Here is a 72089-nt window from a genome sequence, read left to right as displayed (position 1 = left end):
CCTGCATCTCGCCTCCATCCAGCATCGTCAGCCTTCGGCACATCAGCAGGTAATCCCTTGAATCCCATATCCTATATGGTTTTACCATTAAATCATTCAAAGTGGACTCCTTAATTAATTCATCTCAAGCCTATATTCCTATTGGTTCTCTTTCCTAAGTTCAATACTGTAAGTGGCCACCTCCATCTCCTTACTTCCGCTGGTAGTCGCAATGCACTGTAAGTGTTTGGTGAATTGTTTGCTTGCCTCGAAATCAGTCCTGACATGGTAAAATATGTCATCAACTGTTTGGTCTAATAAAATTAAATATAGTAAAACTGAAAGTAGTACAAGTTGTGTATGTTACCCTCACAGACATAACAACAAGTTTTTACCATGAATTTTCTGAATTTTCATCACCGACAGTCAAGAAAAGACATGAATTAAAATCCATCATCCAGAAAGGGGTTACATCTGGAGATAATCCTTTACATAAGAATTTTGAATTTACAACAACTGGACTAATGTTTAAATGAATTACATTTCTTTATTCGGAATGGTCTATAGTTCACATGCTTATTGCTCGGACAAATTGAAAATTGTGATTAGAAGTAATTTTCATCAGGTCGATCCATATGGTTAACCGTTGATGAATCAGAAATCATCTCCACAAGTTTGATCCATTTGGTCCCATAATCTTTCCATTTGAGAATATAAATGACTCAGTGATTCCTTTTCAAAGTAAGCTACATGACACTGCTTCCTCGGTGGGCTTATGATAGAGGTGTAAGCTGCAAATTTATGAAAACAATCTGTAGTTACCTGGCATGAACATCCAAATAGTGTTTTGTACTGGCTAAACTATATTTTGTAGACTATTTACAAAACATTTTGTGGACTTCCAAAATGCTGTAACAAAGTGCTAATGCTCTTAAGTTATTTGCTGTCCCAAGACATTCTTTGTGATGAAAATGACACCTGCCAGTGTAGTACTAAATAACCCAAGCCATCTAAAGATTTCTTGTTTCATTATTGACCAAACACAGCACCTAGTCACCTCCCTACAGGTGTCCGGAAATCACTTAATACAGATCACAATCAGCCTTGCAAAAGAAATAACGGGAAACAAGACAAAAGTACAGATTACAATAGTTCTCCAAGTTAGTTTACCATCAGTCTCCACACCCATGGCATTGAATACCTAAACTGCAACGTGCTTCAGTAGCTTTGCTCTGACTCCAAGAATTTCCATTGTCCTCCTTATCGCTTGTTAAGAACTTGAGTTAATACCGTCAGTCTCCACACGGATGCCATTGAAGATCTAAACTGCAATGTGCTTCAGTAGCTTTGCTCTGACTCTAGGAATTTCCATTTTCCTCCATTGGGTTGTTAAGAACTTAAGTTAATCCAATAACAAATAGAACTTCACTTAAGTATTTGGACATAGAAATGCACTACCAGTGCATGAAATTGTGGTGTCTGTAGTTTTCCATTGGTCGTTTATTGTCAGTCAAGTTCTCAAGTTTTTATGCACCGCCGCCATTCCGGATCAATGCTCACAACATGGCTTCTTCGTTTCACTTGCTATCTCGAGCCGCTCCAAACCAGGCAAAACTCCTGCGGCAGCTCCTCCACCTCCGGCAGTAGCAAGCTTATCTTACTTCTCATCCTAATATAGTGTGCAAAGTCTATACAAAAATTAATAGTAATGAGTACGCGTACCTCTTGTATTTTCAACACTTATCTGCAGCAGAAATGAGGCTATAGCTAAAATTCATGTACCAAAGTAAACTGAATAGTGAACTGCTAATTCTGGTAGAATTAAAGCAAAAATCAAAAAAATTAGGAGATGCAGTCCGCAACAACAAAACCTAATTAGCAATGATAATACACATATGTGGAGTTTCTAGTGTTTTAGAATTTTTTCTGCATGGAAGCACAACAGTACCAGGATTCATGCCATTCTGTTTGGAAACATTGGAGGAAAAAAATCATATGTTCTGCTTGTTGTACGAATGCCAAAATCTGAGTTGTTTATGAGATGATGTAGTGCAATGTGTGACCTTGACATGCATTTCTATGGACACATTACCTGTCATTAGCTTGTTGATTAACATATGATTTTATCATTCTTGTGGAAAAGATTTTATGTCAAGGGTACCGAGACGGCTTCGAAGCCTGAACATCCTAGTGCAAGCTGTTGATAGTGTACAAGCAGATGAAGAAAATTTACAAGGCCCTCCAGAAAATTAATGATTTCTTACGAAGAAAGTGATGGTATACTTCTACTTGTGATTAAAGTAAAGGTTTTAAATTAATACTTAGTATAATGAGATGTTTATATTTATTTCAAAAGCAGGAGAAACTGGAAGAAAGAAAACAAAAGATAACAATGGGAGCCTTTCATGGGAAGATAATAGAGAAGTATTTAAAAGTGTGCATGGGGAAGAAGTGAAAAACTTTGAGGGTATTATGGTGATAAGTATTGGAGCAAAATAAAGTCTCTCAGGGACTGACTTTTGTTCGGCATTCTTATAAAGGAGAAAATGTTTAGTTTGCACTGCGGGCACTAGGTGATAATGTAGAAAACATGACACATGAGAAGGCTATGATGAGTTCGTTCCTGAAGCAAAAATTCCCTGGAGAGGATTGGAGAAATGACTTTGTAACTGAGGGAAGTGATGAAGTTGGTATCTTAGCCACATCTCTTTCTACAAAGATAAAAGTATGAGAATTAATATATTATTATCATATTCTTGTTTTAGGTTGATCTGAATGGAAGAGTAGTTGGCAGTGACCTCCCACATGAATCAGACAACAAAGTTGAAGAATCACCTGGCAGTTCAGCATTTCTTCTTACACTAGACTGAAAGCTTATGTTCTGAAAGTTTCTATGTTATATTTCTTTTTTCAGGGTAGCTGAAGATTTAGAAAAGGAGTGCATTCCAGGAGCCAGGAGGAACTACAGACAGAAGATCTAGTCTTTAAGTGAACAAATATTATAGATTATGTATAGATTTTAGCTTCATAAGAAAACTTAGTTCTAGTTTTCAGTATAATTTCTTAATTATTTGCATCTTTCATATGAATGTATAATTTGATTCAGTTGTGAACTCAAAATGTTTGTTCCTACTAACTAGTACACTGGATTTGTTACTAAGTATGCTAATTGTACGAATGGGATACTTGTGAATGCAATTGGTGATATGGGTGGATGCCTTTATATGATGATATTTGTTGCTTGTGAATGCAAATGGTGATATGGGCGAATGCCATTATGTAATTATATTTGATGATCATTCTGCACATGCATATGTGGCGTGATAGTAACTGAATTTGAAATTATGAAATACAAATTCAAAATAAATCAAATACTATTCAAAGTAAAATATTCCATAGTTACAAAGAAGCTTATGTATATTTAGAGACGAATATAGCGTCTCTATGTAGCGCGTATAAGCATTGGGCCCATAACGAATGAAACATCCGTATGTGAGTAGAAACGTGATATGAGTGCATCTAATATAACGTCTTTATATATCTAGAGACGATTTTGAACGTCCCAATATAGTGTCTCATGCCATGTACAGACGCTTTGCCGGCGTCTCTAGATGTTTTGAGACGGTCCGTGAGAAGACGCTTCAAAGACGCTTTACTATGTCGACTCTATGGTTGCCTAGAGATGAAATAACACGTCTCTAGCTATGGAACTGAACGTCTCTACACGTAGATTTTCTTGTAGTGAGATTGGCAAAACAGTAGAGGCATACGTAGATGATGTGGTCGTAAAAACCAAGCACGTTGACTCTCTAATAGACGACTTGAGGCTCACATTCGACAACCTCCGAAAATACGACATCAAGCTCAATCCGGAAAAATGCGTTTTCGGCGTACCGGCAGAAAGCTCCTGGGCTTCATTGTCTCCAGTAGAGGAATTGAAGCTAATCCGGCCAAAATCCAAGCTTTGTCACAGTTGGCTACCCCAACAGACCTCAAACAAATCCAGAAATTAACTGGATGTGTGGCGACTCGAAGCCGCTTTATCTCCCTCTTAGGAGAAAAGGCATTACCCCTTTATCGCCTCCTTCGGCGCATCGAACACTTCGAGTGGACGGACACTGCCACAGCCGGATTGGAAGAAATAAAAGCCATACAGGCAACCAACCCAATCCTGGTCGCGCCAAACATTGGCGAACCAATGTTGTTGTACATTGCGGGAACTCTTCAGGTTGTAAGCGCAGTGCTCGTCGTCGAACGAGAAGCGGGCGGACATAAATTCCCCCTTCAAAAGCCGGTATATTATGTATCCACTGTCCTCACTCCATGCAAGTCACGGTACCCACATTATCAAAAGATAGCCTATGCAGTATTCATGGCATCCCGGAAGCTACGACACTACTTTCAAGAGTGTCCAATTACAGTAGCCTCGGAAGTGCCACTTAATGATATTATAAACAACCGCGACGCCACGGGCCGGATTGCCAAATGGGACATTGAGCTCCTCCCGTTTGACATAACATACAAACCCTGGCAAGACATTAAATCGCAAGTATTGGCCGACTTGGTCGCCGAATGGACGGAAGCCGAACTACCTAAAGATTACGGCGCATACTCCAATTGGATCATGCACTTCGACGGCTCCAAAATGCTAGCTGGTCTGGGGGCTGGCGTCGTCTTGACGTCCCCAACCGGAGATACAGTCCAATATGTACTGCAGATACTGTATACAGACTCCAACAACGCAGCCGAATACGAAGCCCTGTTACATGGTCTTTGGATGGCAGTTTCCATGGGCATTCAATGCCTGGAGGTGCGTGGGGATTCGAACCTCGCAATATCCCAAATAAATGGAGACATCTATGCCAAGGATCCGAAGATGGCGGCCTATCGAAACGCCGTCCTAAAGATGTCAGCTTGGTTTGAGGGGCTCGAATTTCACCATGTGGCTCGGGAAAACAATCAGGCGACGGATATCCTCGCCCGCATCGGTGCAAAACGCGATGCGATCCCCCCCACATCTTTTTGGACAGGTTGTTTAAGCCATCCATGGTATGGTAAGGGGACAACGGTAACAATATTCCGGACCCGGCCAAAATACTCGATACCGAACACTCTGACAATATCAGAGGCTCTGCCACCAAAATAATACCTTCATCCCACGTAATAATGGCCATCATCGCCCCATGGACAGAACCATTCCTGGCCTACCTAACTAGGCAGGAACTTCCCGAGTACCAAAATGAGGCACGCTGCATAGTGCGGCGATGTAAAGCCTACAGGGTCCACGAGGGAGAGCTGTATAAAAAAATTACTACCGGAATCCTTCAAAGGTACATCTCCGGAGAGGAAGGGCGGAAGCTTTTGGCAGAAATTCATGCTGGACTCGGCAGGCACCACGCCGCAGCCCGGGCCCTTGTAAGCAAGGCCTTCCGTACAAGTTTTTATTGGCCGACGACCCGGGCAGACGCACAGGACTTGGTCCAACGTTGCGTCGGTTGCCATCTTTTTGCAAACCAAAGCCACATGCCACCCACCGCCCTCCAAACAATCCCCATTACCTGGCCCTTCACGGTATGGGGGCTTGATATGGTTGGACCCCTTAAATGGGGAACCCATAAGAAAAAATACTTACTGGTGATGGTGGGTAAATTCACCAAATGGATAGAAGCCAAACCTGTTAAAACGGCCAAATCTGGACCGGTGATAGACTTCATATCCGGGGCTGTACACCGTTATGGCGTCCCCCATAGCATCATCACTTACAACGGCACGAACTTCACGGCCGATGAGGTAAAACTCTGGTGCAGCAACATGGGCATCAAGCTCGATTATGCTTCTGTCTATCACCCACAAACCAATGGCCAAGTTGAGCGAGCAGATGGTCTTATCATGAGCGGAATTAAACCCAGACTAGTGCGGTCCTTAAAGGAGTCTAACATGCATTGGGTAGAGGAGCTCGACTCCGTACTCTAGGGGCTGCAGACCACGCCGAATCTTACTACCGGATACACACCCTTCTTTATGGTGTACAGCGCAGAGGCGGTTCTGCCCTGCGACATAATTCATGACTCACCTCGAGTGCGCATGTACGAAGAAAGAGAAGCCGAGCTCGATCGGCAGGACAGTCTGGACACCCTGGAGGAGGAGCGCGATGTGGCAAAAGCCCGTTCCGCATTCTATCAGTAACAGGCTCATAGATACCAAAGCAGAGAAGTACGGGCCAAAACTTATAACGTTGGCGAGTTAGTTCTACGCCTGCTGGAGAAGAAAAAACCAAGCTCAAGCCCAAATGGGAAGGTCCCTTCATTATTGACCAAGTTCTGACCGGTGGAGCGTACCGTCTGCGGGATGCATCGAATAATCGACTTGAGCCGAACCCATGGAACGCAGCCAGACTCCGAAGATTGTACGCCTAGCGCCGGACTCTATGTTCGTCTCTTTCCTCTGTCCATTTTTTGCATATACATTATCTGTCTTTTTTTCTCTTTCTTTCTTTTATTCTTTCTCAAGGCCTTCAAGGGCCAACTTGTGCCCCGCTTGCACACTATTGACGCGCTAACCGCGCCCATTATACCTGGGGGCTTCTTACACAGAAGCTTAATTATTTATCTGGGCTTCATGCCCCGCACATGTGTTATTCTTCCGCATGTACCTTTTCTTCACCATTATATGCATCGATATGACTTAAGTTTTGGCCAAGCTGGGTTGAGTGGATCTTGTATTTATGCTCTACCACTAGTAGAAAAAGGGTCAAACGTGAAGCACATTAGTGCCGGTTTGAATTAGAGCCGGCACTAATGTGTACATTAGTGCCAGTTCGTGGCGGCGATCAAGAGTACCGCTTCGTGGCGAACCTTTAGTACCGGTTCGTACCACGAACCGGTACTAAAGAGGCTGTGTCAGTCTGCGGTCAGGCTATGGCCCCCCCATCACCATTTAGTGCCGGTTCGTACCACGAACCGGTACTAATGAGGTTATGGCAAGCTGTTTTTAGTCCCACCTCGCTCCCCTAACAAGCCTTTTACTAGCTTAAATATGTTATTTTCTCAAACTATCACAAGCACTTGGTCTTCATTGAACTCTATGTGTAGAATTTGTGGCCGCAATATGAGTCTTCATCGGTTTATAAATCGTTGATGACTCATATTGACAATTCAGATTATACACACAAAGATCATTGATGATCAAAGTATTTTTGATGTTATAAGATCATATTGACAATTTAGACTGTAAAGAAATATAAGATCATGATCTAAATGCTCTTATATTTTTTGTGTTCAGTATGCACCATTCAAAGAAAAAATAGCAGAAAAGAAAAAAACTATAGCTGAAAAGAAAAAAACTACTCAGAAATAAATAGAAGAAAATAAATATAGAAGAAAAGAAAAAACTACTCAGAAATAAATAGAAGAAAAAATAAACCACATATCATGTTCAAAAAAGTAGAGAGGGTTACGGCAAAAACTGGATGCACTTCGTTTACAAACTGGACAATCTCTTTCGAAGTATTCGGGTTTATGAGGAAATTAAACTCATCTGTTATAAAGGCATTCCATTTTTTTAAACTTATTACAACCCCAGACTTTTTGTGCATTCAGTATGCACCATTCAACTGCTAGGCGGGAGGAGCTCTTAAGTACCGGTTCCAACTGCTAGGCGGGAGGAGCTCTTTAGTACCGGTTCCAACTGCTAGGAGGGAGGAGCTCTTTAGTACCGGTTCATGGCGAACCTTTAGCACCAGTTCGTGCCACGAACTGGTACTAATGAGGTTGTGTCAGGTAAGGCTGGGGCCCACGAGCACCTTTAGTACCAGTTCATGGATGAACCAGTACTACAGTTTCTTAGTAAGCTGTTTTTTAGTCCCACCTCGCGAAGAGAGAGGGACTAGGAGCGGTTTATAAGCCCTGAGTGCAGAGACGATGAAGAAGAGGCTCAATGCTCACGTTGCTTAGCTTCAAGCCTTCAGGAATATGGTAGACTGCACGGAGCTATGCGCAGTGCAGTTTACACTATTCCGAAAGGCTTGAAGCAAATTAACGAGCATTGCACCTCTTTTTTATTTTTAATAACTTATTACAACTCCGGACTTCTTCTGTTATGAAAAACTAATTGCACGTCGGCATTTCTTTTTTTTAACTTTGGTTATAACTCCAGACTTTGACCATCAAGTTTTGCAGAAAAGAAAAAATAGCAGAAAAGAAAAAAAACTATAGCTGAAAAGAAAAAAACTATATAAAAAAACTACTCAGAAATAAATAGAACAAAATAAATATAGCAGAAAAGAAAAAACTACGCAGAAATAAATAGAAGAAAAAATAAAGCAGACTAGATGAAAAACTACTCACAAATAAATAGAAGAAAATAAATATAACAGAAAAGAAAAAACTATACAAAAAACTACGCAGAAATAAATAGAAGAAAATAAAGCAGAAAAGAAAAAAACTATAAAAAAAATTGGGGCGCTGCCCTGTGGGCCTGCTAGGCCATGGGCATGCAATTACAGGCCTTAAAGGCCCAGCAGACTCACAGGGCAGCGCGCAGAATTTAGGCCCACAAGCCTGCTATATAGAGGAGTTCAAAGAGGTAGCCGCGGCTGGGTTTATAAACCAGTGCGGCTGCCCTTCGCCCGGCGAGGTGGGACTAAACTTTGGGGTGGCAGCGCGAGGCCTTTAGTACCGGTTGGTGGCTCCAACCGGTACTAAAGACCACCCTTTAGTACCGGTTGGAGCCACCAACCGGTACTAAAGGCCTGCTCTTCTCGCCTCTTGGCCTGGCCAAAGGTTGCCTTTAGTACCGGTTGGTGGCTCCAACCGGTACTAAAGGCCTCTCCTATATATACGACACTTACGAAAATTCAGTTAGATCTCCCCACTTCTTTCGTCTCCAACCTCTCGCGCGCCGCTCGAACCCGTCGTCGCCGCCCATCGCCCGTTGTCGTCGTCGCCGCCCGTCGCCCGTCGTCATCGCCATCTCGCGCCGCCGCCCCGAACGCCGCGCGCCGCCGTCCGTCGTCGTCCCGCCGCGGTCCCGTACGTCTCTCGCTCTCGCGTACCCGCCGCGCCGCCGTCCGTCGTCGTCGCACCCGGCCCGTACGCCGGCGCCCCCGCCCGTACGTACGCCGCCGCCCCCGCCCCGTACGCCGGCGCCCCCGCTCGTACGTACGGGGCGGCGGCGTACGGGGCCGCACACATACACACATACACACACATATATATATACGTACACACACATTAGTCGAACTAGTTTATTTTTAGTAAGAAAATTGTCGAACTAGAGATTTGAACTAGTTGAATAATTAATATAACTAGTTTATTTTTAGTAAGAAAATTGTCGAACTAGTTTATTTAGGTATATGAGATTTGAACTAGTTCAATAATTAATATAACTAGTTTATTTTTAGTAAGAAAATTTAGGTATCTGAGATTTGATGATCTAATTAAAATATTATTTGTTAATGAGTTTTTCTGTTTATTTAATTTTTTATATATTTTGAGTTTATATAAATGTTAGATTAATGTCGAATGTTAGATGAATTAGATAGAAAAGTTAAATATATAGTAATGTCAATTGTTAGAGATGAATATAGTTAGATATATTAATGTCAAATGTTAGATGAATATATATTTGGCTAGATATTAATTAATGTTAGATAGTAATAGGTGTTTAATGTTTCACCTATATGAACATAGGAAATGTCATCTGACGGCGAAAAAGATTTCATTATGTGCGAACACTATGAAGACCAGCGCGGCCTGTGCGACAGAAATTTCCTTGTTGATGGTAGGCGCTTCAGCATCAAGCTGGATGAGACATTCAAAGTTGATACAGTAAGTCACTTTGGCAATAATTATTATTTGAATGCAAAACTTATGCTTCATTTGCTTCAACTTATAATTTTAAATTTTCACTATTCTACTAGCGCATCCCCTGCCATGCAAGAATCTTTGTCTTGGATAAGATAGGTTTTAGTGCTATAGATGATATGGAGGTAAAAAGAGTTTACTTGAAGACGGAGCATGGGTATACTTTCAACGTCAAATTATATAATGGAGACACATACACCCATTTTGAACGCAAAACTTGGCAAGCACTATGCAAGGCTTATGCATTTGAGCCTGATATGGTTATCACCTTTGATATTCGTCCGGAAGATGATATTGAAGGTAATATAGACATCTGGGTCGATGTGCAAACGCCTCCAGTTCTACCATTATGTGAGTTTTTCTCAACCATGCATGCATATGTTTATGTCTTTGATACAGTTTATTCAAAAATAGTTGACAACTAATTTGTATTGTCAGCTTATTTCGGTTCAAGCAAACATGTCCGGCGCTTGGTAGACATGACCTACTACTGCCCCGGGGCTCAACTAAACTGCGAGGAAATAAGTCATTATCTTTCATGGCTTGAGGATCTTAATACTGTCAAGACAATTTTTTTTCCTGAACTTAGAAATGTTAGTACTCAAAACGTGCGACCAATGGTGATCGTATTGAGCTACGGTCACATCTATAATCGAAAGATGGTAAGATTTTAACTATTTGTCCTTAATTAGTGCATCTTTTGCATACATTATTTTTGAAGCTAAACTTTCATTGCTTAGTATATTAATTACTATATACGATGTTCTTCAACAGGGACTTCCGATGACAGTTGTGCCTCAGTGGATCGAGACTAAAGGTGACATGTCAATGGTTAGCTTACGGCCAAGATATCCTATCCTACATTGCACATGAGTGCATTCAGGATTTCTGAAAGCGAAGAATGCTTAATAGTGAAAGATTGGAGCAAAACTGTTAATGATCGCAGAGAAGTACTAGGGGTCAGCAAGGAGAAGCGCAACCCAAGATTAGGAGACAGATTCATCTGCATGCTCCAGTATGATGAATCAGGAGAGCTATACATGTTCTATGCTATTCTACCTGAGAGGGAGCAGCAGGAGTAGCTACTAGTTCATGCTCTTAATTAGTACTTGTCTCATGTCCGTGTCCTAAACTTCGATGTTGGTGATGATTATGTTGAACTCGATGATATCTTTGCTTCTGTCACAAAGTGAATGTTTCCTCTTTAAGCTAGCCAGTGTTGGTGATGATTAGATAGCTAGTGGTAATGACTATGATGATTAAATAGTGGTAATTAGACGACTACGATGATTTTTAGCTAGCTAGAGTTTATTTATTTATTAATATGCGGTGATGATGATGATGATGACGACTACAACTCATTATAACGTAAAACAATCATAAATTAAATTGATAACATAAATTTAATTGAAAAATAAAAAATAAAACAAAAACCCACAAACATTTAGTACCGGTTGGTGTTACCAACCGGTACTAAAGGGCTCCCGGCCCCCGGAGCTGGCTCGTGCCACGTGGTTTCCCTTTAGCACCAGTTCGTGCTGAACCGGTACTAAGGGGGGGCATTTAGTGCCCACACTTTAGTGCCGGTTACTAAACCGGCACTAAAGGGCCTTACGAACCGGTGCTATTGCCCGGTTCTGCACTAGTGTATGTTCCCGTTAATTCGGCTAGGGCATAAGGGGAGCACCTCTGCGATTGTTACTGCCGGGTCAGCCGGATGTGTACCTCAGACTGGGTGAAGCCGAAAGCAAGCATTCTTAAGGGAATATTCGGTCGGTGAACAAAAGATGATTTTTATTTATTTTCCATATCTGCCCCCAGATGTTTTTTTCCTGCGTTTCTTATTGCAGTCTGGACATGCACTTTAGGGCATGCATACCCAGGGAAAGGAACCCTTAACGGAACTATTCTCCCTGGAAGATGTTTCTTACTACCCATGTAATATAACATAACTAGTTGGGCACTTGTCCGTTCAAGCACTAATGACCCCTACGCCTGGTATCCACGCATACACCGGTTCTTATATAACTGAGCGGGTATTCGGATACACTCCGGACTATCGGGTCCCGAGATTGAAGCGAAAAGGTCCGCCAAGACAAATGATCTACAATCCGGCTAGAAGGCATTATACATGTCACTTTAATTACATAGTCATGCAGACTGACTAAATTCCTCTTCTATACCATCCAACAGGCGGTCTAGCCTACAATCCTGTTGGGAATACTCTGCGGCTAATTCTACTTGCCCATAAACTAAGGTAATGGGGATCTCTTTTCCGTCGGGCCCCACAGGTCCGACCTCGGCCATGTGATTTGGGTCAGCCTTGGTATACCGCGTCTTCACTATGGCCCAGGCTACTCTGGCACCTTGACGGTAGGCCGATACCTTCCATAATCAGAAGCGCCGCCGTGCTCCCTTGAGCTTCTTCGTAAGCTCTGCAACGCCTTTTGGAAGGGAGACGGATGGCCACAAGGCCTGGGCAACACCTTGCATCACCTGCCGAACTTGTTCGTGTAGATGTGAGAGCTCGGATAGAAGATCACCCACAGACCCGGGCATTTCCTCCGCGGGACGACCCGTCAGCATACCTACAGACATAACGATGTTAGTCGGCTTCTTCGCCGAACTCCTTCAAAAGAATTCGTTCAAGCACTTACTGAAAATGCCGCGCCAAAGCCGCTTATTCTCCTTCTCGGATTCTGCAAGCTGGGCTCGAACGTCTTTTAGTTCCACACTCAGCTTGATATTGGTGTCTTGGAGATTGTTTTCTCCCGCCTAACCTCAGTCAACACGTGTTTGCTAGCCTCTAGCGATCGCACGACATGCTGGTCCTCTGGATTTTCTCTGGATTCATCTGCAACATCTATTGTTAGATCTACAGCCACGCCGCACACTATACGGTAACCATCATTCTTTAAGATAAATGTTACCAGCGGGAGACTTTTTCGGTTCCTTCAATGTGGCAACAGCAGCCCGCAGTTGGGTCTTGCATTCCTCCAGCTCCTGTGACAGCCGAGTATTCTTCTCTGAAAGAACCTGCACAATAAAGATGATCCTTAAATAAGTTCTGCTAACTGTTTCAAGTCTCAGGGGCTACTGATACATATAATCGCCAGATTTACTTACCCATACATCCTTTACATAATGATCCGTGGCTCTGGCTAGACCATCTTGAGCAGCACGGAGGTATGCTTCTCCAGAATTGAAGGCATCAAATGCCTCTGGTGAGAAACAAGCGTCGCGGGGTACGGCCCGACGGCGCCTATGATTCATGGCGCTTTCCACTTCAGAATTTGTGGCGGATAATCTATCCGCATCCTCTGTAGGAGGACTATCCTGCGCCCGCCCCATATCGGCTCCCGCCTCTATGTCCGGTCCTGGCGCCCGACTGGTGGAATTGTGATTAGCAACATCGCCGAACATATTCCGGCGAGCGTTTTTTCTGTTAAAGAAACACGGGCGTCATTACATTTTGAGAAAGACGACAACCACAGAGCGGGGTTTTTGTTATACCTTTGCGCCGGCGTCTCTGTCCTGACCGCCTTCCTTTTTGGCCTACCCGGCCTCGGTGCCTCTTGTTGGCGAGTTGCTGCGGGTTCGGCAGGGCGTCCCGAATGCCTTCCCTGTAAAAACGCCATATGTATATGGTAGGTGAAGTGTCTAAAAGGGGATCCTAGTTTTTGGAGTAGGGATTTTTTGGTTTTCTTACGTGCGATGTAGGAAGCAGTCCGGGATAGTCGGCCGTAATGGCCACCATGGCATCATCGCAGCTTAACTGATAGAACTGCCGGTCTATCAGCTCCACGAATATAACCGGATCTTCTTAAAGTCCGGAGTCGAGGGCCCGGTCAGGGTCCTCTGGTTGTGGAGAAGGGCTGCTGACCTCCTTTATGGCTTTTCGCAGTTCCTGCCGCAAAGTGGCAAGGTGAATACTTACGACAAAGAATGCGGGAAAAATGGGAGTAAGGAAATATAACTTACCCAGCTTGGAGGATTGTACACGGAGAATCCATCCCGTGGCTTGATACGGATAAACTCCTCTTCCTCTCCCCTGAACAATTCGGACATAATTTTTGCTAAAGCGGCAGCATTCTCCGGACCCTTACGCCCGCAGCGGGTGGCATCATCCGCCCTGTTAAAACACCACAAGGGGTGCCCACGATATTGAAGTGGTTGCACTCCCTGCATTATGTAAATCGACATAACTTCAATTACTGTCAATCCTGATTGAGCCAGTGCTTTAATCCGGTTCATCAGGTAGAGGACTTCTCCATTGTTTTCCACCTGGGAGCTCCATGGGCGCCAACTTCGGTGTTTCTTCAGAGGAGCATTGCTGAACTCAGGAAGAGCCCGCTGAACAGGGTCCGGAAGGGGAACATCCTCCATATAAAACCATTCCGAAGGCCAGTCTTCGAATGACTTCTTCGGGGTACCGGATAGGTATCCGGTACCGGCGATGCGCCATATTTCGGCTCCGCCCACTTGATAAAGTGACCCCCTCTGTGTGCGAGGGACGAGGAAAAATAGCCTTTTCCACAGCTCAAAGTGAGCCTCGCAGCCCAGGAAAAACTCGCAGAGAGCAACATAGCCGGCGATATGTAGAATGGAGGCAGGGGTGAAATTGTGTAATTGGAGGCCGTGGAACTCCAGGAGCCCCGCGGAGGAATGGATGAATTGGAAATCCGAGTCCCCTTAGTAAATAAGGAACAAGGCAGACCCGCTCCCCCATAGAGGGACTGGGAAAGCTCTCCGCTTGCTCTCCGCCATTGTAGGTGGTTAGCCCAGCTCTAACGGGCACCATGTATGCTGGAGGGAGAAATTCCTTAGTCTGCAGTTCGATTAATCGACTGTGTGGGACTGAACACGGCTCCCAATCACCGGGCTTAGGGCTACAGGGCGGGAGGAGGAGCTGCGGAGGTCGGCCATGCTGGAATGGATCTTTTCGAAGCGCGCTCTGATGGATTCTCGCTGGGGGAGAATGGTATGGATCGGATCTGAGAATCCCCATCCTTTTAATAGACAATATATTTGTCTGGCTAGGGGGGCGAATGTAAAAATGCCCTGGCGCCTCGTATTCATTCAACGCATGGGAGATAGCCCTTATTGGGCACAGAAGCCAAGCGGTGCAAACATTTATGGGACCGAACACTGCTTTACAAATGTTCGAAATATGGAGAAGAACCCGCCTTTCAATGCCGAAGACAACACTACGCGCCGGACTCTCGTCATTGAAGCCTGGTTCAGGGGCTACTGAGGGAGTCCTGGATTAGGGTGTATCCGGACAACCGGATTATATCCTTAGGCCGGACTGGTGGACTATGAAGATACAAGATTGAAGACTTCGTCTCGTGTCCGGATGGGACTCTACTTGGCGTGGAAGGCAAGCTAGGCAGTACGGATATAGACATCTCCTCCTTTGTAACCGACCTTGTGTAACCCTAGCCCCCTCCCGTGTCTATATAAACCGGAGGGTTTTAGTCCGTAGGACAACATACAATCATACCATAGGCTAGCTTCTAGGGTTTAGCCTCTCCGATCTCGTGGTAGATCAACTCTTGTAATACTCATATCATCAAGAATAAATCAAGCAGGACGTAGGGTTTTACCTCCATCAAGACGGCCCGAACCTGGGTAAAACATCGTGTCCCCTGCCTCCTGTTACCATCCGCCTTAGACGCACAGTTCGGGACCCCCTACCCGAGATCCGCCAGTTTTGACACCGACAGGCGGCCTCGGTGGCCGCGAACTTTCGTGGATCGTCTCCCCTTGGAGAGAATAGCTTCATGGGCGCCCTGGGTGGCCGCAGACTTCTAGGGATCGTCTCCCCTTGGAAGGATTGCTTCATTGACGGCCTTGGTGGCCGTGGGCTTCAGAATATTGTTTCATCTTTCGAGGCGCGTTTGCACGCGCTTGGAAGTTTGCTTCATGTTTCTTCGGGGAGCATGTTGAGAACTTGGAAGGTAGTCATCCACCTATGTGGACTAAAACCCTCAGGCATTTTATCTGGAGCTTTGCTGGCACGCCCCAGGGTTGTCAAGCGGCTACGCACCTAACCCAACTTGTGTTGGATCGGGCAGCCCTTTCCTGATCTTTTGCCTAGAGTCTTCCCTGGAGCGTGTGGAGTCTCTATGAACCTGAGACACAACCAGGAGCATGGGGTGTAGGGCTTCATTATTTAGAAGCAACACAAGTAGTCTTCTCCGCTGCCTCTGGGTGCATATGGTGTGTGTGTGTCGTGTTTTGTGGGTATGAGGGCCGCTCCACTAGACAAGTCCCAAGGCAGCCAAATCGTCCGTCACAGCTGCGTGTGGTTCGGGAAAAGCCATTTTTTGTAGGATTTTGCAATCCATAAGAAGGGGAAACAAGAGAAACATGAACAAATCCGCTTCATGCAACTGTAAGTGCAATGTGCACTTTAATAAGCCACCGAAAACTCCCCTTCTTGCAAGGCAAAAGAAGAAAACAAGCCAAAAAAAGCGCGAGAAAAGGAAGCCTTTTATGCAAAGTACTTTTTCAATAACCTACCATTGATCGGTGGCATTGGCCTGGTTTCTTGCGGGTCAACCACTCGGGCACCTCCGAGGACACGTGTCATGGCGCGCTGGTAGGTGGCGCCAGCGCTCATCAACCCGAAAGGCATCATGGTGTGGTAGAAGTTTCCTTTCTAGGTTCTGAACGCGGTGTCGATGGCGTCCAATTTTGGCTCGATGTAGTTGGGGACAACACTGCTATTCTCAATGTTCGACGATTGAGAGGTGACAGGTTCCTGGATTTCCCTAGTCTCCTTCGCCGACGCATGCCCCCAGCGCTGGGGCTGGAATGGCACCAAAGTGGGGAGTATCATCCCCTGTCGAGGGAATGACTCATCCCCCTCTAACCTGGGGACGAACATTGATAGAGGGCGGCATTGACTTGGATCAGCCCACCGTCGAGTTGGCGGCCGTACTTCCGTCGAAGGTGCTCTGCGAGGAGCTCGTGGAGGCAAGCCCCACTGATGTCTACTACACAACCTTCTTCTTGTAGACGTTGTTGGGCCTCCAAGTGCAGAGGTTTGTGGGACAGTAGCAAATTTCCCTCAAGTGGATGACCTAAGTTTATCAATCCGTGGGAGGCGTAGGATGAAGATGGTCTCTCTCAAACAACCCTGCAACCAAATAACAGAGAGTCTCTTGTGTCCCCAACACACCCAATACAATGGTAAATTGTATAGGTGCACTAGTTCAGCGAAGAGATGGTGATACAAGTGCAATATGGATGGTAGATATATGTTTTTGTAATCTGAAAATATAAAAAAGCAAGGTAACTAATGATAAAAGTGAGCACAAATGGTATTGCAATGTGTTAAAACAAGGCCTAGGGTTCATACTTTCAGTAGTGCAAGTTCTCTCAACAATAATAACATAATTGGATCACATAACTATCCCTCAACATGCAACAAAGAGTCACTCCAAAGTCACTAATAGCGGAGAACAAACGAAGAGATTATGGTAGGGTACGAAACCACCTCAAAGTTATTCTTTCTGATTGATCTATTCAAGAGTCCGTAGTAAAATAACATGAAGCTATTCTTTCCGTTCAATCTATCCTAGAGTTCGTACTAGAATAACACCTTAAGACACAAATCATTCAACACCCTAATGTCACCTAGATACTCCAATGTCACCTCAAGTATCCACGGGTATGATTATACGATATGCATCACACAATCTCAGATTCATCTATTCAAACCAACACACAGTACTTCAAAGAGTGCCCCAAAGTTTCTACTGGAGAGTCAAGACGAAAACATGTGCCAACCCCTATGCATAGGTTCATGGGCGGAACCCGCAAGTTGATCACCAAAACGTACATCAAGTGGATCAATAGAATACCCCATTGTTACCACGGGTATCCCACGCAAGACATACATCAAGTGTTCTAAATCCTTAAAGACTCAATCTAATAAGATAACTTCAAAGGGAAAACTCAATACATTACAAGAGAGTAGAGGGGGAGAAACATCATAAGATCCAACTATAATAGTAAAGCTCACGATACATCAAGATCGTACCACCTCAAGAACACGAGAGAGAGAGAGAGATCAAACACATAGCTACTGGTACATACCCTCAGCCCCGAGGGAGAACTACTCCCTCCTCGTCATGGAGAGCGCCGGGATGATGAAGATGGCCACCGGAGAGGGATTCCCCCCTCCGGCAGGGTGCCGGAACGGGTCTAGATTGGGTTTTGGTGGCTACGGAGGCTTCAGGCGGCGGAACTCCTGATCTATTGTGCTCCCCGATGGTTTTAGGGTATATTGGTATATATATGAGGAAGAGATACGTCTGGGGAGCCATGAGGGGCCCACGAGGGTGGAGGGCGCGCCCAGGGGGTCGGCGCGCCCAGGGGGTGGGCACGCCCCCCTGCCTCGTGCCTTCCTCGTTGCTTTCCTTACGTACACCCCAAGTCTTCTGGATTGCTTCCGTTTCAAAAATAACTCTCCCGAAGGTTTCATTCTATTTGGACTCCGTTTGATATTCCTTTTCTGCGAAACACTGAAACAAGGGAAAAACAAGAACTGGCACTGGGCTCTCGGTTAATAGGTTAGTCCCAAAAATAATATAAAAGTGTAAAATAAATCCCATAAACATCCAAAACAGGTAATATAATAGCATGGAACAATCAAAAATTATAGATACGTTGGAGACGTATCAGCATCCCCAAGCTTAATTCCTGCTCGTCCTCGAGTAGGTAAATGATAAAAACAGAATTTTTGATGTGGAATGCTATCTAACATATTTATCCATGTAGTTCTCTTTATTGTGGAAATAATATTCAGATCCATAAGATTCAAGACAAAAGTTTAATATTGACATAAAAATAATAATACTTCAAGCATACTAACCAAGTAATCATGTCTTCTCAAAATAACATGGCCAAAGAAAGCTATCCCTACAAAATCATATAGTCTGGCTATGCTCTATCTTCACCACACAAAATATTTAAATCATGCACAACACCGATGACAAGCCAAGCAATTGTTTCATACTTTTGATGTTCTCAAACTTTTTCAATCTTCACGCAATACATGAGCGTGAGCCATGGACGTAGCACTATAGGTGGAATAGAATGGTGGTTGTGGAGAAGACAAAAAGGAGAAGATAGTCTCACATCAACTAGCCGTATCAACAGGCTATGGACATGCCCATCAATGGATATCAATGTGAGTGAGTAGGGATTGCCATGCAACAGATGCACTAGAGCTATAAATGTATGAAAGCTCAACAAAAGAAACTAGTGGGTGTGCATCCAACTCGCTTGCTCACGAAGACCTAGGGCATTTTGAGGAATCCCATCATTGGAATATACAAGCCAAGTTCTATAATGAAAGATTCCCACTAGTATATGAAAGTGACAACATAGGAGACTCTCTATCACGAAGATCATGGTGCTACTTTGAAGCACAAGTGTGGTAAAAGGATAGTAGCATTGCCCCTTCTCTCTTTTTCTCTCATTTATTTTATTTTATTTTATTTTATTATTTGAGCCTTTTCTCCTTTTTTATGGCCTCTTTTTTTCTCTTTTTTTATTTTTCGTCCGGAGTCTCATCCCGACTTATGGGGGAATCATAGTCTCCATCATCCTTTCCTCACTGGGAAAATGCTCTAATAATGATGATCATCACACTTTTATTTACTTGCAACTCAAGAATTTCAACTCGATACTTAGAACAAAATATGACTCTATATGAATGCCTCCGGCGGTGTACCGGGATGTGCAATGACTCAAGAGTGACATGTATGGAAGAATTATGAACGGTGGCTTTGCCACAAATACGATGTCAACTACATGATCATGCAAAGCAATATGACAATGATGAAGCGTGTCATAATAAACGGAACGGTGGAAAGTTGCATGGCAATATATCTCGGAATGGCTATGGAAATGCCATAATAGGTAGGTATGGTGGCTGTTTTGAGGAAGGTATATGGTGGGTGTAAGGTACCGACAAAAGTTGCGCGGTACTAGAGAGGCTAGCAATGGTGGAAGGGTGAGAGTGCGTATAATCCATGGACTCAACATTAGTCATAAAGGACTCACATACTTATTGCAGAAATCTATTAGCTATCGAAACAAAGTACCACGCGCATGCTCCTAGGGGGATAGATTGGTAGGAAAAGACCATCGCTTGTCCCCGACCGCCACTCATAAGGAAGATAATCATTAAATAAATCATTCTCCAACTTCATCACATAACGGTTCACCATACGTGCATGCTACGGGAATCACAAGCTTCAACACAAGTATCTCTCAAATTCACAACTACTCAATTAGCATACCATAGGCTAGCTTTTAGGACAACATACAATCATACCATAGGCTAGCTTTTAGGGTTTAGCCTCTCCGATCTCATGGTAGATCAACTCTTGTACTACTCATATTATCAAGAATAATCAAGCAGGACGTAGGGTTTTACCTCCATCAAGAGGGCCCGAACCTGGGTAAAACATCGTGTCCCCTGCCTCCTGTTACCATCTGCCTTAGACGCACAGTTCGGGACCCCCTACCCGAGATCCGCCGGTTTTGACACTGACAGCACCCCTCAGACATGCCAGGAATCCCACGCAGGCTGGCCGAGCACAGCCTCAATATTCTAAAGGGATTCAAGCCGGTCAAGTAGACTCTTCGGCGTTTCTCTGAACCTAAGAGACAAGCTATGGGAGAAGAACTAGCCAAGTTATTAGAGGCCGGATTCATTAGAGAAATAAAACACCCGAACTGGCTAGCAAACCTGGCGATGGTACCAAAGAAGGACAAATCCTGGCGCCCGTGTGTCGATTTTAACGACCTCAACAAGGCCTGCCCAAAGGATCCCTTCCCCCTCCCCCGCATTGATCAAATTATCGATGCTACCGCAGGACATGAGTCATTGTGTTTCCTCGACGCATACTCCGGATACCACCAAATCAAGATGGCGGAGTCCGACCAAGCCGCAACGGCATTTATCACACCATACGGCCCCTTCTGTTTGATCACAATGCCTTTTGTGCTCAAAAACACCGGCGCAACATATCAGCACATGATTCAGACATGTCTGGAGAAACAGATCGACAAAATAGTAGAGGCCTACGTAGATGATGTGGTCGTCAAAACCAAGCACGTCGACTCTCTAATAGAAGACTTGAGGCTCACATTCGACAACCTCCGAAAGTACGACATCAAGCTAAATCCGGAAAAATGCGTTTTCGGCGTACCGGCCGGAAAGCTCCTGGGCTTCATTGTCTCCAATAGAGGAATTGAAGCTAATCCGGCCAAAATCCGAGCTCTGTCACAGTTGGCTACCCCAATAGACCTCAAACAAATCCAGAAATTAACTGGATGTGTGGCGGCTCTAAGCCGCTTTATCTCCCTCTTAGGAGAAAAGGCATTACCCCTTCACCGCCTCCTTCGGTGCACCGAACACTTCGAGTAGACGGACGCTGCCACAGCCGGATTGGAAGGAATAAAAGCCATACTGGCAACCAACCCAATCCTGGCCGGGCCAAACATCGGTGAACCAATGTTGTTGTACATTGCGGCACCTCATCAGGTTGTAAGCGCAGTGCTAGTCGCCGAACGAGAAGCGGGCGGACATAAATTCCCCCTTCAAAAGCCGGTATATTATGTATCCTCTATCCTCACTCCATGAAAGTCATGGTACCCACATTATCAAAAGATAGCCTATGCGGTATTCATGGCATCCCGGAAGCTGCGACACTACTTTCAAGAGTGTTCAATTACAGTAGCCTCGGAAGTGCCACTTAATGATATTATAAACAACCGCGACGCCACGGGCCGGATTGCCAAATGGGCCATTGAGCTCCTCCCGTTCGACATAACATACAAACCCTGGCGAGCCATTAAATCGCAAGTATTGGCCGACTTTGTCCTCCGAATGGACGGAAGCCGAACTACCTAAAGAGTACGACGCATACTCCAATTGGATCATGCACTTCGACGGCTCCAAAATGCTGGCTGGTCTGGGGGCTGGCGTCGTCCTGACGTCCCCAACCGGAGATACAGTCCAATACGTACTGTAGATAGTGTATACAGACTCCAACAACACAACCGAATACGAAGCCCTGTTACATGGTCTTCGGATGGCAATTTCCATGGGCATTCAATGCCTGGAGGTGCATGGGGATTTGAACCTTGCAATATCCCAAATAAATGGAGACTTCGATGCCAAGGATCCGAAGATGGCGGCCTATCGAAACGCCGTCCTAAAGATGTCAGCTCAGTTCGAGGGGCTCGAATTTCACCATGTGGCTTGGGAAAACAATCAGGCGGCGGATATCCTCGCCCGCATCGGCGCAAAACGCGATGCGATCCCCCCAATATCTTTTTGGAGAGGTTGTTTAAGCCATCCATGGTATGGGAAGGGGACACCGGTAACAATAGTCTGGACCCGGCCAAAATACCCGATACCGAACACTCTGACATAATCGGAGGCTCTGCCACCGAAATAACACCTTCAGCCCACGTAATAATGGCCATCATCGCCCCATGGACAGAACCATTCCTGGCCTACCTAACTAGGCAGGAACTTCCCGAGGTCCAAAATGAGGCACGCTGCATAGTGCGGCGATCTAAAGCCTACAAGGTCCACGAGGGAGAACTGTATAAAAAAAGTACTACCGAAATCCTTCAAAGGTGCATCTCCGGAGAGGAAGGGCGGAAGCTTTTGGCAGAAATTCACGCCGGACTCGGCGGCCACCACGCCGCAGCCCGGGCCCTTGTAAGCAAGGCCTTCCGTACAGGTTTTTATTGGCCGATGGCCCGGGCAGATGCACAGGACTTGGTCCAACGCTGCGTCGGTTGCCAGCTTTTTGCAAACCAAAGCCACATGCCACCCACCGCCCTCCAAATAATCCCCATTACCTGGCCCTTCCCGGTCTGGGGGCTTGACATGGTTGGACCCCTTAAATGGCGAACCCATAACAAAAAATACTTACTGGTCATGGTGGGTAAATTCACCAAATGGATAGAAGCCAAACCTGTTAAAACGGCCAAATCCGGACCGTTGATAGACTTCATATCCGGGGTTGTACACCGTTATGGCGTCCCCCATAGCATCATCACTGACAATGGCATGAACTTCAGGGCCGACGAGGTAAAACTCTAGTGCAGCAACATGGGCATCAAGCTCGGTTATGCTTCTGTCTATCACCCACAAACCAATGGCCAAGATGAGCGAGCAGATGGTCTTATCACGAGCGGCATTAAACCCAGACTAGTGCGGTCCTTAAAGGAGTCTAACACGCACTGGGTAGAGGAGCTCGACTCCGTACTCTGGAGGCTGCAGACCACGCCGAATCGTACAACCGGATACACACCCTTCTTTATGGTGTACGGCGCAGAGGCGGTTCTGCCCTGCGACATAATTCATGACTCACCTCGAGTGCGCATGTACGAAGAAAGAGAAGCTGAGCTCGATCGGCAGGACAGTCTGGACACCCTGGAGGAGGAGCGTGATGTGGCAAAAGCCCATTCCGCATTCTATCAGCAACAGGCTCGCAGATACCAAAGCAGAGAAGTACGGGCCAAAACTTATAACGTTGGCGAGTTAGTTCTACGCCTGCCGAAGAAGAAAAAACCAAGCTCAAGCCCAAATGGTAAGGTCCCTTCATTATTGACCAAGTTCTGACCGGTGGAGCGTACCGTCTGTGGGATGCATCGAATAATCGACTTCAGCCGAACCCATGGAACGCAGCCAGACTCCGAAGATTCTACGCCTAGCACCGGACTCTATGTTCATCTCTTTCCTCTGTCCATTTTTTGCATATACATTATCTGTCTTTTTTCTATTTCTTTCTTTTATTCTTTCTCAAGGCCTTCAAGGGCCAACTTGTGCCCCGCTTGCACACTATTGACGCGCTAACCGCGCCCATTATACCTGGGGGCTTCTTACACAGAAGCTTAATTATTTATCTGGGCTTCATGCCCCGCACATGTGTTATTCTTCCGCATGTACCTTTTCTTCACCATTATATGCATCGATATGACTTAAGTTTTGGCCAAGCTGGGTTGCCTGGCTCTTGTATTTATGCCCTACGTTCCCGTTAATTCGGCTAGGGCATAAGGGGAGCACCTCTGTGATTGTTACTATCGGGTCAGCCGGATGTGTACCTCAGACTGGGTGAAGCCGAAAGCAAGCATTCTTAAGGGAATACTCGGTCAGTGAACAAAAGATGATTTTTATTTATTTTCCATATGTGCCCTAGATGTTTTTGCTTGTGTTTCCTCTCACAGTCCGGACATGCACTTTAGGGCATGCATACCCAGGGAAAGGAACCCCTAACGGAACTATTCTCCCTGGAAGATGTTTCTTACTACCCATGTAATATAACATAACTAGTTGGATACTTGTCTGTTCAAGCACTAATGACCCCTACGCCTGGTTTCCACGCATACCCCGGTTCTTATATAACTGAGCGGGTATTCGGACACACTCTGGACTATCGGGTCCTGAGGTTGAAGCGAAAAGGTCCGCCATGACAAATGATTTACAATCCGGCTAGAAGGCATTATACATGTCACTTTAATTACATAGTCATGTAGACTGACTAAATTCCTCTTCTATACCATCCAAGAGGCTGTCTAGCCTACAATTCTGTTGGGAATACTTTGCGGCTAATTCTACTTGCCCATACACTAAGCTAACGGGGATCTCTTTCCCACCGGGCCCCACAGGTCCGACCTCGGCCATGTGGTTTGGGTCAGCCTTGGTATAACGCATATTCACCATGGTCCAGGCTTCCCTGGCACCTTGACGGCAGGCCAATATCTTCCATAATCGGAAGCGCCGCCGTGCTCCCTTGATCTTCTCCGCAAGCTCTCCAATGCCTTCTAGCAGGGAGACGGATGGCCACAAGGCCTGGGCAATACCTCGCATCACCTGTCGAACTTGTTCGTGCAGTCATGAGAGCTCGAGTAGAAGATCACCCGCAGACCCGGGCATCTCCTCCGCGGGACGACTCGTCAGCATACCTGCAGACATAATTCTGTTAGCCAGCTTCTCCGCCACCCCCCTTTTAAGGGTTCATCCAAGCACTTACTGAAAATGTCACGTCGAAGCCGCTTATTCTCATTCTAGGAGTCCGCAAGCTGGGCTCGAACATCCTTCAGTTCCACGCTCAGCTTGGTATTAGCATCTTGGAGATTGTTTTTCTCCCGCCTGACCTCAGTCAGCACGTGTTCGCCAGCCTTTAGCTGTCGTACGACATGCTGGTCCACCAGATTCTCTCTGGATTCATCTGCAATATCTATTGTTAGATCTGCAGCCACACCGCACACTATATGGTACCTATCATTCTTTGAAAGAAATGTTGCCAGCTGGGGACTTTTTAGGCTCCTTCAATGCGGCAACGACGGCCCGAAGTTGGGTCTTGCATTCCTCCAGCTCCTGTGACAGTCGAGTATTCTTCTCTGTAAGAACCTTCACAATAGATGATCCTTAAATCAGTTCTGCTAACTGTTTCAAGTCTCGGGAGCTACTGATACATATAATCGTCAGATTTGCTTACCCGTACATCCCTTACATACTGGTCCGTGGCTCTGGCTAGACCATTTTGAGCAGCACGGAGGTACGCGTCTCCAGAATTGAAGGCATCAAATGCCTCTGGTGAGAAGCAAGCGTCACGGAGTATGGCCCGGCGACGCCTATGATTCATGGCGCTCTCCACTTCTAAATTTGTAGTGGATACTCTATCTGCATCCTCTGTAGGGGGAGTATCCGCGTCCGCCCCATGTCGGCTTCCGCCTCTATGTCCGGTCCTGGAGCCCGACTGGTGGAAGCATGATCGGCAGCCTCACTGGACATATTCCGGCGAGCGTTTTTTCTGTTAAAGAAACATGGACGTCATTACATTTTGAGAAAGACGACAACCACGGAGTAGGGTTTTTGTCATACCTCTGCGCCGCGTCTCCGTCCTGACCGCCTTCCTTTTTGGCCTACCCGGCCTCGGTGCCTCTTATTGGCGAGTTGCTGCGGGTTCGGCACGGCGTCCCGAATGCCTTCCCTGTAAAACACCATATGTATATGGTAGGTGAAGTATCTAAAAGGGGATCCTAGTTTTTGTAGTTGGGATTTTGGTTTTTCTTACGAGCGACGCAGGGAGCAGTCCAGGATAGTCGGCCGTAATGGCCACCATGGCGTCATCACAGCTCAATTGATAGAACTGCCGGTCTACCAGCTCCACGAATATGTCCGGATCTTCTTCGAGTCCGGGAACGAGGGCCCGGTCAGGGTCCTATGGTTGCGGGGACGGGCTGTTGACCTCCCTTATGGCTTTTCACAGTTCCTGCCAAAAAATGGCAAGGTGAGTACCTACGACAAAGAATGTGGGAAGAATGGGAGTAAGGAGATATAAATCACCTAGCTTGGAGGGTTGTACATGGAGAATCCATCCTGTGGCTTGATGCGGATGAACTCCTCTTCCTCTCCCTTCAACAGCTCGGACAGGATTTTTGCTAAAGCAGCAGCGTTGTCCGGACCCTTACGCCCGCAATGGGTGGCATCGTCTTCCCCGTTAAAACACCACAGGGGGTGCCCTCGATATTGAAGTGGCTGCACTCCCCGCATTATGCATATTGACATAACCTCGATTACTGTCAATCCTGATTGAGCCAGTGCTTTAATCCGGTTCATCAGGTAAAGGACTTCTCCATTGTCTTCCTCCTGCGGGCTTCGTGGGCGCCAGCTTCGGCGTTTTTTCAGAGGAGCATTGTTGAACTCAGGAAGACCCCGCCGAACAGGGTCCGGAAGGGGGACGTCTCCATATAAAACCATTCCGAAGGCCAGTCCTCAGACGTCTTCTTCGGAGTACCAGACAGGTATCTAGTTTCGGCGATGCACCATATTTCGGCTCTGCCCACTTGATAAAGTGACCCCTCCTGTGTGCGGGGGACGAGGCAAAATAACCTTTTCCACAGCTCGAAATGAGCCTCACGGCCCAGGAATAACTCGCAGAGGGCAACATAACCGGCGATGTGTAATATGGAAGCAGGGGTGAAATTATGCAGTTGGAGGCCGTAAAACTTCAGGAGCCCGCGGAGGAACAGATGGATTGGAAATCCGAGTCCCCTTAATAAGTAAGGAACAAGGCATACCCGCTCCCCGTAGAGGGGCTGGGGAAGCTCTCCGCTTGCTCCCCGCCATTGTAGGTGGCGAGGCCTGCTCGGACGGGAACCATATACGCTGGAGGGAGAAATCCCTTAGTCTGCAGTTCGACTAATCGACTGTGTGGGATAGAACACCTCTCCCAATCACCGGGCTTAGGGCTATGGGGGGAGGAGGAGTTGCGGAGGTCGGCCATGCTAGAGTGGATTTTTCCGAAGCGCGCTCTGATGGATTCTCGCTGGGGGAGGATGATGTGGATTGGATCTAAGAATCCCCATCCCTTTAATAGACAATTTATTTATCTGGCTAGGGGGGGGGGGCGAATGTAAAAACGCCCTGACTCCTCATATTCATTCGACGCGTGGAAGATAGCCCTTATTGGGCGCAGAAGCCAAGAGGTCCAACATTTATGGGGCCGGACACTGCTTAACAAACATTCAAAATTTGGAGAAGAACCCGCCTTACAATGCCGAAGACAATGCTACGTGTCGGACTTGACATCATTGAAGCCTGGTTCGGGGGCTACTGAGGGAGTCCTGGATTAGGGGGTATCCAAACAACCGGATTATATCCTTTGGCCGGACTGTTGGACTATGGAGATACAAGATTGAAGACTTCGTCCCGTGTCCGGATGGGACTCTCCTTGGTGTGGAAGGCAAGCTTGGCAATACGGATATGTAGATCTCCTTCCTTGTAACTGACTCTGTGTAACCCTAGCTCTCTCCGGTGTCTATATAAACCGGAGGGTTTTAGTCCGTAGGACAACATACAATCATACCATAGGCTAGCTTCTAGGGTTTAGCCTCTCTGATCTTGTGGTAGATCAACTCTTGTACTACTCATATTATCAAGAATAATCAAGCAGGACGTAGGGTTTTACCTCCATCAAGAGGGCCCGAACCTGGGTAAAACATCGTGTCCCCTGCCTCCTGTTACCATCCACCTTAGACGCACAGTTCGGGACCCCCTACCTGAGATCCGCCGGTTTTGACACCGACACCTGTATTTACAAGAAAGTGAGTGGGAGCTCTTTAGCATTTCTGATATTATATGTGGATGACATATTGTTGATCGGAAATGATACTGAATTTCTGAATAGCATAAAAGGATACTTGAATAAGAATTTTTCAATGAAAGATCTCAGTGAAGCTGCTTATATATTAGGCATCAAGATCTATAGAGATAGATCAATACGCTTAATTGGACTTTCACAAAGCACATACCTTGATAAAGTTTTGAAGAAGTTCAAAATGGATCAAGCAAAGAAAGGGTTCTTGCATGTGTTACATGGTGTGAAGTTGAGTCAGACTCAATGCCCGACCACTGCAGAAGATAGAGAGAAAATGAAAGTCATTCCCTATGCTTCAGCCATAGGTTCTATCATGTATACAATACTGTGTACCAGACCTGATGTGTGCCTTGCTATTAGTTTGGCAGGGAGGTACCAAAGTAATCCAGGAGTGGATCACTGGACAGCGGTCAAGAACATCCTAAAGTACCTGAAAAGGACTAAGGATATGTTTCTCATTTATGGAGGTGACAAAGAGCTCGCCGTAAATGGTTGCGTCGATGCAAGCTTTGACACTGATCTAGATGACTCTAAGTCACCAACTGGATATGTATTTTTATTAAATGGTGGAGCTATCAGTTAGTGCAGTTCCAAGCAGAGTGTCGTGGCGGGATCTACGTGTGAAGCGGAGTACATAGCTTCTTCGGAAGCAGCAAATGAAGGAGTCTGGATGCAATTGCCTTGGCAAAGGAATCCAGATTTCACAAAAGAACCAAGCACATCAAGAGACACTTCGATTCCATCCGCGATCAAGTCAAGGAGGGAGACATAGAGATTTGCAAGATACATACGGATCTGAATGTTGTAGGCTGATAACCCACAAGTATAGGGGATCGCAACAGTTTTCGAGGGTAAAGTATTCAACCCAAATTTATTGATTCGACACAAGGGGAGCCAAAGAATACTCTCAAGTATTGGCAGATGTCAATTCAACCACACCTGGAAACTTAGTATCTGCAGCAAAGTATTTAGTAGAGAAGTAGTATGATAGTAGTGGTAACGGTAGCAAAAGGTAACAGTAGTAAAAGCAATGTTTTTGGTATTTTGTAGTGATGATAGCAATAGCAACGGGAAAGTAAATAAGCGAAGAACAATATATGGAAAGCTCGTATGCAATGGATCGGTGATGGAGAATTATGCCGGATGCGGTTCATCATGTAACCGTCATAACCTAGGATGACACAGAACTAGCTCCAGTTCGTCAATGTAATGTAGGCATGTATTCCGAATATAGTCATACGTGCTTATGGAAAAGAACTTGCATGACATCTTTTGTCCTACCCTCCCATGGCAGCGGGGTCCTTACGGAAACTAAGGGATATGAAGGCCTCCTTTTAATAGAGTACCGGAACAAAGCATTAACACATAGTGAATACATGAACTCCTCAAACTACGGTCATCACCGGTAAGTATCCCAATTATTGTCACTTCGGGGTTAACGGATCATAACACATAATAGGTGACTATAGACTTGCAAGATAGGATCAAGAACACTCATATATTGATGAAAATATAATAGGTTCGGATCTGAAATCATGGCACTCGGGCCCTAGTGACAAGCATTAAGCATAGCAAAGTAATAGCAACATCAATCTCAGAACATAGTGGACACTAGGGATCAAACCCTAACAAAACTAACTCGATTACATGATAGATCCCATCCAACCCATCACCGTCCAGCAAGCCTACGATGGAATTACTCACGCACGGCGGTGAGCATCATGAAATTGGTGATGGAGGATGGTTGATGATGATGATGGCAATGGATTCCCCTCTCCGGAGCCCCGAACGGACTCCAGATCAGCCCTCCCGAGAGGTTTTAGGGCTTGGCGGCGGCTCCGTATCGTAAAACGCGATGATTTCTTCTCTCTGATTTTTTATCCCTGAAACACAATATATGGAGTTGGAGTTGGAGTCGGAGAGGCAACAGGGGGCCCACGAGGTAGGGGGCGTGCCCTAGGGGGGCAGGCGTGCCCCCACCCTCGTGGATAGGCGGTGGGCCCCCTGGCCTTCATCTTTTGCAGGTATTTTTCATATTTTCTGAAAAGTTGCTCCCTGAAGTTTTAGGTCATTCCGAGAGCGTTTGTTTCTGCACATAAATAACACCATGGTAATTCTGCTGAAAACATCGTCAGTCCGGGTTAGTTCCATTCAAATCATGCAAGTTAGAGTCCAAAACAAGGGCAAAAGTGTTTGGAAAAGTAGATACGACGGAGACGTATCAACTCCCCCAAGCTTAAACCTTTGCTTGTCCTCAAGCAATTTAATTGACAAACTGAAAGTGATAAAGAAAAACTTTTACAAACCCTGTTTTCTCTTGTTGTTGTAAATATGTAAAGCCAGCATTCAAGTTTTCAGCAAAGATTATAACTAACCACATTTGCAGTAACGCATAGGTCTCAAGTTTACTCATATCAATAGCATAATCAACTAGCGAGGCATAATAATAAATCTCGGATGACAACACTTTCTCAAAAAAATCATAATATGATATAACAAGGTGGTATCTCGCTAGCCCTTTCTGGGACCACAAAACATAAATGCAGAGCACCTTTAAAGACCAAGGACTGACTAGACATTGTAATTCATGGTAAAAGAGATCCAGTCAAGTCATACTCAATGTAAATTAACAATAATGAATGCAAATGACAGCGGTGCTCTCCAACCGGTGCTTTTTAATAAGAGGATGATGACTCAGCATAAAAGTAAATAGATAGGCCCTTCGCAGAGGGAAGTAGGGATTTGTAGAGGTGCCAGAGCTCAGTTTTGAAACAGAGGTGAATAATATTTTGAGCGGTATACTTTCATTGTCAACATAACAACCAAGAGATGGTGATATCTTCCATGCTACACACATTATAGGCGGTTCCCAAACAGAATGGTAAAGTTTATACTCCCCTTCCACCAACAAGCATCAATCCATGGCTTGCTCGAAACAACGAGTGCCTCCAACTAACAAGAGTCCCAAGGGGAGTTTTGTTTGCAATTATTTTGATTTAGTTTGCATAAAGCATGGGACTAGGCATCCCGGTGACCAGCCATTTATCTCGTGAGTGAGGAGAGGAGTCCACTCCTCTTGAGAATAACCCACCTAACATGGAAGATACGGACAACCCTAGTTGATACATGAGCTATTCGAGCATACAAAACAGGATATTTATTTGAAGGTTTAGAGTTTGGCACATACAAATTTACTTGGAACGACAGGTAGATACCGTATATAGGTAGGTATAGTGGACTCATGTGGAATAACTTTGGGGTTTAAGGGATTGGATGCACAAGCAGTATTCCTTCTTAGTACAGGTGAAGGCTAGCAAAAGACTGGGAAGCGACCAGCTAGAGAGCGACAACAGTCATGAACAAGCATTAAAATTAATCAACACCGAATGCAACAAGCACGAGTAGGATATAATCCACCATGAAAATAAATATCGTGAAGGCTATGTTGATTTTGTTTCAACTACATGCGTGAACATGCGCCAAGTCAAGTCACTTAAATCATTCAGAGGAGGATACCACCCTATCATACCACATCATAACCATCTCAATAGCATGTTGGCACGGAAGGTAAACCATTATAACTCATAGCTAATCAAGCATGGCACAAGAAACTATGATCTCTAGTTGTCATTGCAAACATGTTTATTCATAATAGGCTGAATCAGGAATGATGAACTAATCATATTTACATAAACAAAAGAGGTCGAGTTCATACCAGCTTTTCTCATCTCAGTCAGTCCATCATATATCATCATAATTGCCTTTCACTTGCACGACCGAACGATGTGAATAATAATAATAGTGCATGTGCATTGGACTAAGCTGGAATCTGCAGGCATTCAATAAACAGGAGAAGACAAGGCATTATGGGCTCTTTTGTCAGATAAACAATAATGCATATAAGAGCCACTTCAACAATTTAATTATGGTCTTCTCCTGTCGACCCCCAAAGGAAAGAAAAAAAATAAAACTATTTACACAGGAAAGCTCCCAACAAGCAAAAGAAGAACATGAAATCTTTTTGGGTTTTCTTTTTAATTGCTACTACAAGCATGGAAATTAAACTGATTAAAAGCTACAACTAAATTTTTTTGGTTTTTCTTAAGGTTTATTAAACACACAAGAAGAAAGCATAAAAAGGGAAATAAACTAGCATGGATGATACAATGAAAAAGTATGAGCACCGACATCTAGAAATGAGTGTGTAAACATAAATGTAATGTCGGTGGGAAATACGTACTCCCCCAAGCTTAGGCTTTTGGCCTAAGTTGGTCTATGGCCACGGCTGGCCTGGCGGATATCCATAATAGTAGCTGGGGTCGTACTGCGATGCAGCGGCTATCAACTGCTGAGCTGCAGCGTGGCGACGAGTGGCCTCCTCTCTCTCCTCTCGTACTCATCTGCCTCCTCTCTGATAATAGTATATCTTCCTCTTAGCTTGATAATCAAAGAAGGCAGGAGCAAGGAGAGTAATACGGACAACACGACGTCTGTCAAAGATTAGTCGATACTGGAGAGGTGATTCGTTCCTCTCGACAAACTGGTGGTGAACCATAGCATTAAAATCTAGATAAGCAGGAGGTAATTCAATATCATCTTCGCGTATGGCTACACCAAGAAAATTAGCTATGCGGGTTGCATAAATTCCACCAAAGAAATCTCCATTAAATCTATTAAGATGCAACCTACGTGCAACAATGGCTCCCAAATTATAAGATTTATCTCCTAACACAACACTCCTAAGAATACTGAGGTCAGGGACACACATGTGACATGCCTCATCTTTACCATTAATGCATCTACCTATGAAGAGAGCAAAATAATGTATAGCAGGAAAGTGAATGCTCCCTATGGTGGCTTGTGTTATATCTCTAGATTCTCCTACAGTTATGCTAGCAAGAAAATCTCTAAATTCAGATTTGCGAGGATCCCTTATACTACCCCATTGTGGAAGTTTGCAAGCAGTGGTAAAATCCTCTAAGTCCATAGTGTAAGAATTACCGTAAAGATCAAACATGACAGTTGGAGAATTACGTGAAGTTGAAAATTCAAACCTCCTCACAAAGGTACTTCTGAGATTGTGATACTGGCTGCACTTCTCTTCCTCGAAGCTCACAAGATCAGCATTACGCAAATATGCGTTGAATTCTTCCTTAATTCCCGCTCGATCCATAAAGTTCTCAGAAGGCCATTCACAAGGACGCACTGGAGCGTCTCTTGGTGGCTCATCATCAGCATCACATATTGCAAGCCTGGGTCCTTGCTTCCTTGAAGAACCACCTTGGAACATTTTCCTAAGCATATTTCTTCCTCTGAAAAATTCTGAATTTTTTTAGTAACTTCAAAATAAAAGTAAACCAAACTCAATAATATTGATAGCAACTACTCCTACAAGTGCCTAGAGCCTATATCATGCATCAAAACTACTTTTGACCATATAAATTTGACATGCAAGCTCAAGAACAGGGACACCTAAGCAGCAAAAATTTGCAATGAATAAAGCACTAGAACAAAAACTAATTGGACCAATGGAGGAGTCACATACCAAAGAGCAATCTCCCCAAGTAGTTTTGTGAGAGGTGCTTTGAGCAAGGAGATCGAAAATGGCAGCAAAACGAGCTTGGACTCGGGTTTGAGCTGGTTATTCGTGTTTGTGTGAGGAAGAAGAAGTGTATGGGTGAAAGGATAAGTGGAGGAGGGCCACCGTGGTCCCATGAGGCAGGGGGCGCGCCCTCCACCCTAGTGGGTAGGTGGTTGACCCCCCCTGTTGTGTTCTCAGTGCCAAATATTCTCAAATATTCTAGAAAAAAATCATATTTAAATTTCAGGGCATTTGGAGGTGCCGCGCATCACCTTCGGCTTGACATTGAAAGTCTTGAGCCATAGGCCGAAATGGGGGTAGATGCAGAGGAAAGCCTCGCACACGGCGATAAACGCCGAGATGTTGAGGACAAAGTTCGGGGCCAGATCGTGGAAATCCAGGCCATAGTAGAACATGAGCCCCCGGACAAATGGGTGGAGAGGGAAGCCCAGTCCGCGGAGGAAATGGGGAAGGAACACCACCCTCTCATGGGGCCTAGGGGTGGGGATGAGCTGCCCCTCTTTGGGAAGCCGGTGCGCAATGTCGTTAGACAAGTATCCGACCTTCCTCAGTTTTTGATGTGTCTCTCCGTGACGGAGGAGACCATCCACTTGCCTCCCGCTCCGGACATGGCTGGAGAAGGTTGAGGTGGCGTGTGCGGACTTGGGCGCTGGAGCTCGGGTGCGCGGAAATGGATAGGCAAAGGAGGAAGAAGGCGTGGATGAAAAGGTGGATCCTTATCCCCTTATATGGGCGGACACGACTATGCGTCCCCACCAGCCTGGTAAAACTCGCTTATCTCCCAAGCGCCGTAATCAATGGCGCGGTTAGGTTACCCATGCCCGAATTGATGAGAATCCCGGAATAAGGGACACGATCTCTGCTTTGACAAGACGTGCTAAGGAAACCGCCTTGCTAAACGCGCTGAGGTGGGACAGTAAAACGATTCGAATAAAGACTTGGCCGTGGTGTGATGTCACGCTACGGAATACGTCAGCAGATTAGATTTGTGTAAATATTATTCTCTCTATGGCAATATGTGGAAACTTATTTTGCAGAGTCGGACACTACCTTTGTGTTCAAAATCTTCTATGAAGTACTTGGAGGAGGAACCCGCCTTGCAATGCCGAAGACAATCTGCGCACCGGACTCGTCGTCATTGAAGCCTGGTTCCGGGGCTACTGAGGAAGTCCTGGATTAGGGGGTGTCCGGATAGCCGGACTATACCTTCGGCCGGACTCCTGGACTATGAAGATACAAGATTGAAGACTTCGTTCCGTGTCCGGAAGGGACTTTCCTTGGCATGGAAGGCAAGCTTGGCGATACGGATATGTAGATCTCCTACCATTGTAACCGACTCTGTGTAACCCTAGCCCTCTCCGGTGTCTATATAAACCGGAGGGTTTTAGTCCGTAGGGACATACAATCATACCATAGGCTAGCTTCTAGGGTTTAGCCTCTCTGATCTTGTGGTAGATCTACTCTGTACTACCCATATCATCAATATTAATCAAGCAGGACGTAGGGTTTTACCTCCATCGAGAGGGCCCGAACTTGGGTAAAAACATCGTGTCCCTCGTCTCCTGTTACCATCCGCCTAGACGCACAGTTCGGGACCCCCTACCCGAGATCCGCCGGTTTTGACACCGACAAAGACAAAGAGGACGGTGGGACTACGGCTCTACCTAGCTACAACTCGAAACCGAGCTTAATGATAGGGGGAATTACAATGGTGCTCACAGCGAGGGAGACGACAGCGAGCTCGCGTGGACGCGGGGAGGACTGGAGCGAGGCTAATCGCCGGCAAGGGCGGCGATGTGCGCGTAGATGACGATGTCGATGGCGAATGTACGGACGTCCCGGCTTTATTCGATGCTCGGGGTAGATGCAGCCGAGCACGACAGTTCTCCTGGAGGTCTTCCCAGGTGGTGAGGCACACGTTGGCCGCGGCAACGGTGGCGAGGCGCGCGGTCACCGTGCGAGCTTCCGAGCACCAAATCGATCCAAAGTGGAGGGGCGAAGGGGGATCGAGGGGGAACTGGGCGAGAGGGGTCTAGAGTTTTCGGTGGGCTCCTTTATAGGTAAAGAGGGGGCACGGATGGCCGCCACGCACGCCAAGGCGCGGCCATGGCCGTGGATGGCTGCAACGCCTCTGTTTAGTGAACAGAGAGGTAGAAGGAGAGGGGGAGTTGAGATGGCCTAGCTCCTCTTGCTAAATGGGCCAAAGTTCACAGTGCCATATCCAATCATCTTTTTCTACCACTATTTTGCATTTCTCCTCTGTTTCTATTTTAAGTTCGAACCAAATGAATTTTGTTGTAGGTGAAATTTGTCACATAAATACTAGGCATTATTTTGAGCATACCCACAAAGTAGGGAGGCAACTGGAGTTAAATAAGTAAGTGTTTATTCTGAGAAGGTCATTTTATTTGCTGCTGGACCATTTATTAATTTACTTGGAATTTATTTGTGAATCAAATGGAGTTAGTTTCAACATGAGAACTGATCAGAGGGAATTATAGAATAATTTGAACATTTTTGTTTTGTTGTTCGAATAAATATTATTTTTATCTTATTTTAAAAATTTGAATTTGAATTCGGTTTGGATCAAAGTGAGGTTAAGAAAATTAGTTGCGATGACATGGCACCATTAGTGTGTGATTATGGTAGCTTGACTACCCGGGTGTTACAAATATATACTCCTAGCACTACTACTACTAGTAGAGTATGCATGCATGCAATCCTACACGCACAGTACGAGCAGAATAAATCCATCCAGTGAACAGAATGTAACATCGCTCATGCACCCGAATAATTATGTAAGTTATAATAAGATTTGAATAAAGATTTTTTTGTTTAATACAACGGCCGGTGAACATAGGTGCACACTGAATCAGTCTTTCAACCAAATTACCCCGTTCACAGGTTCTTCTATAGCCCATCAAGTTTCCTACATTTGCAAGTTGTTTTGGTTTCCAGGCGACCAAACCCCACAAGGAGGAAGCAGCTGCACACCACGAACGACAGCAATGTGTCGTGCCATGGTAACAAGTCAAAATGCACCCCCCCTCCTCTATACGAGCATTCAGTTGTGATTTATGGACAGCTGGAAACCGAAAAAACTCCGGACCCATGTGGAAGCTGAACCTTAGTTTTTGGTTACTTGTAGAAATAATACCCTCGGCTGGATGACTTGAAATCAGGAAGCGAGACAGTTAAAAATCGTTTTGTGAGGTGCTGGAACTGCGTAGTGTGAAGTGATGGATGGTTTTCTTCCTGACTTTTAACATCCTCAGTTTCGGTTCCTCTTTCTGGGTCGGTGGGTGATTGATTCCCCTACGAACACAACACATCATTGATCTCCTTATATCCATAAAATGGAGGCCAAAAATAAGTTGATATACTAGCAAATTTGTATGTATGACTGCCTGTATGTAAGTCGTATTTTCTTGGTGTAGACGAGCCGGACTGCTTTGTTGGTCCGATTGCTCACCAAAACGAACTTGTATCAATCTCAAGTCCTGTTGTCTTTCCTCAAATGCGAACTGAGGCCGAAGTCTTCAGTCAGCATCGGTGATGACCATTACACAAGTGGCTACATGTAAAACTTTGATACACCATGAATTGCAAGGCAAATTAAACTCTTAGCCCAAGAGTTTGTGCAATGTCCCAGCTTAGGAAAATTTTACAAGAACATGAGTACATTAGATGTATCTTCTTGAAATATAGATGTAAAGATGTGCTTGGAAGTGCATAGGAATTGGAGGATGTTTACAATCTAGAGCTGGAGAGGGTCGATGAAATGCCGTTGGATCCTGTCTTTGTTGCCGCGGCTGAATGTGTACAGGTCGCCCTTGTCACGGAACAACATGGTCATGCTCTTGGTGAGGTTAGCGACCCGGTTCACAAACGGGAGAAGCGCACGACGGTCGTCAAATCGTGCTCGATTGGTAGTTTTCCATGCCTCTTCGACAAAAATTTCCAGCACAGCGATAGCTACCTCGCTCGTGACATGATGTTGGTTGATATAGCTCTCCAGGGAGCTGGCAACATCCAGCTTGTTCTTGCCATGCTGTGAGCAAGCACACATTTAATAATAGGTTACCTAGTCTGTCAGTTTACCATATAAGACACAACTGCATATAATCAAGGCTCTATACCTTAAATGCAGCCAAATCGTCCATGAAACGTGTCACCTCGCCGCAAGCCTTTACAATGTCAGGGTACCCAAGGGCCCACTTGAATGCTTCATCAGTCGCCTCATCGCCCATACCAACAAGTGAGCCGATGACCAAGGATGGAGTACCAGCAGAGATGACCGAGCACTTCACGTGGTCTTCAAAGCTTGGGATGTGGCTGCTATGGAACCATTCGGATTCCTGCTGGTAATGCTTGCACAGCGTTTGGAACTGCATGCATGCATTTTAGACTAATGAATATGGTTTTGAACTTTTTGATTGTAGGGATGCAGATGGATAGATACATACTGCTTTCCGACAGTGAACAATGCGGTACTTGCGATCTTGTTTCAGCTCGTTCTCAAACTCACTAAAGGTTTTCATTAACTTGACATAGTACCTCTTCAAGTACTCCGGTAAAAGAGTAATAGCACTGTCATCCCATCTGCAGGTATGACTAGTTAGTTTTGCCATTGCCGACATGCATCATAGACACAATACTCGCCACATTTTGAAAACTAAGTTGTATTCTATTCCTTTAAGATGAGATTTTTTTACTAGTAATTTCTCTATTAATATGCAGTTTATATGAAACAAAATTTGAATCATAAGTTCTGTTATAGGACTAATTAATCTATCAAAATCGGTATTATATAATTTGCACCACATATTAATGAAGTAGTTGTTAGTCAAAGCCTTGTCTTGATAAATCAAAATGCGCCTTATCTTTTCAGATGGAGGGGATATATAATACTACGAGGGGATTTTCTCAGGAGATCATTGCTGACATTTGTATGGCTTCATTGAGCTTCCGACCCTCTTCCAATGTAGCATGCATGTCGAAAGTATCATCCAGTAGGGATGATAGCGCGAATAACTTGGCAAGAATTAGTCGTGCATGTCCATAGTGTTGCTCATAGTGCACAGTGTAGGACCAGAAGTAGCATTCAACTATACGATTCCGAGAGTAGCTTAGCCCCACATCTTCATATAGATCGTTTCCCCACCTAAGATAAGCATAAGGGAACTGCTAAGTTATCACAATGAAAAACTATTAGAGCTAATATAGATATAACTAAGTCTATGCCCAAGCAAGATAGAGCTCATACCGACAAAAAGCCTTGAGCTCCCGTTGGTGAAGACACTGCAGAAGATTAAAGTCAAGCTTTGCAAGCTCTAGTACAGAGGGGTTGCATGCTTGGTCATGCTTGTACTCTGCAATATAATATGGTGCATCTATTCTGTTCAATGTTCTTGGTAATGGTATCTCGAGGTTTCGTTTCACTTGCTCGGATAAAGGGTACTTAAGACTACCCCTCATAGATTCAAGATGTTGTCTTGCAAAACATATGGCATTATCAAGTTCCGGTTCACCATGGATTGCAAGGTAAGCAGCATTGTATAAACATAACAACCCCCTTGGTTCACTAGTAATTGTATCCATGTTGAAGCTTCCATCTTTGCCCTGGAATTGATTGAAAATGTCTGCAAGACGGAGTGGCATATGTTATAAGCTTATTTGTATTAGCTCTTCATTATTCAAATATCAGAATTGCTCTGCATACAACACTTTCTTTACGACATTCGTATGATAGTCAAACAGACACAAGGTGCTGGCCAACTGAGTTGGATGGTGCAGATTGTGCGTCGAACACATACCGGGCCAAACACATCGTACATATAGCATGACTGTTCATATATGAATCCTCTATGTATTTTGTGGGGTAGTGCAATAATTCTTACACACACTAATCATAAAACACATGCCTAAACAGTTAAAATAACAACTAGTATATTGGAAGTGTGAGGATATCCCAAATAGCTATAGCACAACAACTATTTGGATGACGGGCCATTACATTTGGGATGATGTTGTTTCATGCAGCATGTAGTCCTCAATGAATGCAAAAGCTATTAGACATGATATATTCAGTCGTTTGGATAATGTTTTTTCACTAGTGCCAATAAATAACTTGGGCCATACGAGTATGTAAATATTCTTTTGTGTGGTGAATCAGAACCCAATTTATTGATAGTATCCCGTATTACGTCCAACTCTAAATGTGTAAATAATTCAGATAACATATGGATTAACAACATATATAGCTCGCATGGAACCTTAAATTGGCAGCATAGTAAATAGATGAGACATATATACCTGGAGATACCCAACATCCATGCTCTCTAAGCAAACGGAAGTGAAGAGCAACCTCATAGAGGCAATCACTATTGAATTCGCTCTTGTGGATTTCATCTATCACCGTGTTAATCTGTTCTTGAAAGAGGTGATCTATTCCGAGATGCTGGAGTGCATCCAGTAAAGTCATTTTCTCAACCACGCTACCTTTGGACGTCTTAAGCAACTTGTGTATGTCCTCCTTCAGTTTGTCCGCTTTCACTCTCATGCACTTTTCTGATATCTGCACGCATGCAAAGTTGTTTTATGATTAACCAAATGACAACTGCATACTCAAAGTTTACTTATCATTTTATTCCAAATTTTATGATGTCTTTTTAACATGCGTTATTATTTGCAGTTTTTACTTAATAGTCCCTTCCTTCCGATTCAAAGGACCGAACTTGAAATTCACCTCAACCAAGGTAGATCATGAGTGGTGGAATGGATTTCGTAGTTGTAGGACTACCCAAACTGAACCACTGCATTAGGTTGGATTAACTCCGGTGCATGCATGCGTGGCCATAAAATGAGCAGTAAACATTACAGTAATTGCTGAGTTTCTTTTTAATCCTTGCATGCAGAGACTTAATGTGCCTCAAAATCAAAACAAACGATGGAGAGAAATAAAAACGAGACAAAACATTTTTTTAAAGAAAATCCCTTTGAATCCAATGGGAGGGAGTATCCTTTACTTAATGGTCTGATTGACGACCAATTTATGTATCTTTATCCATGAGAAGAACTTCCAGGAAGAAACAAACCATCACATATTATATCATGAAAGATTCTCGTAACATTGTCAGCACTGATGCGAAGAGTCAGATATATGATAATATGGAAAGCTGAACATGGGTAAAAAGAAAGAAGGGAAAGCAACACTAGAATGCCAATAAACTACTTTTAATTCAGAATAATGTAAACACCCTTTATGTACATGAAACCATTTTTGCTAGGCTTTCTCCTACCACCAGATCTAGTCGTAGACCACCCACATTTACACCCATGTGTGTCTCATAAAGTTAGCTAGTAGACAGTATCCATCGTAAATGGTACACCTATCGAATGTATTGTGACAATATGTAAGATCACACCTAGTAATCATATTTTATTTGTAGCTTTTCTACATGATCATATTTATTTATGTACAAATATAAAGAAATTTCAAAAACTTACACGGTAAGACTGTAGGCTCATTGAAATGTTTTTTTTTTCTGATAATTTGCCTTAGGATATCTTTGTATAAATAGTTCTACATGATCATACTCAAAATGATAAATCAGTTCATGATGATATATAGTTGGATATATTTGTACTGTATGTACCTGGAGAGGCTCTGGATTGTGACGGATGAAGAAGTCGCCCCACACCGATGGCTCGAAGCTACAGACCCTCCTCTCAGGGGCGGCCGTGGCACCAGATGCCATTGGGATTGTGTGTCGTGTGCGGTAGTGCAGGCGCTCGCTTGAATATGGTGTTAGAGTTGCTATTGCTACGTTGGTACGATGGAGAAGAATGCATGAATGACTAGCTATTACCACCGGGCTTTATATACACATGTAGATCATGCAAAGCCAGAGGCCAGAGCTATACAAGTTTAGCAAGAGTCATCTGTTTACTTATTCTTTCTTTGAGAATGGTCCACATACCCATCCATTCATGTTAATCCATCACACGCAGCCAAAACGGTATACAACTTGGCCATTTTTTTGTGTGTATTGGATCGCTAGAAGGTATGTACCCAATACCGGATGAAACAGTAATGATAACTGCTCCGGATGATCGACCCACCCACATGCAGGATGAGGTGCCATGTTTTGTCCGGCTCCATGGATCGGTGGAGAGTCCCAGGCACCACAACATCTTCTTAATAATATAATGGTGATGCCCCTTGCGTGCATGCTACAGTTGCATGCATGAACAGCATGCAAACCACGTGCACGAATTAATAGTTTTATTACTGCTGGACAGTACAACAGTAGTATATCCTTGCTGGTTGGCTTCGCTGATTGATTAACTACTCCCATGCATGCATGCATTGCACGCTGTACTCTAATGAAGTTTGGCATCAAATGATTCTATCGGAAAAGAATCACGATCTGATCCCATTTTGGCAACGCCCTATGAGGCATCAATATTGGTTCCATATTGCTGGTACAAACTAACATGCTTTGTACGTGCATCGTCCCATGTTGCGGGTATAGATATCTGAGGTGGAGTCTCCAATATTGATGCCTCATGCACACTGCAATTAGTTAGTAACATCTGCATTACCAACTCGTGGACCTCATCTTCTATCACCGACTCGAGATGGACATCACGTACGACAAGGGTCAGTAAGCATAAGCTAGGGTCCTGACCAGGGAGGCCCAAACTGAAAATAACCTGTTGTCGCTGTTTAAATCACACGCACGTAATTCTCGCTTAAATTTGGAGTGTCACAAACTATTAATGACACAGTGTACTAGAAGATATAAATGAAAACAATTTTACCCGACCGGCCCTATGAGCACCTTCAACGACAAGAAGGCTGAAATAAATCAAAAAAATGCCAACACCCATGGGAAAAGGAAAAAAACATGAAGAATAATTTTAAAACATTTTTAATACCTGATGAATTGTTTTGAAGTATGTGATGTATATCTTTTTTCAAAATTCACAATGAATAATTTTGAAATACATGATGAAGATTTTGTAAAAACACTACGTACTATTTTGAATACACGGTGATCATTTTTCGAATATGAAACGACCATGTTTTATTGTAACACCATGTACAATTATTTTATACACAACGAACAATTTTGAATGCATGATTTTTTTTAAATACACATTGAACATTTGTTAAATACACACTGAATAGTATTTGCAAATATATGATTAAAAAATTTTATGAAACACTATGAACATGTTTTGTACCCTATGAAAATAACTTCAAGAAAAATAAAAATAAAAAGAAAATAAAATGGAATAGAAGAAGAAAATAAACTAAAATAGCAAAGAAAAAAGAAATGGAACAACCTATGTACTAGACTGGTTGAGTAGAGCACGTACAAGAACACCCAACAAACTCAACATAAAGTGTGAACTGAGCGATACCTTGTGGTGGAACCAAGTCATAGACTTGGCACTGTAGTCGCATTTTCTATATTTATTTCAGACTTTTTGGTCTTGTTAGTTCAATGGCAGGAAACGATCCCATCGACTACGAAGATGTCTATAGTGACTTCGTCAATCTCAAGATATTGTGCTGGCCCAGTATTTCGAGGTGCTCACGTATACAGGGTGTGCTTGTGTGCGTTCATAGAGGTGAGTGTATGTATGTGTATTTAGGCATATACATTGTACTGTGTTAAAAAAATCTCAATATAAAGTGAGGGAAGGTAAGGAAAGAAGAAAATCGCTTAATGGATCAGAGCTCATGAGCAGGCGCATGTAGACAACTTCATATATCTCGCGTGTAGGTTTTGCCTAGTGGGCGCCACTATGTCTCGCTTGACGCGACACACAACAACCTCTCACCTCAAGTGGCTGAAAGAAAATGGGACAACCCAGAGAGCGGGAGGTCACAGGCCTTAAAGTGCTCTTTTTTTTCTCGTTTTCACATTTTGTTTTCTTTTCTTCCTTTACTTTTTACTTTAATTTATAGTTCGAAATATTCTAAATAGATATATTAAAAAAGTAATTTATATAATATTTATGTTAAACATGCATTTGCAAAGTATTGAAAGTGTAGAGAAAAATGTTTCACATATATACGAAAATCTACGATGTGCACGAAAACAAAACAGATACCAAAACATATATTTTAACAAAAATCATATACTAAAATGGTTTGGTTTATACCAAAAATGTACAGTGTGTATGAAAACAATAGACATCAAAACATATTTTGAAAAAAACATGCTAGTCATGTATTCAGAAAATATTAAAGATGTATTTAAAATGTTAAAAAGGTGTATACACAAATGTTTGGATGTATTAGAAAACGGTAAGATGTGTACGAAAAAAATAGACAAAAATATATTTAGATAAATGTAGTCATGTATGTGAAATTTTTAAAACTTTATAAAAAATGTTTCAGATGTACCAAAAATATACAGGGCATACAGCAAACATAGATGTCAAAACATATATTACAAAAAGATGTTCATTAAGCATTTGAAGATTATTAAATATGTAGTTTTTGACATATACGAAAAACATCAATGTGCAATAAAAATTGAGACATTAAAAAAAAGAACATATAACAAGACAGAAAAACAAACAAAACCTAAATTGAAGAGAAAAATAAAAAAAGGGAAACCAAAGAAAAACTATTGCAAAAGAGAAAACTTACAAAGAAAACCGAGACATCCATCAAAGAAAAAAAACCAAAAAACAGTGAAAAAAGAATAAAAAACTAAATCAGTGAAAACCGATGAAAAAAGAAAAGAAAACTGAAATAGAAGAAATCAAATGAAACCAGAGTAGAGCAAACTCCACGACACGAACAAGTATAGGTAATTGGCCGGAGCATATGTGCGCATGCGTTGAGGCAAGATGGATGCTATACACGCTATAAGCATATCATTTGCGCCGCCTCGTGTTCTAGAGAGGAGAACCCTAGTTCGCGAATCCTATATCTCGCTTATAGCGTGTATATCTTCCATGCGATTGTAGCATTTTGTTCCCCGTTGTAAACTGGGCGGGACAGTTTCTTTTTTTAATCATTGGCTCATGTTCGATCGCTCCCTCGACCGCTCTCTGTAGCTGTAGGTTCGTTCAACTTGTTTTTTCCTTACCTTTTTCGTTTCTTTTTGCTTTTTCTTTCTGTTTCCTTTGTTTCTTACGGGTTTCTATTCCCTTTTTCTAATCACTAGTTTTTTCTTCTGTTTTTTTTCCTGGTTTTCACTATTTTTCCTTTTTCTTCTTTTTTTAATGATTTGTTGGCTTCTTTTTTCCTTTCCTGGTTTTGTTTTGAGTTTATTTTCTGTTTTTTGTTCTCTTGTGTTTTTATTTTCAATTACTTTCTCTCATTAAGTTTTGCTTTGGCTTTCAATGATTTTCTTCATTTCTTTCATGGTTTCCGTTGGTTATATTTTCTTTATTTGTTTCATTCTTCGTTTTCATTGTTTTTTGCTTTTCTTATAACTTTCTTCTTTTCTGTTTCTTTCTTGGGTGTCATCGGTTTACTTCGTTTTTCTTTGCTTCCATCATTAGTTTCTTTGGTTTCCATCGGTTTTATTTGTTTTTGATTTTTTTTCTTCAACACATGTGTCCATTTTTCATTCACATTTGTACATTTTTGTGTACATTAGGATTTTTTTCTACATGTTTATCATTTTATAAATAGAAGATTAATTTTTTAAAAAAAAATTATGTTTGATGACTACTTTCTTCATACACATTGTACATATTTTCTATATACCAGGATGCTTTTTTAATACATGTTTAACTTTTTTGAAGTATATGATTGACAAATTTTTTACAATATAAAGATTTGGTAAAATTCATGTTTTTATGATCAATTTTTTAATACACGATCCATATTCTTCGTATACATCAATGACATTTTTATGCATGTTTAATTTTTTTTGAAATAGATCATTAACATGTTTTAAATTTTAGTGTTTCATGACTACTTTTGTCTAACAAGATTAAGTGCCAAATTCGATTATATGTTCTTCGATGCCATATGGCATAACTCATTTTCTGAACATAATTTCATTGTCCTTAGGAGCCAGCCTGGACCAGTCTTTGTGGCTACTTTGTTTGGAAACATATGGCTAGACTCTGCACAACTGTGAATAGTACACACAACTTAATCTCGTTGTGTCCAGATATATCTCTAGTACTTGACTACTCTAAAAGCATGCATGGCGGCAATTCTAAACATAGTGACACAGATCCTAAGATCGATGGACGAGCAACCAATGCCTGATGATGACATGATGGATATAAGGACAAAGATTGCTTCATTCCTCACCAATTATGCTATCCATGGTAATCATTAGGATATTAAACATTTCCTAGTCAATTTTGTGCGATAGTGCCTTTGCTACCCGTGTTGTCCTTCCGTATATGGCAATGCACATTCAAAATTTGACTCTATGTTCATGTGATCATTAAAACTACCACACATCATGATGGTGTGTACGACACATTATTTGACTCCATATATATGTTCATTATTTCACTACATCTTGGTGTACCACACTTGCTTTCTGCAAAACGGCCTATTTGGTCAACTGTACGGGGCTAATAATTGGAAATGTCAGAATGGATTCAAGAAAACGCACACTGTTTTAAATAACCAACCGTGTGTGATAATAAAAAGGACCACACGCGTATGACATTTCATTCGTGTGCGATCTCAGAAAAGAAGCACACCGGTACGAGATGACAAACCGTATGAACTGACAGGCACATCACACAGTCGACAATAATAAAACACATGCAAATAAATACGAACACATAGCAAGAAGCTTTGCCAACTATCTGTGACGAATATATATCCCACATGATTTTACCTCGGAAGTCGTGCTTGATCACCTGAACCATCGCCAACGATTTCCGGAGGCAAATGTTTGCAACGAACGTATCTATCGCATACAATTAAGAATACATAACTATTTGTGATCATTTAGTTATCACACGGTTGGCGATACATAATTGTGCATGTTCCTCTAACCAATGCCACACGGTTAGATTATACTGAACATGGTTAATGTGCTTGTCTTGCACACATGATTTCCCTTACCGTCAGTGATCGGTCCCCCCATCGCGAACCCACACGAGCACATGGTCTCAAAACTTGTCTGCGGTTGCGTAAAAACCGTGTGAATATCGGTCAGGTGTAGTAGCGGGAAAGTTTGCTCTAACTGTCAAGGGATAGGGGAGAAAAGTAGAAACCCTAGATTAGGGCCAACTATAGATGAATGTCCCTTAAATACCTTATCATATTTTATATACACAATAAGGATGTTTTAAATATACATTTTTGTAGATCCATGAAAAATATTTTCAAGCACATTAAAATATATTACTTTTAGTATTTTAACATGTTAAGAAATACTAACATATACCAAAAATATATTTTAAACATTTTTACAAAATAAAATGTTCAAAAATTGAAGTTTATTAGGATGTTTCTATGGATGGCCCAATAGCATTAAATGAACGTTTGCCTGACTTTTTTGACACTCACCATATGTGATTAGTAGGGCCAGCCCTATTTGATCACTAATTAAGGGGTACCACTTGTAAAGGTTACTCCCACCTTCATAGGCACTGACAACAGTCACATTGTATCTGTGTTACTTGGCGCAGCCTGAGTTTTATTTTTTTCGTAGATTTATTTTTTCAAAATGTTCTATCTCTTGAACCGTGCGTCCAAACTCCGAACCATTCTCATTGTCAGATTTCTCGCGTCAAGATCTTCAAAACTAGATCGCATGTTAATAAGTTTCAGTGAATTTTTTTCATGAAAAAATGGGGGAAAAACTAGAGCCGGAAGCCATTTTTTCACTTTTTTTTTACTTTCCAAGAGTCACGGCTGCGCTTCTCGCGGAAGCAAATCTATGCCTCTCGAGGAACAACAAAAAAAAACACATTTTTGCCCTTTCCGTGCGGCACAACTTTGCCTCTCGCAGGCAAATCCATGCCTCCACGAGAACCAAATATATGCCTATCGTGGAAGCAAACTAATACATAGTTGTGCCTCTCACAGAAGCAAATATTTGCGTTTACGAGAAGCAAATTTGGGCTTATACAAGAAGCAAATATGTGCCTCTCGTGGAAGTTAAGAGAAAAAGAAAACGTGTTTTTCCTCGCGAAAGCAAATCTGTGCTTCCACGAGAAGCAAATTTGTGCCTCTCATGGAACTAAAAAAACCCGTATTATTTCCCTTTTTCGAGAGTCACAGTTGTGCCTGTCGTGGAATCGAATATGTGCCTCCATGAGAAGGAAAATTGTGTCTCTCGTGGAGCAATACAATAAATGGTTTTTTTTGCGCAATTTTATTTTGATTTTTCTCCCTAAATTCTCGGGAAAATAAGGCAAAAACCGAAAAGCCTAAACAACCTGAAAAAAACTCATCTGAGCCCCAAAAAACACATACAGAAAAACTACAAAAAAAAATTCCGAGGGAGCGCCCAACACGTGACATGTGGTGACGACTGAGATCACGCCAAGTGGCACACTCTCAATCCATCAAAAGTTATCCTTGCAGAGCTCCCTCAAGGGCTATACCTTAATTAGTTGCTCTCCTGTTTGATAGTCATTAAATTGTCGTGGTGTCGCACAATGGCGTTGTAGGGGGGCGGTAGCCCAGTTAGACATCACGTTATCAAGTTTATCATTTTTTCCCCTCTTTACCTTGGTGTTTTTCCAATTTCTGTTTCGCTTTTTAACATATAAACATTACACAGACATTTATTGGAACAACCACGTGGACATTTAAAATATGCGTGTACATTTTCTGCAAAATGTACACATTTGTTGAAATCTCTGAACATTTTTCTAGGAAAAATGAGAATATGTTGTGAAATTTCAAGAATATTTTTGAATATTTTTACATTTTTTTTGAACATTTGACAAACAAGCCATAGACTAGAACTGGAAGAAAAGATATAAATGCAACAGAAAGAGAAATCAAGAACCAAAAAAAAAGAGGGAATAGGAACGGACGGTTTGTGCGTCACCATGAGATAGACGCCTTGTGCGTTAGCTCGACATTATAGTGTAGTGATTGTTAGATAGAATGCACCGAGTACTACTGAAAGCACATCAGCACATGAGCTAAGGGCGACGCTAGAGGCTGGTCGATCGACCCTAATTACGGTCGGTCACCGTGCAGACGTCTAATGCCACTCGCTCATAGCTGTTCGATGGCTTTGTTCCCATCGTCTCTCACGTGTCATGGACACATATGAGAAAAACATGTTGGGACACGGTGGCCGCCCCATCCCCCGCATCGCGCACAGCACGTCCGCCCTCGCCGATTTGCCTCGACACCGACGCTTGCCATCATCAGTCGCAACAACATTGTTGGAACCGATGTATTTCCGTTATGATGAGTAATTGAAAGGGGTTATGCCTGATTCAAAAAAAAAAATCATCAGTCGCAACAAAAATGTGGGCTGAACCAGCTTTTCATCACCGTCTCGTTGCATTCATGAAAAATATTGGTTCCAGCTCAACCAAAGATGGTAGCAAATGGGGCGCTGGTTCCGGCAAAACCAAAGTCAGGTGGTAGCATTTTGGGCGCTACTTCCAGCAAAATGCCCCACCAGTGGCAGCAAAACGCCTCCCCCGGTCCTAGCAGAAACTCGCCCATGCCGGCGGTCTGGAGCCTCGGTTCCAGCACCATGACTTAGAGCAAGTTAATAATATAGCTAGCTGATGTCTATAAGGAGCCGCCATGTCATCTATAGCCATCATCTACATGCACTTATACAATAATGTGGGCTATAAGGTTGGCTATTACATTACTACCACTACGATAAGCGATTTTTGTTGGCTATTACATTTCTACCACTGAGATATGTGGGCTATAAGGTTGGCTATTACAATACTACCACACGAAAAGATGGAATTGGTGAAGAATCGCTCAGCGAGGGGATGGTTCACTCTCATGCACTGGTAATGGGATATGGTTCACTCTCACACGATAAGCAAAGGGCGTGGCGCAACGAGCAGCGATGGATCCACGCGAATCGCATGGCGCGCATGATCAGCGGAAGTTTTGTCCGGTCGACCGAACAGATGTGTTTACCATTAGCTAACGGGTTGGGTGTTTTTTCGGAGAATAAGGGTTGGGTGTTTTTTTTGGGAGAAAACGAGTTGGATGCTGTGGTCGGCCCATCTTATCACTCGCTTCCAGATCATGTTTTCCAGCAAGGAGCCGAGAAATCCTGATAGTGTGTACTAATGTAAAAAAAGCAATATCAATATTAATTAATACATCAGCTCAAAAGATTAAATAACACATCTAATATACTTAACCAAGTGGAATTTAAAAAAATAGACAAAAATTGACACGGCAAAATTAATTTCCTGTATTTATTTTTCTTCACCAAAGTACGCCATATTACCATAACCATTCATGTGTTATGTTATGTTTTCTACTTTCTCTCTGTAACTAAATATAAGACGTTTTTAAGTCCTTATAAGTGTTCCATGATGTTTGGGAAAAAGTGCAGTTTGCAGAATCAAGTGGCTATAACGATAATCTTAAAAATTACGGTGGATGGGTTCGAAGATAAATATCTTGGACTAACGGTTCCAAAGGAATGAATGAAGGCTGGTAACTTGGTAACTTTCAATCTACTAATGAAAAGGTTTTGAAAAGTCTCCCTAATTGGATTGAAAAATAAGCTTCTTCTGGGCTGAAGGAATACTTAATAAAATTAGTTATTCAGGCTTTACATGTGTATGAAATGGGTATCTTTATGTTTCCGGCTTCCCTTTGTGAGGAGTTACCCAGATTATCAGGAACTTTTTGGTGGGGAGATGAGGAAGACAGAAGGAAAACTCATTGGTTAGCATGGGACAAATTAACAATGTCTAAAGATAAGGGAAGTATGGGATTTCGGGATCTCAGATTATTTAACCAAGGCCTCTTATAGCTAAACAAGCATGGCGGTTATTGGTTCATCCGGACTCGTTCTGTATTAAGATGATGTAGGCAAAGTATTATCCTCAGGAACATATTCTTGATACGATGTTTCCACAGTCTACATCAGTGACTTGGCAAGGTATGATGCATGGTCTGGAACTGCTTAAGAAGGGAGTTATTTGGCAGGTTGGTGATGGATTTGGCATTAATATTTGGAGGGATAATTGGTTACCCAGGCTCTTGTCTTAAATTTCAGCTAAAAGGCATAATACTAGATTGAAGTGGGTCTCTGATATGTTCTTGAGTGGGAGAAAGGTTTGGGGTGAAAATTTGATTAAGTATCTTTTCTATCCCCATAATGCAGAGCAGATTCTTAATATTCGTATTCACGCATTTGGGGATGGGGATTTTATTGCCTGGCAACATGAGAAGAACAATATGTTGGGGAACATAGCAGAAATTCAAATTTTTTTTGAATATGTACTGCAAGGCAACAGCCTCACAGCTCTTTATTGAAAACAACAAAGAACAAAGTCCTATTACAAGTCCAAACAAGTAAAGAAAAGAGGAAGACAGAGATACTTACAAAGTTACAACCCAAGCAGGGCAAAGAAAAACACTACCTAAGGAAGGTTAGAGATCCAAGTTAAAAGGCTATCCTTGTATTTACATTTTATCCTATGAGAAAGAAGGGTTATGTCATGGATGAAGTTATGCCTCCATGCGCTGAAAGAAGGTGTCTCATTCCTGAAAACCTCGCCATTCCTCAAGATCCAAATATTCCAAGCTGCTGTAAAGACCACTTCAGTGAAGAAAGAATGCCCAAAATCCTTCCTAGCCTTTACTGCCATGTTGTAAGTTGTCATCCCAGGTTGTGGGTCCCAGATAATCTGCAAGTAATTCCAGACTCTAATGCTAAAATTACAAGAGAAGAACAGATGTGCACGATCATCATGGATCAGATATGGACATAGGACACAAGTATCATCTTCCACATGCCAATGCCTTCTGAGTAGCATGTTTCTGGTGTTTAAACGATCTCTCAGCAGTAACCAACCAAACATTTTGATTTTCAATGTACATGAAGATTTTCAAATCCATTGGAAGATTGGATCAACAACAATATGCTGATGCTCATACACATAGACGGATTTGGGTCTGAAACAACCCTTATGAAAAGGCCAAATCCATGCGTCATGATTTGCAGAGCAAGAATAATCATGAGTCAGCTGTTGAAGACATTGAAGCTCAGCAAAGGCCTGTGTAGAGATGGGCAAATGCAAATTTGACAAAAACTCCTAGGAAAGCACATCAGACACTGAAAGCTGCTCATCAATAACAAAGGAGAAGAGCCTGGGAAATTTTTCACTGAGACAGGAACCCTTAAGCTCAACCATCCATCTGTCAGACCAAAAGAGAATGGACCTGCCATCACCCAACGCTGGAGTAGCCATCTGACAGTATTTGTCAGCCAATTTAAACACATCATGCCACCAAAAAGATCCACAGAGTGTGGTAGTATGAGGGACAGAGTTAGCATAGTAAGCATTCCAAATAAGGCCAACCCAGGGGATGTCATGATGATTATAAAATTTGTGCAAGAACTTCATAAGCAAGGCCTCATTCTGCACCCTGAGATTAAGCACACCAAGGCCCCCTTTGTTTTTTGGTAAGCATACCAAGTCCCAAGCAGCCAGAGATTGTCTTGGAGTATCAGAGTTTCCTCTCCATAGACATTGTCTCTGAATCCTTTCAATTTGCTTCAAAATTCCAGTTGGGATGACTAGTGTGAACAGGAAGTATATGGGCATTGATGTTAAAACAGAGTGGAGCAACTGCAACCTGCTACCTTGATTCAGAAAACATGAAGTCGCAGACAATCTTCTTTCAATCCTATGCACAAGGGGCATGAGGTCTTGGATTGAGGGCCTTGTAGTCCCCATGGGTAGGCCCAAGTAAGTAAAAGGCATGGTTCCTATGCTACATCCAAGAATTGAGGCCAACCTGTTAGCTTTATCAGATGACATGTTCATAGGCACCATAAGGGATTTTGTAAAATTCACAGATAATCCTGTTGTCGCAGCAAAGACATCAAGCATGTCTTTAAGAGCAAGCAGTTGGTAATCAATAGCAGGCAACACAATTAGTGTATCATCAGCATACTGAACAATGGGGTAATCCTGGCTGTTGGAAGGGATTGGCAAAGTCAGAATTCCTTTACTGCACATGTCGTTGACAACAGACTGAAGCAGGTCAGCGGCAAGGACAAAACGAAGAGGTGACATTGGGTCTCCTTGCCTGACTCCTCTCTTACATTTAAAATGGTTACCAGGAACACCATTAAGAAGCACAGAAGAAGAACCAGAAGACAAAATAGATTGCATCCAGGAGATCCATTTGTCATTAAAACCCTTGTATCTTAAGATTCTAAGAATGGCATCATGCTCAATAGTGTCAAAGGCTTTAGTAAAATCCAATTTCAGCAGCACTATTGGTCTCTTTGAGGCATTACACTGGTGGATATACTCAAAGCACCAAGCTAGACAATCCTGAATAGACCTGGATTTAATAAACCCATATTGGTTTTTATGAATACAGGAAAGGATGACCTTCTGCAACCTGTTTGCCAAAAGTTTAGTGAGGAATTTCAAACAGGTATTTGTCAAAGATATTGGTCTGTAATCATTCAAACCCTCACGTGAAAGCTTTTTTGGAATCAAGGTTATGAGAGAACTGTTGATACACTCCAAATCAAGGTGCCCCTCAGACAACTCTTTGACCAGTTGATGAAAGTCATCTTTAATTATGTGCCAACACTTCTTAAGAAAAAGGCCAGTGAAACCATCTGGCCCAGGTGCTCTGTCAGGAGGCATTTCCTTAATAACACAATCAATTTACTGCTCAGAAAAGGGCTTGGTCAAGTCGCCTAGTCCCTGAACCTTCTTAATAATATTTGGCATATCAAAACCCATTTGTGTATTATTTGTGCATTCCATCCTCTGCTTGAACTCCTGCAAAAATAATCCAGCAATTGATGCATGATCAGAGGTCACTTGCCCATCATCAGAAGTTATACTAGAAATAGAGTTATTCCTGTATCTCTCTATGGCCATGGCATGGAAAAATTTGGTGTTTTCCTCTCCCACTTTAATGTTTCTAATGGTACATCTCTGCTTCCAGTAGATAAATTGCAACCTTAGAGTTTCCTCCAAATGTAACTTTACAATTTTCCTGAAAATTTCCTCAGGCCCAGACAAAGGCCTTAACTCCTCAAGACCATCCAGACAAAGAATTACTTTATTGCAGTTGGAAATTAGAGCCTTGATGGTAGAAAGGCTAATGTGCCAGTGTTTGAGTGCCTGCCTGACAGCTTTGAACTTTGCAGATATTATAGCAGCAGAAGATCTCTTATGAACTGGCCTACTCCAAGATTCACTGACACAATCAAGAAAACCAGGCAAATTAGTCCAGTAATTTTCAAATCTAAACACTTTGGCCTTGGGAATAGTGGTTTTGATTTGCACCACACATGGCACATGATCTGAAGTGGTTCTAGCCAGAGGAAGGACCATAGTGTTAGGATAAGAACATGTCCATGAAGGGGTTGTAAAAAACCAATCAATCTGTTCAAGCAAAGGAGCAGTTTGCATATTTGTCCAAGTGTATCTTCTGCCCTTGATAGGTAATTCAATTAAGCCCAGGTGCCCAATAACCTCATTAAAGATGAACATGTCATTAATATCACCACCTGGTTTATTCCTATTATCCATTGATCGCATGAAATTGAAATCACCCAGTAACAGCCAGTTAGCATCATCAGGGATAATTATATCATGTAACCAATTAATAAAATTATCTCTAGTTGGATTTTGACAGGGACCATAGACTGAAACTAGAGTCCAGGTTTGAGAGTTATGAACAGACATGAACTCCACCATAATACCAAAACTATTGGACTCAATTAGCTTCCCGGCAAACAAAGCAGTATTCCATACGACTAACAACCCACCCGAGGCTCCAGATGAAGGCACATGGATAAACTGATCAAAACGTCGTGGACAACACTTACGGATGAAGCGCTGATCAATGACCTCACATTTTGTTTCTTGGAGGCAAACAATGGAACAAGCACTTTCATCGATTTTCTGACGAACTGCACGCTTTCTGTCATCTGAATTCAGACCTCGCACATTCCAACAAAGAACTTTCCAATCTCTAACATCATTGTGATTCATTACAGATCATAATTAAGTAACAGCAAAAGACTGTCACATAATGACAGTACTAGTTCAGCCAAGGGATAGCATAAAAGTTCAGACAAAGCCTAAAAGATAAGTGCAGATAAATGGTTTTCACAAGGGTTAACCATAAACCCCACCAAATGAAACGATCAGCTATCATTGGAGCTAGGAGGAGCAGAAGACTTGCAAGAAGAAGCCTCAAGCTTCTCCTTAGTGAGCTTCTCCGGCCCAATGCCGAGGCGAAGGCCAACCTGCTGTAGCACATTGAGTGGCGTGGGCGGCGACATAGTAGGTTGATCTGCATCGTGAGGAGGAGCCCGCGGTAGTTCGCCATCCACAGTAACCTTGCGCTTCTTCTGAAGCTTTGCTGCAGGTTTCTTCTTAGGGGACTTGGCTGGAGTAGAATGCCTGAAGCCATCACGTAAGGCTGAGAGCCTGGCACTGCGCCTAACCTCAGACTCAACAATCACAGACTTTGGTTTACGAGCACGAGCTGGACGCTGACTTGGGGCTGCAGAGAAATTGAAGGCATACATCTCAACCGCAGACAAAGCTGGATCAACCATGGCACAATCCTCAGCAACATTGTCAAAACAAAGTGCACGAGCAACAGGAGGCCTCCTTGGAATATTCACCATTCGACGAACAGGTGAAGGATGAAAAACCAGCTTGTTCTTCATAGAAGAATAAGAAAAAGATACCTCTCAAGAGCGCTTAGATAGTAGAACTGGTTTGAAAGGACTGAAGAACTGTAACCCTCGAGGAATGTGCATTGTATCAAAGACTGGCATCATACGCTGAAAAGATCTTGTCCATTGCATTACCGGAGGAAGCTCTGGTCTGAAAACTGTCAGAACTTGACCAATAACAATGTGAGGCTGGATCAGAGGAGGCACATAAGCTGCCACAACACCTTGCTGATTATTGACAGATCCCTCAGCAGAATCAACAGGCCCTGAGTTCTCTAAAACCACTGACTCTTGAGAAGCAGGAAGTGCTTCATCCTCATGAATCTCCTCAATAATGACATTGTCATGCTGGTTATGAGGCTGCGGATCATCATTATGAGCATGAGGGTCCTCATTCCAACCCAGCTCTGGAAACTCAGGCATGACAAAGTTAGCATTATCAAAATGCATGTTCCCGGGCAACGGATGAGGGTTTCCATTGAAAGGCATCGGATCTTCATCAGCTGGCATAATGTCAGCAAATTCTACAGAGAGCACATAGATAGGTGCTGTCCAAGAAAGACGCGTAGCTCCAAAGTCTGCATACTCACGATAGACAACATCCCTAGGTACTTGCTGAGGGCTTGGGAAAGAAACATAAACAAGAGTCCTGACTAGCCGCGGATCATCCTGATGCCAGATATAAAAACGACCAAAGGTGCTAACTGCCTCAGAAATATGCTGTGTTGTGCGGTAGTCCAAAGGAACACCTAACATCATAATCCAGCCCCTACGAAAACCCTGAATAGCTCTGTGATTGATGCCTTGATCATGAGGAACAAACCGAACAAAGTGACCATTGCCAAGATCATAAGGAGGATGATTTATAATGGCATGCCTAGATGCAGGAGATCGGAACTCAAACAAACCAACACCTTCAATCCATTGCTGATCACTAAGAACGTCATGGTGAAGCTGAGTCATCCCAAAATCACTAACCAGTTGCCGGAAGTGATGAATCTGTCCAGGTGGCGGCGGAGGCTCAATAAAGCCAATGGCAAACTGCTCATGGCGACGGTCCGGCGCAATGGCTGGAGAGTAGAAAGTCCAAGGCACGCGGGTTGGCCCTCCATCGATGAACTCAAACCCCGGTGGAAGGAACTCAAGAGGATCTAGAGGAAAATTTGCCATGTCTTGCTCTGGTGGAGGTGGAGCAGGTTGGTGGTGCACGGGAAGTGGTGAAGACGTGACGTGACTCGTCTGCGCCGGCGCGTGGGTCGTCTCTATACCCGAGGAGTCCCTAGGCGATGGAGTAGTAGGCTGACTCGTGGCGGGCATGGGAATCAGCAGTGGAGATTTTTCTGGATTTTGTTTCATGTGTTTAACTCTCCAAACATAACCATTATCCTGGGCCCAATTAATGCAATCCCGACGACGATGACCATAACATGAGCAAGCCTGGCAAACAGGACAAGAGACCGACAAGTGGCCCCGCTGATGACAGTTGGAACAAGTTAGAACTCGGTCCATCATGTCATTGACCATCTCATCAAACAAATCAGCAGCTTCCTGAGTATACGGGATATCCATTGGCTGGGTGGTGGGCTGTAGCCCGTCATGGAGGGCTGGCCCAACATGGGATGCAGAAGAAACGGGTGCAGACGAGAACAAACTAACAGCCTCAGGTGAATTCCGTTGAATCCGCGGCGGGTCAACAGAACCGAAAACAATCGACGGAGAAGCAACAGTCCACTGGAGATTCGCCGGTGGCGATGGTCGAATGATCAAACGCTCATTTGCCGGGACAACATATCCAGCATCAGAAAGTGTATCAATACAATCCTGCGTGGCCGGATATCTATAACCCTTGCATGCATCATAGCTTTGGAACGTTGCAAAAGACATTTTCTTTTGCACAGAACCAGAAGATCTAAAAGAGGACTTAGACGGTGGTTTATGCATAGCGATCATCCCAAGCGCCGCCCGTCTCTTAGATGGGCTAACTAAGATCCATTCCGCATCACTTTGCAGCTTCCAAAGTTTAAACTCGCGAACCCAATTTGGTCCTCCACGGCCCCAAAGATTAAAATAACATTTGAATTGCGGGCAAGCAAAAGATCGAAGATCAACAATAAAGAAACCAACTTGCTTGGAAGAAACGTTGAAGGAATAAACCTTGTCACGTAAACATGAGACACCCAACTCGATCACAGATCCACCAACAGCAGCCTCTAGAGCCGCCGCCACAGAATGATCATCAAGCCTGAAAACATGACGGCTAAAGGACACCACCAACGTGAAGTGACCTGTGTCCTCCGTAGGGTGGACCGAAAAACCAGTAGATCTGAAAACTTTATCCGCAAACTCCAAACCCTTGGAGAAGTCCAAGCCAAGGGTTGATCCCGATGAGAAAACCATGACCCCTGAGTGAGGGGGAGACGCCAGAGAGATTGGTAGGGAAAGATCAGGGTTTTAGTGGTGGTGGGAGGAGATCGCCGGAGGTGGGGTGGGAGGTGGGAGGTGGGAGGTGGGAGACACCATCTTCCATGTGCCCATCTTCATCGCATCATAACTTCCTCATCCGAAATTCAAAATTTTCTACGCATCACCAAGATCAATCTATGGAGAAGTCTACCAACGAGGGAAGGAGAGTGCATCTACATACCCTTGTAGATCGCTATGCGGAAGCGTTCCAGTGAACGGGGTTGATGGAGTCGTACTCATCGTGATCCAAATCACCGATGATCCTAGTGCCGAAAGGACGGCACCTCCGTGTTCAACACACGTACAGCCTGGTGACGTCTCCTACGCCTTGATCCAGCAAGGGGAGAAGGAGAGGTTGGGGAAGACTCCATCCAGCAGCAGCACGACGGCGTGGTGGTGGTGGAGGAGCGTGGTACTCCAGTAGGGCTTCGCCAAGCACCGCAAGAGACGAGGAGGGAGAGGGGTAGGGCTGCGCCAAGAAGGAGAGGAACTCATCTGCAGCCCCAAGTCCTCAAGTATATATAGGGGAGAGGGAGGTGTTGGGAAACGTAGTAATTTCAAAAAATTTCCTACGCACACGCAAGATCATGGTGATGTATAGCAACGAGGGGAGAGTGTGATCTACGTACCTTGTAGATCGACAACGGAAGCGTTTGGTTGATGTAGTCGTACGTCTCCACGGCCCGACCGATCAAGCACCAAAACTACGGCACCTCCGAGTTCTAGCACACGTTCAGCTCGATGACGATCCCTGGACTCCGATGCAGCAAAGTGTCGGGGAAGAGTTCCGTCAGCACGACGGCGTGGTGACGATCTTGATGTACTACTGCTGCAGGGCTTCGCCTAAGCACCGCTACAATATTATCGGGGACTATGGTGGCTGGGGGCGCCGCACACGGCTAAGAATAAGATCACGTGGATCAACTTGTGTGTTTCTGGGGTGCCCCTGCCTCCGTATATAAAGGACTAAAGGGGGGGGTGTGGCCGGCCTAGGAGAGGCGCGCCAGGAGAGTCCTACTCCCTCTGGGAGTAGGATTCCCCCCAATCCTAGTTGGAATAGGATTCGCGGAGGGGGGAAAGGAGAGAGAGGGGCCGGCCCCCTCTCCTTGTCCTATTCGGACCAAGGGAGGGGAGGGGCGCGCGGCCCATGTAGGGCTGCCTCTTCTCTTTTCCACTAAGGCCCACTATGGCCCATCACTAGTAGAAAAAGGGTTAAACGTGAAGCACATTAGTGCCGGTTTGAATTAGAGCCGGCACTAATGTGTACATTAGTGCCGGTTCGTGGCGGCGATCAATAGTACCGGTTCGTGGCGAACCTTTAGTACCTGTTCATGCCACGAACCGGTACTAAAGAGGCTGCATCAGCCTGCGGTCAGGATATGGCCCCACCATCACCATTTAGTGCCGGTTCTTACCACGAACCGGTACTAATGAGGTTATGGCAAGCTGTTTTTAGTCCCACCTCGCCAAGAGAGAGGCAGTATGAGCGGTTTATAAGCCGTGAGTGCACAGACAATGACGAAGAGTTGCAATGCTCACCTACATGTTGATTAGCTTCAAGCCTTGCGGAATAGCATAGATTGCACTGAGCTATGTGCAGTGCAGTCTACACTATTCCGAATGGCTTGAAGCAAATTAACCAGCATTGCACCTCTTTTTTATTTTTAATAACTTATTTAAACTCCGGACTTCTTTTGTGTTCAGTATGCAGCATTTAAAGCGACGTCATCAATTTCCAACATGTTCTGACATCATTTGTTGTTTTTCGGTCATTTACCTAATTGTTTAGAGAGCTAAATGACCGTGAAATTGAAAATCACTACAAAATGAATCCTGAAAATGTTGAAACTTGGCATGGTATCATCATATCACCCGCATAGCATGCGCGAAAGAGTAGAGAGGGTCACGGCAAAAACTGGACGCACTTCATGTACAAACTGGACAAACTCTTTCCGAGTATCAGGGTTTCGGAGTCCGGAGTGGGTACTAATGTGCATCCCACCAATCAGGAAGAATCACACGGATCGTGTGTTTCTTTCTAGCTCTTGCGAGTCGTTGGATCAAGGGTGTGTTTCTTACTAGCTCATGTGAGTCGTTGGATCGAAACTACCACAATCACTTTGTGAGCCAGACGACCCTATATATAGCTAGCCCACTTCTCGCCTTCCCTGCATAAGTCTTTCAGTTCATCGACTACATACATCTACCAGTTCATCGACTGCATACATCTACCAGTTCATCGACTGAATACAAATCATTCGGATTCGCCATCATACGTCCAACCGTGCATTTGATATGCATCACGAGCCACGGTTGGGCTGTATGATGGCGATACCGATTGGTTTGTTCTAGATCTGACATAAAAGGTTTGATACAACTTCTTTTTTGTGACATAAGAGCTATCTCTCCTCCTACCTATTTTAGTTACACAACTACCTATTTGTGCCAAATTTTCACTTTTGCTGTTGCTCTTGCATCATAAGCATCCATGTTAACTGGACTTACAAGTAATGCAATTTAACCAAACTATCTTGTGATCTTCGCCAAGAGAGAGGCAGTATGAGTGGTTTATAAGCCGTGAGTGCACAGACAATGACGAAGAGTTGCAATGCTCACCTACATGTCGATTAGCTTCAAGCCTTGCGGAATAGCATAGATTGCACTGAGCTATGTGCAGTGCAGTCTACACTATTCCGAATGGCCTGAAGCAAATTAACCAGTATTGCACCTCTTTTTTATTTTTAATAACTTATTTAAACTCTGGACTTCTTTTGTGTTCAGTATGCAGCATTTAAAGCAGCGTCATCAATTTCCAACATGTTCTGACATCATTTGTTGTTTTTGGGTCATTTACCTAATTGTTTAGAGAGCTAAATGACCGTGAAATTGAAAATCACTACAAAATGAATCCTGAAAATGTTGAAACTTGGCATGGTATCATCATATCACCCGCATAGCATGCGCGAAAGAGTAGAGAGGGTCACAGCAAAAACTGGACACACTTCGTGTACAAATTGGACAAACTCTTTCCGAGTATCAGGGTTTCGGACTATACAAAAATAAATAATGCAGAAAATAAAAAAACCATACAAAAAAATTACTCAAAAATAAATAGAAGAAAATAAATAATGCAGAAAAGAAAAAACTATATAAAAACTACTCAAAAATAAATAAAAGAAACTAAGTAATGCAGAAAAGAAAAAACTATATAGCAAATTTGTTGGCACACTGCCCTGTGGGTCTACCAGACCTAGGGTGTGCAAATGCAGGCCCAGGAGGGCCAGCAGACCCACAGGGCAGCGTGCCCTAATTAATTAGGCCCAGAAGCCTGCTATATAGAGGAGTTCGAAGAGGTAGCCGCGGTTGGGTTTATAAACCAGTGCGGCTGCCCTTCGACGGGCGAGGTGGGACTAAACTTTGGGGTGGCCGCGCAAGGCCTTTAGTACCGGTTGGTGGCTCCAACCGGTACTAAAGGCCTCCCCTTTAGTACCGGTTGGTGGCTCCAACCGGTACTAAAAGCCTTCGTTTCCCGCCGCTTGGCCTGGCGAAAATAGGCCTTTAGTACCGGTTCGAGCCACCAACCGGTACTAAAGGCCCATCCTATATATATATATATATATAGCTTTTACGAAAATTTCAGTTTCATCCCCACTTCGTCTCCAACCTCCGCCGCGCGCGCCGCTCGATCCCGTCGTCGCCGCCCGTCGTCCGTCGTCATCGTCGCTGTCCCCGCCGCCGCCCGTCGTTGTCGTTGTCTCGCGCTGCCGCCCCGAACGCCGCCGCCGTCCGTCGCCATCGCCGCGGCCGTACGTCTCTCTCTCGCTCCCGCACACACATACACACACATACATACACACACATACACACACACACCGGCGCCCCCGCCCCGTACGCCGGCGCCCCCGCTCGTACGTACAGGGCGGCGGCGTACGGGGCCGCACACACACACACATATACCCCACACACACGCATACACACACATACACACATACGTACACACATATACGTATATATACACACACATGCATACACACACACATACACACACACACACATTTTTTTACTTATTTTCTGTTTTTTTAGAAAAGTTAATTAGATGATCGAATGTTAGATTAATGTCGAATGTTAGATGAATTAGCTAGCTAGATAGAAAAATTGTCGAACTAGAGATTAGAACTAGTTGAATAATTAATATAACTAGTTTATTTTTAGTAAGAAAATTTAGGTATATGAGATTAGAACTAGTGGAATAATTAATATAAGTAGTTTATTTTTAGTAAGAAAATTTAGGTATATGAGATTAGAACTAGTTGAATAATTAATATAACTAGTTTATTTTAGTAAGAAAATTTAGGTATATGAGATTTGATGATCTAATTAAAATATTATTTGTTAATGAGTTTTTCTGTTTATTTAATTTTTTATATATTTTGAGTTTATATAAATGTTAGATTAATGTCGAATGTTAGATGAATTAGATAGAAAAGTTAAATATATAGTAATGTCAATTGAATATATAGTTAGATATATTAATGTCAAATGTTAGATGAATATATATTTGGCTAGATATAGGTGTTTAATGTTTCACCTATATGAACATAGGAAATGTCATCTGACGACGAAAAAGATTTTATTTTGTGCCTGGAACACCATAGTGTGATGGTGTGTCCGAACATCATAACTGCACCCTATGGGATATGATGCATACCATGATGTCTCTTATCAAATTACCACGATAGTTTATGGGTTAGGCATTAGAGACAATCACATTCACTTTAAATAGGGCACCACGTAATTCCGATGAGATGACACCGTATGAACTATGGTTTAGAGAAACCTAAGCTGTCATTTCTTAAAAGTTTGGGGCTGCGACGCTTATGTGAAAAAGTTTCAGGCTGAGAAGCTCGAACCCAAAGCGGATAAATGCATCTTCATAGGACACCCAAAACAGTTGGGTATACCTCCTGTCTCAGATTTGAAAGCAATTAGGGATTGTTTCTAGAATCGGGCCCTTTCTCGAGGAAAAGTTTCTCTCGAAAGAACTGAGTGGGAGGATGGTGGAGACTTGATGAGGTTATTAAACCGTTACTTCAACTAGTGTATAGCAGGGCACAAAGAGTTGTTCCTGTGGCACCTACACCAATTGAAGTGGAAGCTTATGATATTGATCATGAGACTTCGGATCAAGTCACTCCCAAACCTCGTGGGATGACAAGGATGCGTACTACTTCAGAGTGGTACGTAATCCTATCTTGGAAGTCATGTTGCTAGACAACAATGAACCTACGAGCTATGGAGAAGCGATGGTGGGCCTGGATTCCGATAAATGGCTTGAGGCCATATAATCCGAGAGAGGATCCATGTATGAAAACAAAGTGTAGACTTTGGAAGAACTACTTGATGGTCGTAAGGCTGTTGAGTGTAGATGGATTTTAAAAGGAAGACGGACAATGATGGTAAATGGCACCATTAAGAAAGCTCGACTTGTCGTTAAGATGTTTTCTGACAAGTTCAAGGAGTTGACTACGGTGAGACTTTCTCACTCGTAGCGATGCTAAGAGTCTGTTGGAATTATATTAGCGATTACTGCATTATTTATGAAATCTTGCAGATAGGATGTCAAAACATTGTTTCCTCGACGATTTTCTTGAGGAAAGGTTGTATGTGATACAACCGAAAGGTTTTGTCAATCCTGAAAGATGCTAATAAGTATGCAAAGCTCCAGCATTCCTTCTAAGGACTGGAGTAAGCATCTCGGAGTTGGAATGTATGCTTTGATGAGATGATCAAAGATTTTGGGTTTATACAAAGTTTATGAGAAACTTGTGTTTCCAAAGAAGTTAGTGGGAGCACTATAGAATTTCTGATAAGTATATGTTGACATATTGTTGATCAGAAATGATGTAGGATTTCTAGAAAGCATATAGGGTTATTGGAAAGTGTTTTCAATGGAAAGCCTGGATTAAGCTACTTGAACATTGAGCATCAAGATCTATAAGGATAGATCAAAACGCTTAATGGTACTTTCAAATGAGCACATACCTTGACATGATCTTGAAGCTGTTCAAGATGGATCAGTCAAAGAAGGAGTTCTTGCCTGAGTTGTAAGGTATGAAGTTAAGACTTAAAGCTCGACCACGGCAGAATAGAGAGAAAGGACGAAGGTCGTCCCCTATGCTTAAGACATAGGCTCTACAGTATGCTATGCTGTGTACCGCACCTGAAGTGTGCCTTGCCATGAGTCAGTCAAGGGGTACAAGAGTGATCCAAGAATGGATCACAGGACAGCGGTCAAAGTTATCCTTAGTAACTAGTGGACTAAGGAAGTTTCTCCGTTATGGAGGTGGTAAAAAGAGTTCGTCGTAAAGGGTTACGTCGATGCAAGCTTAACACCTATCCGGATAGCTCTGAGTAGAGATACCGGATGCATATAATGGAGCAATAATTTAGAATAGCTCCAAGTAGAACAGTTATTTGGAATAGCTCCAAATAGAGCGTGGTAGCTACATCTAGGAGATGACATAGAGATTTGTAAAGCACACACGGATCTGAAAGGTTCGGACCCGTTGACTAAAACCTCTCTCACAAGCAACATGATCAAACCTAAAAATCATTGAGTGTTAATCACATAGTGATGTGAACTAGACTACTGACTCTGGTAAACTCTTGGGTGTTAGTCACATGGCGATGTGACCTGTGAGTGTTAATCACATGGCGATGTCAACTAGATTATTGACTCTAGTGCAAGTGGGAGACTGTTGGAAATATGCCCTAGAGGCAATAATAAATTAGTTATTATTATATTTCCTTGTTCATGATAATCGTTTATTATCCATGCTATAATTGTATTGATAGGAAACTCAGATACATGTGTGGATACATAGACAACACCATGTCCCTAGTAAGCCTCTAGTTGACTAGCTCGTTGATCAATAGATGGTTACAGTTTCCTAACCATGGACATTGGATGTCGTTGATAACGGGATCACATCATTAGGAGAATGATGTGATGGACAAGACCCAATCCTAAGCCTAGCACAAAGATCGTGTAGTTCGTATGCTAAAGCTTTTCTAATGTCAAGTATCATTTCCTTAGACCATGAGATTGTGCAACTCCCGGATACCGTAGGAATGCTTTGGGTGTATCAAACGTCACAACGTAACTGGGTGATTATAAAGGTGCATTACAGGTATCTCCGAAAGTGTCTGTTGGGTTGGCACGAATCGAGACTGGGATTTGTCACTCCGTGTAAGCGGAGAGGTATCTCTGGGCCCACTCGGTAGGACATCATCATATGCGCAATGTGACCAAGGAGTTGATCACGGGATGATGTGTTACGGAACGAGTAAAGAGACTTGCCGGTAACGAGATTGAACTAGGTATTGGATACCGACGATCGAATCTCGGGCAAGTAACATACCGATAGACAAAGGGAATTGTATACGGGATTGATTAAGTCCTTGACATCGTGGTTCATCCGATGAGATCATCGTGGAACATGTGGGAGCCATCATGGGTATCCAGATCCCGCTGTTGGTTATTGACAGGAGAACGTCTCGGTCATGTCTGCATGTCTCCCGAACCCGTAGGGTCTACACACTTAAGGTTCGGTGACGCTAGGGTTATGAAGATATGTGTATGCAGTAACCCGAATATTGTTCGGAGTCCCGGATGAGATCCTGGACGTCACGAGGAGTTCCGGAATGGTCCGGAGGTAAAGATTTATATATAGGAAGTCCTGTTTCGGCCATCGGGACAAGTTTCGGGGTCATCGGTATTGTACCGGGACCACCGGAAGGGTCCCGGGGGCCCACCGGGTGGGGCCACCTATCCCGGAGGGTCCCATGGGCTGAAGTGGGAAGGGATCCAGCCCAAAGTGGGCTGGGGCGCCACTTCCCTTATGGCCCATGCGCCTAGGGTGAAGGGGGAAACCCTAAGGAAGAGTCCCAAGGAGGGAAGGCACCTCCTAGGTGCCTTGGGGGGGGGGGGGAGGACTCCTCCCCTGGCCGCCGCCCCCCTGGAGATTGGATCTCCTAGGGGCTGGCGCACCCCCCCCTTGGGATTCCTATATATAGTGGGGTAGGAGGGCCTCTCAAACACACCTTTTGCCTTTGGTGCAGCCCCTCCCTCTCTCCCCGTTACGTCTCTCTCTCGTAGTATAGGCGAAGCCCTGCTACTGTGACGCCCTGCACCCACCACCACGCCGTCGTGCTGCTGAATCTTCATCAACCTCTCCCTCTCTCCTTGCTGGATCAAGGCGTGGGAGACGTCATCGGGCTGTACGTGTGTTGAACGCGGAGGTGCCGTCCGTTCGGCACTAGGATCATCGGTGATCTGAATCACGACGAGTACGACTCCATCAACCCCGTTCACTTGAACGCTTCCGCTTAGCGATCTACAAGGGTATGTAGATGCACTCTCCTTCCCCTCGTTGCTGGTTTCTCCATAGATAGATCTTGGTGATACGTAGGAAAATTTTGAATTTATGCTACGTTCCCCAACAGTGGCATCATGAGCTAGGTCTATTGCGTAGATTCTATGCACGAGTAGAACACAAAGTAGTTGTGGGCGTTGATTTTTTTCAATATGCTTGCCGTTACTAGTCTTATCTTGATTCGGCGGCATCGTGGGATGAAGCGGCCCAGACCAACCTTACACGTACTCTTACGTGAGACCGGTTCCACCGACAAACATGCACTAGTTGCATAAGGTGGCTAGCGGGTGTCTGTCTCTCCCACTTTAGTTGGATCGGATTCGATGAAAAGGGTCCTTATGAAGGGTAAATAGCAATTGGCATATCACGTTGTGGTTTTGCGTAGGTAAGAAACGTTCTTGCTAGAAACCCATAGCAGCCACGTAAAACATGCAAACAACAATTAGAGGACGTCTAACTTGTTTTTGCAGGGTATGCTATGTGATGTGATATGGCCAAAAGGATGTGATGAATGATATATGTAATAGATTGATCATGTTCTTGTAATAGATGATCATGGAGCCCCAAGATGGAGATCAAAGGAGCTACATGATATTGGCCATATCATGTCACTATTTGATTGCATGTGATGTTTATCATGTGTATACATCTTATTTGCTTAGAACGACGATAGTAAATAAGATGATCCCTCATAATAATTTCAAGAAAGTGTTTCCCCTAACTGTGCACCGTTGCTACAGTTCGTCGTTTCGAAGCACCACGTGATGATCGGGTGTGATAGATCCTTACGTTCACATACAACGGGTGTAAGACAGATTTACACATGCAATACACTTAGGTTGACTTGACGAGCCTAGCATGTGCATAGACATGGCCTCGGAACACAGAAGACCGAAAGGTCGAGCATGAGTCGTATAGAAGATACGATCAACATGAAGATGTTCACCGACGTTGACTAGTCCGTGTCACGTGATGATCGGACACGGCCTAGTTGACTCGGATCATGTAATCGCTTAGATGACTAGAGGGATGTCTATCTGAGTGGGAGTTCATAAGATGAACTTAATTATCCTGAACATAGTCAAAAGATCTTTGCAATTTATGTCGTAGCTCGCGCTATAGTTCTACTGTTTATATATGTTCCTAGAGAAAAATTAGTTGAAAGTTGATAGTAGCAATTATGCGGACTAGGTCCCTAAACTGAGGATTGTCCTCATTGCTTCATAGAAGGCTTATGTCCTTAGTGCACCGCTCAGTGTGCTGAACCTCGAACGTTGTCTGTGGATGTTGCGAACATTTGACATACACATTTTGATAACTACGTGATAGTTCAGTTAAACGGTTTAGAGTTGAGGCACCAAAGATGTTTTTGAAACATCGCGAAACATATGAGATGTTTTGAGGGCTGAAATTGGGATTTCACGCTCGTGCCCACGTCAAGAGGTATAAGACCTCCGACGATTTTCTTAGCCTGCGAACTAAGGGAGAAAAGCTCAATTGTTGAGCTTGTGCTCAGATTGTCTGAGTACAACAATCACTTGAATCAAGTGGGAGTTAATCTTCCAGATGAGATAGTGATGTTTCTCCGAAGTCATTACCACCAAGCTGCTAGAGCTTCGTGATGAACTATAATATGTCAGGGACATATATGATGATCCTTGAGATTTTCGTGATGTTTGACACCACAAAAGTAGAAATCAAGAAGGAGCATCAATTGTTGATGGTTGGTGAAACCACTAGTTTCAAGAAGGGCAAGGGCACGAAGGGATACTTCATAAAACGGCAATTCAGCTGCTGCTCTAGTGCAGAAACCCACGGTTGAACCCAAACCCGAGACTGAGTGCTTCTGTAATAAGGGGAACAGCCACTGGAGCAGAATTACCCTAGATACTTGGTAGATGAGAAGGCTGGCAAAGTCGATAGTAGTATATACATTGTGTTGATGTGTACTTTACTAGTACTCCTAGTAGCACCAGGGTATTAGATACCGGTTCGGTTGCTAAGTGTTAGTAACTCGAAATAAAAGCTACGGAATAAACGGAGACTAGCTAAAGGTGAGATGACGATATGTGTTGGAAGTGTTTCCAATGTTGATATGATCAAGCATCGCATGCTCCCTCTACCATCGAGATTGGTGTTTGCGTTGAGCATAGACATGATTGGATTATGTCTATCGCAATACGGTTATTCACTTAAGGAGAATAATGGTTACTCTGTTTATTTGAATAATACCTTCAATGGTCTTGCACCTGAAATGAATGGTTTATTGAATCTCGATTGTAGTGATACACATGTTCATGCCAAAAGATAGTAATGATAGTACCACCTACTTGTGGGACTGCCACGTAAGTCATATCGGTAGAAAACGCATGAAGAAGCTCCATGTTGATGGATCTTTGGGCTCGCTCGTTTTTGAAAAGTTTGAGGCATGCGAACCATGTCTGTTGGTGAATATGCATGAAGAAACTCCATGCAAATGGACCGTTTTGTACTCACTTGATTTTGAATCACTTGAGACATGCAAATCATACCACATGGGCAAGATGACTGAAAGCCTCGGTTTCAGTAAAATGGAACTAGAAAGCAACTTGTTGGAAGTAATACATTTTGATGTGTGCAGTCCAATGAGTGCTGAGGCATGTAGTGGATATCGTGATATTCTTACTTCACAGATGATTTGAGTAGATGTTGAGTATATTTACTTGATGAATCACGAGTCTGAATTATTGAAAGGTTCAAGTAAGTTCAGGGTGAAGTTGAAATATCGTCATGACAAGAGGATAAAATATCTATGATATGATCATAGAGATGAATATCTGAATTACGAGTTTGGCACAGAATTAAGACATTGTGGAAATCGTTTCACAGCTAATACAGCCTGGAACACCATAGTGTGATGGTGTGTCCGAACATCATAACTGCACCCTATGGGATATGATGCATACCATGATGTCTCTTATCAAATTACCACGATAGTTTATGGGTTAGGCATTAGAGACAATCACATTCACTTTAAATAGGGCACCACGTAATTCCGATGAGATGACACCGTATGAACTATGGTTTAGAGAAACCTAAGCTGTCATTTCTTAAAAGTTTGGGGCTGCGACGCTTATGTGGAAAAGTTTCAGGCCGATAAGCTCGAACCCAAAGCGGATAAATGCATCTTCATAGGACAACCCAAAAACAGTTGGGTATACCTCCTGTCTCAGATCCGAAAGCAATAAAGGATTGTTTCTAGGATCGGGTCCTTTCACGAGGAAAAGTTTCTCTCGAAAGAATTGAGTGGGAGGATGGTGGAGACTTGATGAGGTTATTGAACCGTCTCTTCAACTAGTGTGTGGCAGGGCACAGGAAGTTGTTCCTGTGGCACCTACACCAATTGAAGTGGAAGCTTATGATATTGATCATGAGACTTCGGATCAAGTCACTCCCAAACCTCGTGGGATGACAAGGATGCGTACTACTTCAGAGTGGTACGTAATCCTGTCTTGGAAGTCATGTTGCTAGACAACAATGAACGTACGAGCTATGGAGAAGCGATGGTGGGCCTGGATTCCGATAAATGGCTTGAGGCCATATAATCCGAGAGAGGATCCATGTATGAAAACAAAGTGTAGACTTTGGAAGAACTACTTGATGGTCGTAAGGCTGTTGAGTGTAGATGGATTTTAAAAGGAAGACGGACAATGATGGTAAATGGCACCATTAAGAAAGCTCGACTTGTCGTTAAGATGTTTTCTGACAAGTTCAAGGAGTTGACTACGGTGAGACTTTCTCACTCGTAGCGATGCTAAGAGTCTGTTGGAATTATATTAGCGATTACTGCATTATTTATGAAATCTTGCAGATAGGATGTCAAAACATTGTTTCCTCGACGATTTTCTTGAGGAAAGGTTGTATGTGATACAACCGAAAGGTTTTGTCAATCCTGAAAGATGCTAATAAGTATGCAAAGCTCCAGCATTCCTTCTAAGGACTGGAGTAAGCATCTCGGAGTTGGAATGTATGCTTTGATGAGATGATCAAAGATTTTGGGTTTATACAAAGTTTATGAGAAACTTGTGTTTCCAAAGAAGTGAGTGGGAGCACTATAGAATTTCTGATAAGTATATGTTGACATATTGTTGATCAGAAATGATGTAGGATTTCTAGAAAGCATATAGGGTTATTGGAAAGTGTTTTCAATGGAAAGCCTGGATTAAGCTACTTGAACATTGAGCATCAAGATCTATAAGGATAGATCAAAACGCTTAATGGTACTTTCAAATGAGCACATACCTTGACATGATCTTGAAGCTGTTCAAGATGGATCAGTCAAAGAAGGAGTTCTTGCCTGAGTTGTAAGGTATGAAGTTAAGACTTAAAGCTCGACCACGGCAGAATAGAGAGAAAGGACGAAGGTCGTCCCCTATGCTTAAGACATAGGCTCTACAGTATGCTATGCTGTGTACCGCACCTGAAGTGTGCCTTGCCATGAGTCAGTCAAGGGGTACAAGAGTGATCCAAGAATGGATCACAGGACAGCGGTCAAAGTTATCCTTAGTAACTAGTGGACTAAGGAAGTTTCTCCGTTATGGAGGTGGTAAAAAGAGTTCGTCGTAAAGGGTTACGTCGATGCAAGCTTAACACCTATCCGGATAGCTCTGAGTAGAGATACCGGATGCATATAATGGAGCAATAATTTAGAATAGCTCCAAGTAGAACAGTTATTTGGAATAGCTCCAAATAGAGCGTGGTAGCTACATCTAGGAGATGACATAGAGATTTGTAAAGCACACACGGATCTGAAAGGTTCGGACCCGTTGACTAAAACCTCTCTCACAAGCAACATGATCAAACCTAAAACTCATTGAGTGTTAATCACATAGTGATGTGAACTAGACTACTGACTCTAGTAAACTCTTGGGTGTTAGTCACATGGCGATGTGACCTGTGAGTGTTAATCACATGGCGATGTCAACTAGATTATTGACTCTAGTGCAAGTGGGAGACTGTTGGAAATATGCCCTAGAGGCAATAATAAATTAGTTATTATTATATTTCCTTGTTCATGATAATCGTTTATTATCCATGCTATAATTGTATTGATAGGAAACTCAGATACATGTGTGGATACATAGACAACACCATGTCCCTAGTAAGCCTCTAGTTGACTAGCTCGTTGATCAATAGATGGTTACAGTTTCCTAACCATGGACATTGGATGTCGTTGATAACGGGATCACATCATTAGGAGAATGATGTGATGGACAAGACCCAATCCTAAGCCTAGCACAAAGATCGTGTAGTTCGTATGCTAAAGCTTTTCTAATGTCAAGTATCATTTCCTTAGACCATGAGATTGTGCAACTCCCGGATACCGTAGGAATGCTTTGGGTGTATCAAACGTCACAACGTAACTGGGTGATTATAAAGGTGCATTACAGGTATCTCCGAAAGTGTCTGTTGGGTTGGCACGAATCGAGACTGGGATTTGTCACTCCGTGTAAGCGGAGAGGTATCTCTGGGCCCACTCGGTAGGACATCATCATATGCGCAGTGTGACCAAGGAGTTGATCACGGGATGATGTGTTACGGAACGAGTAAAGAGACTTGCCGGTAACGAGATTGAACTAGGTATTGGATACCGACGATCGAATCTCGGGCAAGTAACATACCGATAGACAAAGGGA

General features: G+C 43.5%; 1 protein-coding gene across 1 annotated transcript; it reads right to left on the bottom strand.

Annotated features, from left to right (window-relative positions):
* Positions 1–37410: 37410 nt before the first annotated feature.
* Positions 37411–41413, bottom strand: LOC125540587 (tau-cadinol synthase-like). The gene is made up of 7 exons (XM_048704194.2): positions 41312–41413; positions 39969–40230; positions 38920–39295; positions 38599–38817; positions 38120–38255; positions 37793–38041; positions 37411–37704 (listed from the first exon to the last, which is right to left on the bottom strand). Exons 1-7 carry the CDS (start codon positions 41411–41413, stop codon positions 37411–37413), a joined length of 1638 nt encoding a protein of 545 aa, XP_048560151.2.
* Between the last annotated feature and the right edge of the window lie 30676 nt (positions 41414–72089).

The sequence above is a fragment of the Triticum urartu genome, chromosome 2A (assembly GCF_056163025.1).
Source record: "Triticum urartu cultivar PI428250 chromosome 2A, HENAU_Tu73, whole genome shotgun sequence".
Taxonomy (NCBI): domain Eukaryota; kingdom Viridiplantae; phylum Streptophyta; class Magnoliopsida; order Poales; family Poaceae; genus Triticum; species Triticum urartu.
The sequence above is the reverse complement of the archived record's forward strand: the minus strand, read 5'-3'. Positions and strand labels throughout refer to the sequence as shown.

Excerpts from the sequence above, each read along its gene's own strand:
- LOC125540587 (XM_048704194.2), bottom strand. The coding sequence starts at position 41,413 with ATGGCATCTGGTGCCACGGCCGCCCCTGAGAGGAGGGTCTGTAGCTTC. Across the intron at positions 38,818-38,919 it reads GAGCTCAAGGCTTTTTGTCG|GTGGGGAAACGATCTATATG; the intron begins GTATGAGCTCTA and ends TGCTTATCTTAG. Across the intron at positions 37,705-37,792 it reads ACGATTTGGCTGCATTTAAG|CATGGCAAGAACAAGCTGGA; the intron begins GTATAGAGCCTT and ends GCTTGCTCACAG.